This window comes from Oncorhynchus nerka, linkage group LG3 (genome assembly GCF_034236695.1).
Source record: "Oncorhynchus nerka isolate Pitt River linkage group LG3, Oner_Uvic_2.0, whole genome shotgun sequence".
NCBI classification, from domain to species: domain Eukaryota; kingdom Metazoa; phylum Chordata; class Actinopteri; order Salmoniformes; family Salmonidae; genus Oncorhynchus; species Oncorhynchus nerka.
Window position 1 is genome coordinate 71,812,421 of NC_088398.1, and position 72,089 is coordinate 71,884,509.

Below are 72,089 nucleotides of genomic sequence, written 5' to 3' on the forward strand. Positions count from 1 at the left end.
TGACCTAGTCGTGAAGGTGGGTTGAGAACACACTCCTCCATAGGTTCCTGGATGAAAGGTTTATTGGCACTGAGACTTTTACCTTGACCTAGTCAAGGTGGGTTGAGAACACACTCCTCCATAGGTTCCTGGATGAAAGGTTTATTAGCACTGAGACTTTTACCTTGACCTAGTCGTGAAGGTGGGTTGAGAACACACTCCTCCATAGGTTCCTGGATGAAAGGTTTATTGGCACTGAGACTTTTACCTTGACCTAGTCGTGAAGGTGGGTTGAGAACACACTCCTCCATAGGTTCCTGGATGAAAGGTTTATTGGCACTGAGACTTTTACCTTGACCTAGTCGTGAAGGTGGGTTGAGAACACACTCCTCCATGGGTTCCTGGATGAATCACTGTTTACAACTTACAGCAGATAGACAAATGGAACACCAAGATATATTCAATATATTAAGTTAACGTACGTGCGCACACACGCACGCACAAATGAACGCACACCCACAAACAAACACACACACACCTCTTCGAGACACACGCCTGTGTCTGTGCAATGTGGCATCGTGGTGATAATGTGTAAACGATTCCATCTGCAGTAGTGCCTGTCCTCTTTCCAACTGCAGCTGTATGTATTACTCTCTGTCCTCGTTTCTGGGCCTAAAACCAGGTTAGTCTTTCATAAGGAGCTTAGCGCAGTGGGCCACAGTGTGTTACTGATGTAATAGAGTCTCTGTCTGCTCTCTCTCTTTTTCTCTCTCTCTCTTTATCTCCCTCTCTCCTCTCCATCTCTCCTTCTCTCCCTCTCTCCCTCTCATTCTCTCTCTCCCTCTCTCCCTCTCTTCCTCTCTCTCTCATTCTCCCTCTCTCCCTCTCTTCTTCTCTTCCTCTCTCTCTCATTCTCTCTCTCATTCTCCCTCTCTCCCTCTCTTCTTCTCTCCCTCTCTCCTTCTCTTCCTCTCTCTCTCATTCTCCCTCTCTTCTTCTCTCCCTCTCTATATAGGGAGAGGATCTTATGTAATTTGATCCCCCAGAAATGCAAACTTGTAGTGTATTCAAGGTTTACAAAGGTTAGTCATTTCCACTTTAACATTTAATTTTGACTTCATTTGCACTAACCAAAAGTGTATCAACCCCTAAAAAATGTAAAACAATTATAATACACACAATAATTCACATTTCCTGTTGTTGCAGGATTATTTTCCTGCTTTGAGAAACTGGTCAAATTAAGATCCTACACCTGTAAAGCTAGTTGTTCCACATTTGAATCTAACTCTATTTTACACAGTGTATGCAGGCAGCAGCTGCTACAGTGGAGGATAGCAACCTATTCCCTAAAGCAGCCCTAATCTAGCGCACCAGATTCTAATAATTAGCTGCTTGATAAACTGAATCAGGTTAGTAACAACTGTGGTTGAAAAGAAAACCTACAGAAGAATAGCTCTCTGGGAACAGGGTTGAAGACCCCTGCCCTAAAGGATATTAAGGGTGACGCATTTCCAAGGACTATGCAACAGTGTGTTTTTAGACTTGTTTTTTTAAACCTTTATTTAACTAGGCAAGTCAGTTAACAACAAATTCTTATTTACAATGACGGCCTAGGAACAGTGGATTAACTGCCTTGTTCAGGGGCAGAACGACAGATTTTTACCTTGTCAGCTTGGGGATCTATCTTCAGTCTATCAACCTTTCGGTTAGTGGCCCAACGCTCTAACCACTAGGCTACCTGCCTAGTGGGTCAACTCAACTCATGAATACTAAGTCTCAAAGGGGACTCAGGAGCAGGCTGAACTTTGCATGTTGCTCCACAGCCTCATGCTGTCTGGCTTATCAGCCTCTGGCCATCAACCAACAGCTCACACTGTAGACTTCAATACTTCAAAGGCAGAGCCAGGTTATATGGCTGCAATGACCACAGAGACGGTGTGCTACCTGGGTGTGTGTGGGCGTGCGTTCATGCATGTGTGTGCATGTGTGTGTGTGTGTGTGTGTGTGTGTGTGTGTGTGTGCGTTAACTTAATATATCTTGGTGTTCCATTTGTCTATCTGCTATAAGTTGTAAACAGTGATTCATCCAGGAACCCATGGAGGAGTGTGTTCTCAACCCACCTTGACTAGGTCAAGGTAAAAGTCTCAGTGCCAATAAACCTTTCATCCAGGAACCTATGGAAGAGTGTGTTCTCAACCCACCTTCACGACTAGGTCAAGGTAAAAGTCTCAGTGCCAATAAACCTTTCATCCAGGAACCTATGGAGGAGTGTGTTCTCAACCCACCTTCACGACTAGGTCAAGGTAAAAGTCTCAGTGCTAATAAACCTTTCATCCAGGAACCTATGGAGGAGTGTGTTCTCAACCCACCTTCACGACTAGGTCAAGGTAAAAGTCTCAGTGCCAATAAACCTTTCATCCAGGAACCTATGGAGGAGTGTGTTCTCAACCCACCTTCACGACTAGATCAAGGTAAAAGTCTCAGTGCCAATAAACCTTTCATCCAGGAACCTATGGAGGAGTGTGTTCTCAACCCACCTTCACGTCTAGGTCAAGGTAAAAGTCTCAGTGCCAATAAACCTTTCATCCAGGAACCTATGGAGGAGTGTGTTCTCAACCCACCTTCACGACTAGGTCAAGGTAAAAGTCTCAGTGCCAATAAACCTTTCATCCAGGAACCTATGGAGGAGTGTGTTCTCAACCCACCTTGACTAGGTCAAGGTAAAAGTCTCAGTGCCAATAAACCTTTCATCCGGGAACCTATGGAGGAGTGTGTTCTCAACCCACCTTCACGACTAGGTCAAGGTAAAAGTCTCAGTGCCAATAAACCTTTCATCCAGGAACCTATGGAGGAGTGTGTTCTCAACCCACCTTGACGACTAGGTCAAGGTAAAAGTCTCAGTGCCAATAAACCTTTCATCCAGGAACCTATGGAGGAGTGTGTTCTCAACCCACCTTCACGACTAGGTCAAGGTAAAAGTCTCAGTGCCAATAAACCTTTCATCCAGGAACCTATGGAGGAGTGTGTTCTCAACCCACCTTCACGACTAGGTCAAGGTAAAAGTCTCAGTGCCAATAAACCTTTCATCCAGGAACCTATGGAGGAGTGTGTTCTCAACCCACCTTCACGACTAGGTCAAGGTAAAAGTCTCAGTGCCAATAAACCTTTCATCCAGGAACCTATGGAGGAGTGTGTTCTCAACCCACCTTCACGACTAGGTCAAGGTAAAAGTATTCGTGCCAATAAACCTTTGTGCTCAGGTGGAGTGTGAGATAGTGTTCTGTTCAGGTGTGTGTTATCAGACTCATACATGTGCAGCGTAGAAGCGTGTTCACAGAGACTAAAGCATGATCAGAGACGATTGGGTTTGAGCATTCACTCCATGGTAGAAAGGACATTCTGTTAGATATAACAGATCTGCATCTCTCTTTCTCCTCTGGCTGCTGGCTTCTCTCCCTATCTGCTTTCATCTGTTGGTCTGTCTGTCTCTATGCTTTATTGTTTTATCTATTCATCCCTTTCTTTCTCTCTATTTATTCCTCCTGCAGTTGTTGAAAGGAAGGAGTGATGGAGTCTTTCCCAGGAGATGGGGAGGGCAGCCCTGATGACCTTATAGGAGGTGAGGCACTCTGGAAAATGTGCATGATGTTTAGAGACCATGTAAAAGCTGAGTTAGTATACAGTAAGTGTGTATCTATCTCCGTCAATCATCTATTAGTGTGTTAGAGTGGGTTAGTGTGTGTTAGTGGGTTAGAGTGGGTTATGGTGTGTTAGAGAGTGTTAGAGTGTGTTAATGGGTTAGAGGGGGTTAGAGTGTGTTAATGGGTTAGAGTGGGTGTTAGAGTGTGTTAATGGGTTAGAGTGGGTGTTCGAGTGGGTTAGAGTGTGTTAATGGGTTAGTGTGGGTTAGAGTGGTTGTTAGTGGGTGTTAGTGTGGGTTAGTGTGTTAATGGGTTAGTGTGGGTGTTAGAGTTGGTGTTAGAGTGGGTGTTAGTGTGTTAGAGTGGGCGTTAGTGTGTTAATGGGTTAGAGTGGGTGTTAGAGTGTGTTAGTGGGTGTTAGAGGGTTAGTGTGGTTTAATGTGTTCGAGTGTGTTAGAGTGCGTTAGTGTGGGTTAGAGTGTGTTAATGGGTTAGAGTGTGTTAATGGGTTAGAGTGTGTTAGAGTGTTAGAGAGTGTGCCTGTAGGAGTGTGAGAAGCGTGTGTATCCAACTAGGCACATGTTAGTGTGTGTTAGTGTCTGTTGAAGTGTCACATTATACATCTGGGTTAGAGTGGGTTAGTGTGTTAGAGTGGGTGAGTCAGAGTGTTATAGAGTGTGTTTGTATCTGTAGCTGTAGAAGCCTGTATGAAAGGGAAAGGGGTACCTATTCAGTTGTACAACTGAATTCCTTCAGTATGAATAAGAATGCATCTGGGTCTTTCTAGGGTACCAGTGAGGATTTAGAAGAAAAAGAAACGCACACCTATTAAGACGAGGTGCTGGCTAGAGGAGGAGAAAACTTGAAAATAAAAGAGAGCCGCACACTCTAGGAGCTCAGATGCAATAATTGAATTACCAACGTTTCGACAGCCAAGCTGTCTTCATCAGGGTATAATCACAAACACTGCGGGATGACTTGATTATATAGTGTCAAAAGACACAGGTACACAAGTTTACAGACAATTACAATGGCAAAGTCACAATAATCAGAAGAATGGCTTCAGATCAAAGTCTACGTTGAGACCGAAGGGCGCAAGGGTCTTTAAATTAAAGATCCAGGCAGCCTCTCGTTTTAACAATAAATTATCAAGGTCACCCCCTCTCCTAGGGAGGGTGACATGTTCGATGCCAATATGACGCAGAGACGAAATCGAGTGGCCTGCCTCCAAGAAGTGGGCCGCAACTGGATAAGTAAAGTTTTTACACCTAATGGTGCTACGATGCTCTGAGATACGTACTTTTAATTCGCGCTTTGTTTTACCTACATAATTTTTACCACAAGGACAAGTTATAAGGTAAATAACTGCCTTTAGGGGAGCACGTAATAACACCTTTTATTGGGATCGATTTCCCTGTTTGGGGGTGTTTGAAGGATCTACATTTATAAGTGCCATTGCATTGAGCACAGCCATTACACTTGTAGTTTCCATCCAGTAGGGGCGCAAATAGACGTTGTTCAGGAATATCTTGGGGTGGTAAATCAGAGTTTACCAATTGGTCTCTGAGATTTCTTCCCCGCGAGAATATGACCAAGGGAAGGTCCGAAAACACATTACCGAGACTATCATCGGATTTTAGAATGTGCCAATGTTTGTGAACAATTCCCTTAATTTGTTCAGAGCACTTTGAATAGCGGGTAGTTAGAACGCAAGAATGCGTCTTTTTGCGAGACTGACCTTGAAAAAGGTAATGTTTTGTTTTGAATTTTCTCAATGGCAATATTAATCTGATCATTCTTGTAGCCCCTCTCCTTGAATTTTCTTTGCGTCTCAGCCATATTTCTGTCGAAATCTGAGGATTACCTACACTGGAAAATTTGTTGCCAGCTGTTAATAAGTAGTTTATAATAATCTGCCAAACTTTTTCATGTCATTACATTAAAACATAAATCGATACTGTCATTAACGTGGTTATTCAATAATTATGCATAATACTTGTTGAATGCGCATATTTGTAGTCAAGCTAATTAGTTACCGCATGATATTTTCACACATCAGCTGATCCAGGAAGGAATATTCCGAATGACAAACAGCTGTTGTGATCGCGCAGGTGATCTAACAACAGCCCAAGTGCTGGATAAAAAGTGTTCACGAGGAATGGACAGAATATTTTGGTGTCTCATTAGTTATGCCGGTTTTGCCTGGACCCAGGTTGGCTCTAATGTCCATAGCGAATTGATGTTGATCATATGTTGTTGTCTGTGTGATTCACAGCAGCGTCTCGTTTGATTTAACAGAGAAAGCATCAAGGTAATGAGTTCATGTTTTCATATGTTAATGAGCCTGGGATTGGACACCGAGGCTATTGCGCAACACCCAACTATATTTCTATGAATTATTCTGGATATAATGACAACAAATTACATAGTCTAGTGGGCGTATTCACAGTATAATCTGGTAATTAAATAGCATGACAAATACATGTTGCATCCAAGGGGCTAGAAGTAGCCTATGTGAACTAGAATTTGGAGCTCAGAAATTCAAGTCCTGTAATAGGCCTCCCTTTTCCTCAATTTGGTGCTTGAAAAGTTATTGTAATTATTGTAGCCAATTGATCAATTCTCCTGCTCCCTTACAAATATCTGTCATTTCCTTTTTGCAAAGTTTTTGTCAGAGATATGGCCACTTTAATTTGTTTCCTGTCGCTTCAATTGAAGGGTGTTACGCTACTCTTTTGCGGTAAAACAATTTTGCGGTTATTATAAGGACGACACCTAAACGTTGGTTTCAACTTGGCATTCCATACAAATCCATCCAATTAAAAGGGGAACTGGTCACTTTCTCATGATAAAAACAGCGATTGTGAGATTAATGCTACCGAGATTCATTGCTTTATAATGTCTACCTGCGTAGGCCACATAGGATACAGAAAAATCGCCATGTATCCAAATGATTTAGTCAGGCAATATCCACATTATTCTCACATATTTTAGAATGTAATAATCATTTGAATATCGATGCATTGGCAAGGCCCAAAAAATGCATTATTCTTAAAGTGATAATGGCAGGTTTCCATCCAATTTGCGAAAGACTTTCATGCTAATATTCTAAAATCTGCATAAAGCATTCAATATTCATAAAATCGGCACATTTTAATATTTAAATGTATCACCTTGTACTTTCCCTACCCTTTCCCTACCCCCCTACCCTTTCCCTACCCCCCATCATAATTTATTTCATCTGTAGCCTAGTAAACTGTTTGCTTTCCCCGACGAGTCGTAGCGTGAGGACCACACAACATGTCATCGCGGGACTCCAAGTCTACTTCGATATGATGGTTGTGATATCAACATTTGCGCATAAAAGCGTTTCCACCAACATTTATCGCATAATTAATTTTAACGGCACAAAAAGATCCCACCTTGTATAGTGTATTTTGTTTTGTCCACATTTGGAAAGTTTAAAGAAAGATGTGCTTTTTCCACAACATTTTTAGTAATTTAGGCTACTTTACTCGCATAAAAAGGCTGGATGGAAACCTGGTTAGTGTCACACATCGGCCCTATTATTTATAGAAACACCCATCTGTATGCAGGCTGTCATGACCTTTGTCCCCCAGGAAAGAGGAAGTCTAAACTGAAGACCCTGAAGATACGTCTGTTTGGGAGGACCAAGCGAGAGACCAAATTCAGCCAGTCTGCTAGTGATGTCACTGAGGCGGAGGGGCTGGGCTCAGCGGAGAATCTGTAAGTCTGTGTGTACGTGGGGAAGTTGGTGTGTGTGTACGTGGGGGAGTTGGTGTGTGTGTACGTGGGGGAGTTGGTGTGTGTGTGTACGTGGGGGAGTTGGTGTGTGTGTGTACGTGGGGGAGTTGGTGTGTGTGTGTACGTGGGGGAGTTGGTGTGTGTGTGTACGTGGGGGAGTTGGTCTGTGTGTGTACGTGGGGAGTTGGTCTGTGTGTACGTGGGGAGTTGGTCTGTGTGTACGTGGGGAGTTGGTCTGTGTGTACGTGGGGGAGTTGGTCTGTGTGTGCGTGGGGAGTTGGTCTGTGTGTGCGTGGGGGGAGTTGGTCTGTGTGTGCGTGGGGGAGTTGGTGTGTGTGTGCGTGGGGAGTTGGTCTGTGTGTACGTGGGGAGTTGGTCTGTGTGTACGTGGGGGAGTTGGTCTGTGTGTGCGTGGGGGAGTTGGTCTGTGTGTGCGTGGGGGAGTTGGTGTGTGTGTGGGGGAGTTGGTGTGTGTGTGCGTGGGGAGTTGGTGTGTGTGTGCGTGGGGAGTTGGTGTGTGTGTGCGTGGGGGTTGGTGTGTGTGTGTGCGTGGGGAGTTGGTGTGTGTGTACGTGGGGGAGTTGGTGTGTGTGTGTACGTGGGGGAGTTGGTGTGTGTGTGTACGTGGGGAGTTGGTGTGTGTGTGTACGTGGGGAGTTGGTGTGTGTGTGTGTACGTGGGGGAGTTGGTGTGTCTGTGTACGTGGGGGAGTTGGTGTGTGTGTGTACGTGGGGGAGTTGGTGTGTGTGTGTACGTGGGGAGTTGGTGTGTGTGTGCGTGGGGAGTTGGTGTGCGTGGGGGGAGTTGGTGTACGTGGGGAGTTGGTGTGTGTGTACGTGGGGAGTTGGTGTGCGTGGGGAGTTGGTGTGCGTGGGGAGTTGGTGTACGTGGGGAGTTGGTGTGTGTGTGCGTGGGGAGTTGGTGTGTGTGTGCGTGGGGAGTGGTGTGTGTGTACGTGGGGGAGTTGGTGTGTGTGTGCGTGGGGAGTTGGTGTGTGTGTGCGTGGGGGAGTTGGTGTGTGTGTACGTGGGGAGTTGGTGTGTGTGTGCGTGGGGAGTTGTGTGTGTGTACGTGAGGGAGTTGGTGTGTGTGTGCGTGGGGGAGTTGTGTGTGTGCGTGGGGAGTTGTGTGTGTGTGCGTGGGGGAGTTGGTGTGCGTGTGTGTGGGGAGTTGGTGTGTGTACGTGGGGGAGTTGGTGTGTGTGTACGTGGGGAGTTGGTGTGTGTGTACGTGGGGGAGTTGGTGTGTGTACGTGGGGGAGTTGGTGTGTGTGTGTGTGTGGGGGAGTTGGTGTGTGTACGTGGGGTGTGTGTGTGTGTGTGTGGGGGAGTTGGTGTGTGTGTACGTGGGGGAGTTGGTGTGTGTGTACGTGGGGGAGTTGGTGTGTGTGTGCGTGGGGGAGTTGGTGTGTGTGTGCGTGGGGGAGTTGGTGTGTGTGTGCGTGGGGGAGTTGGTGTGTGTGTGTACGTGGGGAGTTGGTCTGTGTGTGTACGTGGGGAGTTGGTCTGTGTGTACGTGGGGGGAGTTGGTCTGTGTGTACGTGGGGGAGTTGGTCTGTGTGTGCGTGGGGAGTTGGTCTGTGTGTGCGTGGGGAGTTGGTCTGTGTGTGCGTGGGGAGTTGGTCTGTGTGTGCGTGGGGGAGTTGGTGTGTGTGTACGTGGGGAGTTGGTGTGTGTGTGCGTGGGGAGTTGGTGTGTGTGTGCGTGGGGAGTTGGTGTGTGTGTGCGTGGGGGGAGTTGGTGTGTGTGTGCGTGGGGAGTTGGTGTGTGTGTGCGTGGGGGAGTTGGTGTGTGTGTACGTGGGGGAGTTGGTGTGTGTGTGTGTGTACGGGGGAGTTGGTGTGTGTGTGTGTGTACGTGGGGAGTTGGTGTGTGTGTGTACGTGGGGAGTTGGTGTGTGTGTGTACGTGGGGGAGTTGGTGTGTGTGTGTGGGGGAGTTGGTGTGTGTGTACGTGGGGGAGTTGGTGTGTGTGTGTACGTGGGGAGTTGGTGTGTGTGTACGTGGGGGGAGTTGGTGTGCGTGGGGGAGTTGGTGTGTGTTGGTGTGTGTGTACGTGGGGAGTTGGTGTGCGTGGGGAGTTGGTGTACGTGGGGGAGTTGGTGTGTGTGTGGGGGGAGTTGGTGTGTGTGTGCGTGGGGAGTTGGTGTGTGTGTGCGTGGGGGAGTTGGTGTGTGTGTGCGTGGGGAGTTGGTGTGTGTGTACGTGGGGAGTTGGTGTGTGTGTACGTGGGGGGAGTTGGTGTGTGTGTACGTGGGGAGTTGGTGTGTGTGTGCGTGCGTGGGGAGTTGGTGTGTGTGTGCGTGGGGGAGTTGGTGTGTGTGCGTTGGGGAGTTGGTGTGCGTGGGGAGTTGGTGTGTGTGTGCGTGGGGGAGTTGGTGTGTGTACGTGGGGGAGTTGGTGTGTGTGTGTGGGGGAGTTGGTGTGTGTGTACGTGGGGAGTTGGTGTGTGTGTGCGTGGGGAGTTGGTGTGTGTGCGTGGGGAGTTGGTGTGTGTGTGCGTGGGGAGTTGGTGTGTGTGCGTGGGGGAGTTGGTGTGTGTGTGCGTGGGGGAGTTGGTGTGTGTGCGTTGGGGAGTTGGTGTGCGTGGGGAGTTGGTGTGCGTGGGGAGTTGGTGTGTGTGTGTGCGTGGGGAGTTGGTGTGTGTGTGTGCGTGGGGAGTTGGTGTGTGTGTGTACGTGGGGGTTGGTGTGTGTGGTGTGTGTGTGTACGTGGGGAGTTGGTGTGTGTGTGTACGTGGGGAGTTGGTGTGTGTGTGTACGTGGGGAGTTGGTGTGTGGGGGGGAGTTGGTGTGCGTGGGGAGTTGGTGTACGTGGGGAGTTGGTGTGTGTGTACGTGGGGAGTTGGTGTGCGTGGGGGAGTTGGTGTGTGGGGGAGTTGGTGTGTGTGCGTGGGGGAGTTGGTGTGTGTGTGCGGGGGAGTTGGTGTGTGTGTGCGTGGGGAGTTGGTGTGTGTGTGCGTGGGGAGTTGGTGTGTGTGTGCGTGGGGAGTTGGTGTGTGTGTACGTGGGGAGTTGGTGTGTGTGTACGTGGGGGGAGTTGGTGTGTGTGTGCGTGGGGAGTTGGTGTGTGTGTGTGGGGAGTTGGTGTGTGTGCGTGGGGGAGTTGGTGTGTGTGTGTGCGTGGGGAGTTGGTGTACGTGGGGAGTTGGTGTGTGTGTACGTGGGGGAGTTGGTGTGCGTGGGGAGTTGTGTAGTTGGTGTGTGTGTGCGTGGGGGAGTTGGTGTGTGTGTGCGTGGGGAGTTGGTGTGTGTGTGCGTGGGGGAGTTGGTGTGTGTGTGCGTGGGGGAGTTGGTGTGTGTGCGTGGGGAGTTGGTGTGTGTGCGTGGGGGGAGTTGGTGTGTGTACGTGGGGAGTTGGTGTGTGTGTGGGGTTTAGTGTGTGCGTGTGGGGGGAGTTGGTGTGTGTGTGCGTGGGGAGTTGGTGTGTGTGTGCGTGGGGGAGTTGGTGTGTGTGCGTGGGGAGTTGGTGTGTGTGCGTTGGGGAGTTGGTGTGCGTGGGGAGTTGGTGTGTGTGTGCGTGGGGAGTTGGTGTGTGTGTGTGTGTGTGGGGGAGTTGGTGTGTGTACGTGGGGAGTTGGTGTGTGTGTGTGTGTGGGGAGTTGGTGTGTGTGTACGTGGGGGAGTTGGTGTGTGTGTACGTGGGGAGTTGGTGTGTGTGTGCGTGGGGGAGTTGGTGTGTGTGTGCGTGGGGAGTTGGTGTGTGTGTGCGTGGGGAGTTGGTGTGTGTGTGCGTGGGGAGTTGGTGTGTGTGCGTTGGGGAGTTGGTGTGCGTGGGGAGTTGGTGTGTGTGTGTGCGTGGGGAGTTGGTGTGTGTGTGTGCGTGGGGGAGTTGGTGTGCGTGGGGGAGTTGGTGTGTGTGTGCGTGGGGGAGTTGGTGTGTGTGTGTGCGTGGGGGAGTTGGTGTGTGTGTGTGCGTGGGGGAGTTGGTGTGTGTGTGTACGTGCGGTGGTGTAAAACGTACTCAATTGTCATACTTAAGTAAAAGTAAAGATACCTTAATAGAAAATGACGTAAATAAAAGCAAAAGTCACCCAGTAAAAGAAATAAAAAATAAAAAAAAGGTATCTGTTTTTAAAATGTACTTAAGTACAGTGGTGGAAAAAATACTTAATTGTCATACTTGAGTAAAAGGAAATGGTACACATCAAATTCCTTAATTAGACTGTACAATTTTCTTGTTGTTTGTATTTTTTTTTAAATTTACGGACACTCGGACATCATTTACAAATGCAGTATTTGTGTTTCGTGAGTCTGCCAGTTCAGAGGCAGTAGGGCTGACAACGTATTATATTGATAGGTGTGTGAATTGGTCATATTGCTGTCCTGGCCAAGCATTCTAAATGTAACATGTAATTTTTGGTGCAATACATTATTTACATAAGTATCCAGATCATTATCTATGAGACTTGAAATTGAGCTCAGATGCATCCTGTTTCCATTGATCATCCTTGAGATGTTTCTACAACTTGATTGGAGTCCACCTGTGTTAAAGTCAACTGATTGGAAATTATTTGGAAAGGCACACACCTGTCTATATTAGGTCCTACAGTGGACAGTGCATGTCAGAGCAAAAACCAAGCCATAAGGTCGAAGGAATTGTCCGTAGAGCCCCGAGACAGGATTGTGTCGAGGCACAGATCTGGAGAAGGGTACCAAAACATTTCTGCAGCATTGAAGGTCCCCAAGAACACAGTGGCCTCCATCATTCTTAAATGGAAGAAGTTTGGAACCACCAAGACTCTTCCTAGAGCTGGTCACCCGGCCAAACTGAGCAATCGGGATAGAGGGGCCTTGGTCAGGGAGGTGACCAAGAACCAGATGATCACTCTGAAAGAGCTCTAGAGTTCCAATGTGGAGATGGGAGAACCTTCCAGAAGGACAACTAAGTAAAAGGCACATGACAGCCCGTTTGGAGTTTGCCAAAAGGCACCTAAAGAATCTCAGACCATGAGAATCAAGATTCTCTGGTCTGATGAAACCAATATTCAACTCTTTGGCCTGAATGCCAAGTGTCATGTCTGTCGGAAACCTGGCACCATCCCTATGGTGAAGCGTGGTGGCAGCATCATGCTGTGGGGGTGTTTTTCAGCAGCAGGGACTGGGAGACTAGTCAGGATCCATGCAAAGATGAACGGCGCAAAGAACAGAGAGGTCCTTGATGAAAATCCGGTCCAGAGCACTCAGGACCTCAGACTGGGGCGAAAGCTCATCTTCCAACAGGACAATGACCCTAAGCACACAGCCAAGACAATGCAGGAGTGGCTTCGGGACAAGTCTCTGAGTGTCCTTGAGTGGCCCAGCCAAAGCCTGGAATTGAACCAGATCGAACATCTCTGGAGAGACGTGAAAATAGCTGTGCAGCAACACTCCCCATCCAACCTGACAGAGCTTGAGAGGATCTGCAGAGAAGAACAGGAGAAACTCCCCAAATACAGGTGTGCCAAGCTTACAGCATCATACCCAACAAGACTCAAGGTTGTAATTGCTGACGAAGGTGCTTCACAAATTACAGAGTGAAGGGTCTGAATACTTATGTAAATGTGATATTTAAGTTTTGATTTTTAATAATTTAGCAATTTAACAATTAACCATTTCTAAAAACCTGTTTTTGCTTTGTCTTAGAATAAGGCTGTAACGTAATGAAACATGGAAAAAGTTTTCTTTAGGAATTTAGTGAAATAAAAGTAAAAGTTGTCAAAAATATAAATATTAAAAGTAAAGTACAGATAACCCCAAAAACTACTTTCAAGTATTTTTACTTAACCACTTTACACCACCGTGTGTGAATGGATGCGTTTACAAATGTAGTATTGATTCAATGACATCCATATTCCCTCCTCTCTCCATCCCTCGTCTACCAGGTGTTTAGGCGTTTTGGGATCACGAGCGATGTCACATGACAGTATCTTCCTGCCTGACCAGGATCTGTCTAGTCCAGAGCAGCCCAGAGTTCTATCCCAGGAGAACGTCCAAGGCAGGATCAAAGAACTCCAGGTGAGTCTGCATTCCATGGAGAACCCTGGATCTAGAAACCTGCATATGCATCTAAAGGCCCAAACCCAATTCAAAAGGAGTCCCACACCTCAAAGTAAACCCCATTGACCAGGACGTCAAACTAATTTTGCCCCAGGGGTATTCAACGAGGTCCGGAAGGCCACACTGAAAATGTGTTATATTTTCTTGCCGTCAAGATGAGCAAAATATAGTTCTCTATCCATCGTTTTTGGAATTTTCGATACTCCCTGGCTTTCTAGCTTTAATTTGGGTGATTATCGAGCTGGACACAGTCAATAAACTGTAGAAATGTATGTCCATTATAATTTCTACACAGTTTTGATTTGGTTTTAGCCATATATATCTACAGTACCAGTCAAAAGTTGACACACCTACTCAGTCCAAGATTTATTTTTACCATTTACTACATTGTCGTGAAATAGTGAAGACATCAAAACTATGAAATCACACATGTGGAATCATGTAGTAACCAAAAAAGTGTTAAACAAATCCAAATATATAAAGTATATTTGAGATTCTTCTAAGTAGCCACACTTTGCCTTGAAGACAGCTTTGCACTCTTGGCATTCTCTCAACCAGCTTCATGAGATTGTCACCTGGAATGCATTTTAATTAACAGGTGTGCCTTGTTAAAAGTTCATTTGTGGAATGTCTTTCCTTAATGTGTTTGAGCCAATCAGTTGTGTTGTGACAAGGTAGGGGTGGTATACAGAAGATGACCCTATTTGGTAAAAGACCAGGTCCATATTATGGCAAGAACAGCTCAAATAAGCAAAGAGAAATAACAGTCCATCATTACTTTAAGACATGAAGGTCAGTCAATCCGGAACATTTCAAGAACTTTGAAAGTTTCTTCAAGTGCAGTCGCAAAAACCATCAAGCGCTGTTATGAAACTGGCTCTCATGAGGACCACCACAGCAAAGGAAGACCCAGAGGATAAGTTCATTAGAGTTAACTGCACCTCAGATTGCAGCCCAAATAAATGCTTCACAGAGTTCAAGTAACAGACACATCTCAACATCAACTGTTCAGAGGAGACTGCGTGAATCAGACCTTCATAGTTTAATAGCTGCAAAGAAACCACTACTAAAGGACACCAATAAGAAGATAATTACTTGGGCCAAGAAACACAAACATTAGACCAGTGGAAATCTGCCCTTTGGTCTGATGAGTTCAAATTTGCGATTTTTGGTCCCAACCGCTGTGTCTTAGTGAGAAGCAGAGTAGGTGAACGGATGATCCCAACATAAAACATGGAGGAGGAGGTGTGATGGTGTGCTTTGCTGGTTACCCTGTCAATTATTTATTTAGAATTCAAGGCACACTTAACCAGCATGGCTCCCTCAGGATTCTGCAGCGATACACCATACCATCGGGTTTGAGCTTAGTGGGACTATCATTTGTTTTTCAATAGGACAATGACCCAACACACCTCCAGGCTGTGTAAGGGCTATTTGACCAAGAAGGAGAGTGATGAAGTGCTGCATGAGATGACCTGGCCTCCACAATCACCCGACTTCAACCCAATTGAGATGGTTTGGGATGAGTTGGACCACAGAGTGAAGGAAAAGCAGCCAACAAGTGCTCAGACAGTTGGAAAAGAATTCCAGGTGCAGCTGGTTGAGAGAATGCCAAGAGTGTGCAAAGCTGTCATCAAGGCAAAGGGTGGCTATTTGAAGAATCTCAAATATAAAATATAATTTGATTTGTTTAACACTTTTTTGGTTACTACATGATTCCATATGTGTTATTTCCTAGTTTTGATGTCTTCACTATTATTCTACAATGTGGAAAACCCTTGAATGAGTAGGTGTTCTTAAACTTTTGACCGGTAGTGTGTGTGTGTGTGTGTGTGTGTATATATATATATATATATATATATATTTATTATTATTATTTTTTGAATGGATTGGACCCCCATGGCATAGACCCTCATTCTTCTGTGTAAAATCAGGAATTGATGTCAATGGGTTACCGAGCAGATCTCAAGCAAGGTTTCTGCATTTTTTCTGATTGGCCAGATGAAGCTGCTGCAGCAGAACATGCATCTAGGCCCGCCCCCACTGGTTCTGCCAATGAAACATCCCGAGGACCTGGGGGGCAGCTCAGAGGACGATGGTCTGCCCCACAGCCCCCCCGAAATCTCCATAGGCAACAACATGGCCCCCAGGGGGTTATCTTACAAGGTGAGCCCATCACCCACCTGTATCAGGCACTCTCTCCATCTGATCTCCAACCTCCACCCTCAACAAATTCCATACCCTTAACAAACCCTCCATACCTCAATTTTCTCTCATTGAGTCAGTAATTATGTTCATATTCCAGCAGTGCAGATACAGTAGTTGAACATTTCATTCCTCATGAGCCATTGTGCAGCACCCAAACCCTTCCCTTTTCCTCCACAGTTCCCTGCCCCTCCCAGGCACCATATCTCTCTGAGTTTAGCAGGAACAGGAAGTGAGAAGGAAGTGCAGGTTATTCCTTTTCCTGTTTGAGTGTCACTCACTATATCACTTGATATCAACTATGAGTTGTCATAGATCCAAATGTTTATCCTGTGTTTTATTTGTTCATAGGCCTGCTCCCAACCCTCGTCCCGTCCCCTCTCCCCCGTGCCCAAACCTCCTCTTACCAACTCCGTGCCCCACACCCCATCTGCCCCCCAAACTGCTTTCTCCCCTGCCCCCCCTGCCTTGGACTTCATCACCCCAGCCCAGTTCACCCCTGCCTGGATAACTCTGCCGCCCGCCACCGCATGTCCATCAAACCCAGGAACCAGAGAGCCAGCGCCAAGAACAAAAGGCTGAACATGGTAAGTCCTGCCTGGGCATACCAACACCACATGGGGCTCTGCCTCTGGATCTCACACATACAGAGGAAGGCTCAGGGAATATCAAAATACTAACTGGATACACTTGTTCTATGATCGGTCTCTCGCTTTTTCGCTCCCTTGCTCTCTCTCTCAATTTCAATTTAAGGGCTTTATTGGCATGGGAAACATATGTCTACATTGCCAAAGCAAGTGAAATAGATTTTTAAAAAGTTCCAAAAGAACAAAGACATTTCAAATGTCATATTATGTGCAAATAGTTAAAGTACAAAAGGGAAAATGGGTGATCCTAAGATTTGTATTTGATCATGTATATGTTTCTGCTTTTTGGTCTTTGTTATAGGGCCAAAAAGATTGGGGAAGTTGTTTATCCATACATCACTATTTTGGATAGATAACTCTTCCTGTTGTTTGTTTAGTGTTATCCAATTTTCCCAGAAGTGGTTAGTCTATGGATTCTTCAATTACATTGAGCTGATTTCTGACATGCTGTTCATTCTTTTTCCATCGTGTATTTCTGTATTGTTTTAGTGATGCTCTCTCTCGCTCTCTCTCATTTTAAGGGGCTTAGTTGGCATGGGAGACATATGTTTACATTGCCAAAGCAAGTAAAATAGATAATAAATTCAAATGAAATAAACAGTAAACATTACACTCACAAAAGAATAAAGACATTTCAAATGTCATTATGTCTATATACGGTGTACGGTGTTGTAATGATGTGCAAATAGTTGAAGTACACAAGGGAAAATAAATACACATACATATGGGTTGTATTTACAATAATGTTTGTTTTTCATTGGTTGCCCTTTTCTTGTGGCAACAGGTCACAAATCTTACTGCTGTGATGGCACACTGTGGTATTTCACCCAATAGACATGGGAGTTTATCAAAATTGGATTTGTTTTCGAATTCTTTGTGGGTCTGTGTAATCTGTGGGAAATATGTGTCTCTAATATGGTCATACATTTGGCAGGAGGTTAGGAATTGTAGCTCAGTTTCCACTACATTTTGTGAGCAGTGTGCACCAGGTCTGCCTTTGGTGGCCTTTCTCAATAGCAAGGCTATTGAGTCTGCACAGTCAAATATTTTCTTAATTTTGGGTCAGTCACAGTGGTCTCTCAGATCGTTCACAGCTTTGTGGAAGTTACCTGTCACGCTGATGTTTCGGCTGAGGTACTGTGTGTATAGTTTTTTGTGTGTTCTAGGGCAACTGTGTCTAGATGGAATTTGTGTTCATGGTCTTGGCAACTGGACCTTTTTTGGAACACCATTAATCTTGTCTTACTGAGATTTACTGACAGGGCCCAGGCCTGACAGAATATGTCTCGTTCTCTCTCTCTCCAGACTGAGTCGAGACCACGCTCAGAGAGTCTCAACAACTTTGACCAACAGTTGGCCGAAGAAGAGGAAGGGCCTGCCATTACCGGGGGGAGAACACGTTTACGCTGTCACTCTACCCTGATCCTAAAGTCGCAACAAGGGGGGTCGACCACCCCCACTGCACTCCCAGAGCTGACACCCCTAAAGTCGAGTTCCACAGAGGCTGAGGGGTCCCCCAAAAAACCCAATCTCCCCTGCAAGCTCTCCCCAGAAGAGCAGCCCTATCCTGGCGTTCCAGTTGTCTCCCCTGCCCCTGTGACCCGCCAGCTACCTGGAGTTAAACAGCCACAGCCCTCATCTGTGACCACAGTTCAGGACCTGAGATACACTCCACAACAACAGACCCTGAAACAGTCCCTGGGAGACCCCAAGCCCCCAGACCAATCCCAAACCAAGAGGGACGTCCTGAGCAAGAGTGGGGTACCGAATTCTAGCCCCAGCACCGAGGGTAGCCCCAAAGATGAACCACTCCTTTCTGCCAGGCCCACAGCTAGCCTGACCGCAGTGGTGACTCTCAGAACGTCCTCTCTGAGGAGCAAGACAGATGCTAGGGCTGGTGGTCAGAGTACCACACAGCCACCTGCAGGCCAGGAGGACACAGGTCAGGCAGAGCCAATGTCCACTGGAGGAGCTCCGAAGCCAGGCTCCGGGCCCTTCCTGTTCTCCATCAACTCAGCCAAGGGGAGAGAAACACCCAGGATGGGAAGTGGTGGTTTCTTGGTAGTAGTGGAGCAGGCTGGGGATGGGGCGAAGAGGGAGGAGGGGATAGAGGTAAAGTTGAACCCCTCAAACGCCAGCCAGAGGGGGCAGGAGCAGCAGAGGGGCAGGCGGGAGAGGGACAAGCCCAAAGAAGAGGAGTTGACTGCCATCGATATGGGGGGGAAAGTCTCGGAAGGGGTGGAGGTGGAGGAGAGCGGTGAGGGAGTGGAGGATGCAGTGGAAGCAAAGGAGGAGACAGAGGTAGATGGGAAAATTGCATTTGGCGTGAACCTTCGCTCCATCTCTCTCTCTCCGAGGGTACAGGCGGAGGCAACCACCAGCCAATCAGATCTCAAGATAAAGCGTCACAGTGCGGAGGCGGGCGCTCTCCTTCTTGCCCCTTATACTCCCTCCTCAAATCCCACCGGGCTTGAGGGGCTTCGGGACACCCCTCCAACCAGGGCTAACTCCATGCCCAAAAAGCTCTATACAAACAACTGGGTTTCCCCCACAACACTGTCTTCATTCAGGGGAAGAGCTGGCTCCCTCAGAGAAGCAGGTGAGACTCACTCTCTGAAATGGATGAATATTCAGCCATGTGGGTAAATAACAAACATAATATACTGTAAGTCATGTGCTTACTGGATAGGGATGTCAGTGCTGGACTTTGTCCCCAGCTACACTTCTACAGAATATGCAATCTCTATGTTATCAGGGCAGTTAACCAATGAAGGAGATATGCTGCACTAGAATAAGAATGGCAGGCTACACCGGAATGATAGACTGTTACTGTGCTCGTTAAAACACCACCAGTGCTGTTTCATCATGTGAATGTGTCTAACCCCCTGTTTCTTCCCTCAGATACAGCAACCCCCGCCCAGCCTACCCCCTCACCTCTCATTAAAGAGGCCCAAACCACCCCAGCTACACCTAAAGAGGACCAAACCCTCCCTGTCCTACCCATAGAAGCCCAGGCTACCACCTCAGCCCCTCAGAACCCCCTGACTGCCCCCCATGCGGCACCCCAGGCTGCCGTATCGTGGATGAGCATGGCATGGGGGAAGACCAGGGGCCTCCAGCAGCTCTTCACCAGCAGTTTGCCCAGAGAGTTCACCGGCATGCAGTCCCCAACTCAACCGCAGGCTCAGACCACAACGCAACCACACACACCGTCACTGGCTAGGATTGTGATGCAAACTCCGAGACAGAATGCAACACAACCACAAACGACAACGCCACCACAGGCTCAGACCACAACGCCACCACAGGCTCAGACCACAACGCCACCACAGGCTCAGACCACAACACAACCTCAATCACAGACCACAATGCAACCCCTGACTGCTAAACTACTGGAGTCACAAAATGCAGTGAAACCACCACAGACAGCAGCACAAGCCCCCACACAGACCACAAAACTACCAGTGACACAGACCACAACGCCACCACAGGCTCAGACCACAAAGCTACCAGTGACACAGACCACAAAACACCTGCAGACCACCAAAACACCACAGACACAGAACGGAACACAACCACAAACAATGACACAACAATCAACACAGAACTCAAAACCATCAACACAGACGTCCAACCAAATCAACACTCGAGCAGCACAACCAACCGCTATTCAACCTCTAGCCCAGTCTACACAATGCTCCGTGTCTCAGGTGACCCCACAGTCCAGCCGACGAGCAAACCAGCCCACCCTGTGCTCCACTCCACAGACCCAAGCTCAGATAACACTACGGATCGCCCCAATGGGTGCAACTTCCGCTCAGTCCCCTTGGAGCACACTAAATCTCAACCCTATACCCCAGCCCAAACCAGCCTTAGCTCCAACAGCAACCCCAGTCCAACTCCTAGTGAGAGGTGAGAAGATCCCTGGCGACCAGAGGAATAGTGAGGGGGCGGCTGTGTCAACAGAGAAGAGGGTGGACCGAGACAGGCCATCGACTGTGGGAGGGACGGCAGCCTTTTTGGAGAAACGGGCAGAGTGGACCCCTCCTGCTGGAAGCAAGGTAACATCCCTGCTCTCTCTCACACATCATCTGAGAACAGAGGTGTTAATTAAATAGCGTTTCAGTTCACTCTCACTCCTCCCCAATACAGGTAGAGCTCAGGAGAACCAGGACCCCATCTGAGTCTCAGCCCACGGCTGAATTGGCTGCTCCTCCCAAAGCCACACCCAGTCACAGAGACGCTAAAGATGCTAAACTCGACAGGAGGCCAGGTAGAGCGACGTTAAATACATTGGATGGGTTAAAATAATGACTGAATTATATGTTATAGTAACCATTAAGATAGTGTCCTATTAATTGCTATGGTCATCATAACAGCCTCTCTATGTGTTCCCCTCTTAGAATCGAGCCCAACCATAGTGTCAGGCAGACTTGCAGACCGAGAGGACAAATGGTTGAGGAAAAACATGCCAACTTCATTGTCTCCTTCATCATCACCTTCGTCATCATCCCCCTTGCAGACAATTTCTGACAGCGGGGGTCAGCCATCTTGGATGGAACTGGCCAAGAGGAAGTCAATGGCCTGGAATGACAAGACCATGGACTGATAGAATAAGAAAGAAAGGAGGGAGAGTGTCAGGGGATATGTAATGTATATATAGAGAGATAAAAAGAGAGAAGGGGGAGTTCCTTATTTGAATGCACTTATTGCTAATTGCTCTGGACAAGAGCTCCATTGTAAGTTGTGAGAGTGACAGAGGGAGAGGAATATCAACAATGGTAGTGATGGGAATGTATAGAGACTGAAGGACAAAGTGAGATGTTGAGTTCATTGAAGTGGAATTTAATTGACCTTGGAAGCAACAGCTATTGGCAAAACATGCTTCCCTTTAATGTACAGACGTGCTGTGTTTGTATTTCATGTTTCTTGTACGGGATAACTATGAAGCTGATTGGTTTCCTGTCAATAAATACTTATGTTTTGAGTTTTGATCCCAAAAATTTTTCCCCACAAAGTCTGGCCTTATGTTGGAAATAATATTGTTTGAATTATCTACTTATGCTTCATCAGAAATAAATTATTTATATGATACAGTAGTTGTCTGTAATAAATGTTGATGAATCAGTGTGTTTTCTGTCAATAAGACAGTTGTCTGTCATTGTATTTTTGCTGACTATACAAACAGAGCATTAAAAGTACCCTGTCCGTGATCCCACTCCCCAAGGGTGTCTCAGGGGGAGTCGGGATATGAAAAAAACATTTCCAATAGGACAAATATAATCACCCACCAAATGATTGTTTAAGCATTTAATTTCAAAACTATTTTGGTTATCCAAAGACAATGTACAACTTCAGAAAGCTGCACAGAAATATAAAATGTGTCAAACCATATTTAAAGCAGCATGTAGGACTAGTTCTGGCCTGGGAGAATTTCAGAATGTCAGAAAATGTAAACGAGGAAAGGAGGGCAACATTCACCCGGTCATTACGTGCTGTACCAGGGGGTGGCGCTGTGGCAATTCTTGTCTACCCCTTGCGTAACTAGTGGCTCCACCTATTGCTCTCTGCTTACATTACGAAAACACACATACGTGACTCACTAAACACAGACAACTTCTCAAAGTTGTATGAAGCTATACCATCTTTCCCTGGTATTATTTGCCGCGACACTGTGCCTTTGTGAGAGCTACACTCTTAGGAACTCTTGGGCTGTCGCGTCCAACGACGCCGTGTTCGAGGAGGAGGCCGTCCCGGTTGTGCTAGTGGACAACAGCGGGCTTTGGAAACCGGCATATCCGCACTCGGTGTTACAAGACGGTGCGGAGAAGCCCAAAGAAAGCATCAAATCGAAAACCAAGGATGCAGCGCCTTGCGTCCAGGGTGTTCTATCGGATGGAGGAGATGACAGCGCCCGCCAGTGCCCCCTCACCTCCACCACACCAGGAAACGGCGAGGACCGTCAGATACATGGCCCTCTACAGCGACTGAGGACATCTCGCCACCATCTCCACTCAAGACAAGGTACAGTACATTACAATTGCTCCACGAAGCACATTGTCACTCAACATTTACTATAATTTGTTGTGTTCAGATAAGAGCCATGTATAGCCTGTGTATAACAATATTTCAAATCAAATGTATTTATAAAGCCCTTCCTACATCAGCTGATATCTCAAAGTGCTTTACAGAAACCCAGCCTAAAACCCCAAACAGCAAGCAATGCAGGTGTAGAAGCACGGTGACTAGGAAAAACTCCCTAGAAAGGACAAAACCTAGGAAGAAGCCTAGAGAGGAACCAGGCTATGTGGGGTGGCCAGTCCTCTTCTGGCTGTGCCGGGTAGAGATTATAACAGAACATGGCCAAGATGTTCAAATGTTCATAAATGACCAGCATGGTCAGATAATAATAATCACAGGCAGAACAGTTGAAACTGGAGCAGCAGCAAGGCTAGGTGGACTGGGGACAGCAAGGAGTCATCATGTAAGGTAGTCCTGAGGCATGGTCCTAGGGCTCAGGTCCTCCGAGAGAGAGAAAGAAAGAGAGAATTAGAGAGGGCATACTTAAATTCACACAGGACACTGGATAGGACAGGAGAAGTACTCCAGATATAACAAACTGACCCTACCTATATCTTCTCAGTCAGTGATGGCCCAAAGGACAACAGTACAGGAGTCCTGTATTTCTACGACACCCTGATGAACAACACTGTAGCAGACCTGAGAAGCTTCCCATTCGCCTCCCACTTTCTCAGAGGCCGAGGGAGACTTCTGCAGGTAGAACAGAGAGCGTCAAACCAGGGTCTGTAGTGACACCTCTAGCACTGAGATGCAGAGCCTTAGACCGCTGCACCACTTGGGAGCGCTTGGGTCCCCATCCAGTACTACATTAAAGTGGCACATTAAGGCTTGCTGCGTGTATGTCTGTGTTATTGTTCAACATTATGTTATGTCTCCCCAGGCAGCAGATGGATGATCCTGTGGACCCCTGCTGTGCCAGACTGACTCTGACAGGCAAGATGGGGGAGGAGGACCCAGAGGAGGTGGAGTTCGCCAAGGAGGCCATGTTCTCCAGGTGTGTGCGCAGGGCACACTAATTGCTCATCCTCCCTGAACATGTTTTGAGTGTCTGTCCAATTGTCTCTACATATGTGCAATGTTTGTGAGCCTTTCTACTTAGCATACCTGTCTGCGTGTTTAGTGAGTATAATGCTCTTGCTCGTCCTCTCCCTCCAGACACCCTGTGATGAAGAAATGGCTAGTGGGACACAACTGGTTCGTTATGAAGCTGCAGCTGACCCAGGTCTGGCTCCAGGATTGGGTCGGAGGGGTGTCACTCATCCCCCTGGAAAACTACTTCAAAGCCACACCCTACTGAGAGGAACTTCATCCACAATGTATATGAAATCTACTACACCGTGTCAGATACTAGAAGCTCTACTTCTGGAATATTTGGAAGTGAGATGGGAAACATGAAGAGGGTTTAGACCTGCTCTAGAAGCTCTACTTCTGGAATATTTGGAAGTGAGATGGGAAACATGAAGAGGGTTTAGACCTGCTCTAGAAGCTCTACTTCTGGAATATTTGGAAGTGAGATGGGAAACATGAAGAGGGTTTAGACCTGCTCTAGGCAGAGTGTGGTCTTGCCATGGATCATGCAGAAGTAACGCATGTAAGATGTCCCCCTATGTCATCCAGTTCAAGGGAAAGCTTCAGAATGTGAATATACAGACGTAGATATAGATGCCTATAAGCAGACACTGGAGACTGTTAAATGTACAGAATGATTTACTTGCTTTGCAGATGTTGTTTATCCAATGCTACCACAAAGCCTTTTCACATAATCTTCTGACCAACAGCTAGACAATGACAAACCAAAAACTTACCTAAAACAGGCTCATGTCTGGTGGACAATAGATTGACTCTGATCTTGAGTTGTCAAGTCACATTTCTATTTTATGCTTAGGTCAAATAATGTACATGTTTTTCCAGTCTTTCAAACGCGGTTATTGATGCAGTAGCCTAAAGCTGATAAAGTGTTATGATTTTTTAATAATTGGACCACTGTCAATGTAGGTATGTTTCTAATTATGCAGCGACCAAAATGCCTTTCTCTGTATTAACTGCTTTTCAGAAAGTATTTTGGTTGCACTTGCAGGCTATTCTTTGTTTGCTGAAATGTCATGTTTCCAGTCCGGCCACACTAGTCGCTGCTCAACTCCATCATATCATGGAGTTGAGTTTAATCGGCTACACGATATTAAAACAATTATAGTCTTTGGTAAATAAATACTGGACCGATTCAGTCCTGAGGTAGTGCAAACTGCATACAGTATTTCTAATTTTGTTGTCAATGTATTTGTTAATTTGTCAAACAGTATTTTGTGATTTTGGTGCTGAAGAGAGTGGGCTCCAGAGTGGCGCAGCGGTCTACTGCACTGCATCTCAGTGCTAGAGGCATCAATACAGACCCTGGTTCGATTCCAGGCTGTATCACAACCGGCCGTGTTTGGGAGTAGGGTTGCACATTTTGGGGAATATTCAGAGGTGGATACTTTCCGTGGAAATTAATGGAAATATATGCACATAAACCTTTTACCTTATCATAAGTAGGCATAATTGCAAATTTATTAAATCCTTCCAATAGAATTTTTAAAAACGATTTAGTTATGAGTTGATTTTTCACATGGGATGATTTCACTGAACAACAAAAGAAAGGGAATATGTAAAATTAGAGTCTAGAAACTAAAGCTTTGGTTGTCTCCCTCTCAGGCTTTCATGTCTTCTCCCTGGACCTCCTCAATGTCCACCTCTTGAACATCAGACTCAGAGGCCTCATCTTCACTGTCACTTTCCAACCTTGTTGAGGATGGCTCATTGTCATGCTCAACATGCCTCAAATTTGCCAAGATGACTACCAATTTTTCAACCTATGTCTTGGTCAGCCTGTTGCGTGCTTTGGTGTGTGTGTTCCCAAACAAGGACCAGTTGCGCACTGAGGCAGCTGATGTTGGTGGGATTTGGAGGATGATGGAGGCAACAGGGGAAAGAGCCTCAGATCCACAAAGTGTCTTCCACCAGGTGGCTGATGAGATGTGTTGGCACGACTGCCATATTGCATCTCCATCCCAAAGCCCTTGCTTGGAAGTGTACTTCGCCAGACTGCCAAGAACATTGCACTCATCCAGGCCAAGGTGGCGAGACACGGTAGTGATGACACCATGGGCCTTGTTGATCTCTGCACCAGACAGGATGCTCTTGCCAGCATACTTGGGGTCCAACATGTACACTGTGGCGTGTATGGGCTTCAGGCAGAAGTCTTCACACTTTTTGATCTATTTCAGAACTGCAGTTTCCTCTGCTTGGAGCAACAGTGAAGTGGGCAGGGCAGTATGGATTTCTTCTTTTACATCTGCAAGCAGGATGGCATTGCCTCCCTCAATCTGTGCAATGGCTACTGCTATAGGTTTCAGGCTGCTTACCACTCTCTTCCAAAATACATATTCCAGGAGGATCCTCTTGATGGGGCTGTCCATATCGGCAGACTGTGATATGGCCATTTCTTGGAGAGACTCCTTCCCCTCTAGGAGACTGTCAGACATTATGTCAACACCACCCCAACGGGTGTTGCTGGGAAGCTTCAATGTGGTGCTCTTATTCTTTTGACTTTGCTTGGTGAGGTAGATTGCTGCTATAACTTGTTGACCCTAACCATTTCCTTGGCTCTCTTGTAGAGTGTATCCATTGTTTTCAGTGCCATGATGTCCTTGAGGAGCAGATTCAATGCATGAGCAGCACAGCCAATGGGTGTGATGTGGGGGTAGGACTCCTCCACTTTAGACCAAGCAGCTTTCATGTTCGCAGCATTGCCTGTCACCAGTGCAAATACCATCTGTGGTCCAAGGTCAATGGTGGCTGTTGTCCCTTGTGTCTGTGCTCTTGTAGAATACTGGTTGAGGGGTGTAGATGATGTAGTTAATTATTCCTTTCCCACAAACATTTGACCACCCATCAGAGATGATTCCAATACAGACTGCTTTCTCTATGGTTTGATTGACCTTTATTTGAACTCTGCATCCAGCAAATGAGTAGATAAAGCATGTCTGGTTGGAGGGGTGTATGCTGGGCAAAGAACATTCAGAAATCTCTTCCAATACACGTGGACTTTGAGCATCAGAGGTGAACCAGTTGCATACACCGCTCGAGCAAGTCATTCATCAGCATTTCTCTGACTACATTCCTCCATTGTGTCAAAAAACTTCTGATTCCAGGATTACCATGAGCTGTCTGCTATCGATAAGGTGTCAGATTCATCATATTCACCTCCACTAGAAGTTTAGGGACTTTTGTCACAAGTTGCTTGTTGTGAGCTCAGAGGAAACTTTATGCACTTGGCCAGATTATTCTGCATAATTGTTGCATTCTTCACATATGATTTGGCACAGTATTTGCAAATGTGCACAGCTTTCCAGTGAAATGTCTTCACACATCAGATAGTGCCCGTGGCATTTTTCCGTAAAGATTATATATATTTTTTAAAATCCCAAATACAATTCCATAATACAGATAAATAGTTAAGCAGTTAGATTAAACAACTCCTTTGTAAGATAAACGTTTTAAAATGAAACATGTATGGAAACAGGTGAATTAACACTCCTCAGTTAGCAGGCTCAAGCAAGCTGAAACCCACATGGCAGCAAAAACTAACTAGCAGAAATTGTTAACAAGTTAGAAATGATTTAAACACACTTTGCTGTAGGCTGCTATTTACTAGTTAACAAAAAATAATGTATGCCATGTAAAATAGATTCTAACCACCCAGCATTTTAATCCAAACTTACCAGAAAGGATGTAGTTGTTGGCTCAGACAGTGTAGTATTGTGGGCTCAATAGCATCTCATTAGTGTGCAAGATCTTCAGAATCCGCTGTACATGTGATGGAAGAATGCACTGTGCATGCAGAGGGTTTAACCAAAATATGCCACAAGACCTATAATTGCCTTGTGTATCCCACAAAAAAGGTTCACTGTTAAGCTAAATGTTTTGAAGAATTTAAGCAAAATTCCCCAAATTCCAGGGCTTAACTTCCCATGGAAAATTTCTGGAATAATTCAGGAAATTTACCGGAAAGTTTCCAGACCCTTTTTCAACCCTAATTAGGAGTCCCATAGGGCGGTGCACAATTGGCCCAGCGTCGCCCGGGTTAGGGTTTGGCCAGGGTAGGCTGTCATTGTAAATAAGAATTTGTTCTTAACTGACTTGTCTAGTTAAATAAAGGTTGAATAAAACATTTTTTAAAGAGTGGTGTGTGTTTTACTAGCTCCAGCATCCCATAAATTCTGCACTGCGCAGGTGTGTGTGTAACTGATGTGAAATGGCTAGCTAATAGCGTTTCGATCGCTGACGTCACTCGGTCTGAGACCTTGAAGTAGTGATGGGTAACAATGGCGCGATGGGTAACAATGCTTTGTGAGTGACTGTGGTTGATGTGTGCAGAGGGACCTACGTTCGAGCCCAGGTTGGGGCGAAGAGAGGGACGGATCTATACTGTTACATTGATGCTGTTGTAGTTTTTAATGGTTGTACTGTAATTTAGGTTGCAGGTATCAAGTAATTAGATAACTAGCCAACAGGTTCCGATTCTACCTTATGCTTATTTACACTGAGCTGCGCTGGGGTCAGAATGCAATCATGGTTACATTATGACACAATGGAGCTGGCTTGAGGTATGGGTCAGAAAACATAGCTCAATGCAGAAAATGTGCTCCCACTTGCTATTTGCCTTTATGCCCAAGGCTATAAATTCCTACTGCAAGCGGGCAAATGGCAAAGTTCAAGACCTGAGCCCAGATTCATAAAACATTCTTGAGAAAAATTGCACTCATGAACTATCTTATGAGCTTATTATTTTTCTTAACACGCTTCTTAAGTTTATGCGTAAGAAGTGTTTTGTGAATCTGGGGCCAGATTTGCATCTCTGGCCTCCTATCATAATCCCTTGGCAGGCTGCTTTTGCACCTGTGTTACACCTAATGATTTAGTTTAAGTAGATTAATGATATATTCACTATGACCCAAAATAGTCTACATTTTTGCCATTGATTTAATATACTATATAATTGAGGCAATACAAATGGTTCCTTTCTAACAATAAATGTCCCTCTCGAAACAGCTGTACCCACTTGAAGAAAAGTGTTGATCACTACGTACCTCTTAAACACCACAGAAGAAGCCAAAAAGCCTCAACAGGAAGTTATTTGTTACCATCTTCTATCGAGTTTACAAACCAAAGAAATTCCACAGGCTTTTGGAACAAAATTATGATTATTTTACACCACTAAACGTTTGGAAATACGGAACAATAACACACTAGCATCACCCATTCAGTCGGTTATAGATAGATGGAGAACCAATTCACTAGCCTGGATTTTGAATCATGCATGGAGTGACTCATTTGCAGGAGACAATAGATAGCTAGATAGCTTAGCTGGTGTTTTTATATATTTAAAAAAAAAATCAAGTTAAACCTAGTTTTTATTCTGTTTATGTACCAGATTGGAATGCAAAGTTAGTTTTCTCAAGTAACTAACATTACTGCTTTTCTTCATTTGTGAGTAGTTTTACTTGTGTAATGTTCACGTCAATGAGGACAATAATGCTAGATTGCCTAACTAGTTAACGTTACTTGCTAACGTCTCAGACAACCTGTCTCAAAGCTTGCTTCTACCCCACCAAACCATAAGACTGTTCCAACAGCTGAACCCTGGGCTGACTACTGCACTCTACCACACACTTAACAGTTATTCATATTCTGTACACACTGAAATCCGTTTTGTCTACCGGACCAATGCAATAGTTATGTCCCCTTACTGCACTACTAATGTATACACTTTCATATGATTGATATGCTGCAACTGTTCCACTTATTCCACTCACTATGCACATGGGCTAACAATGTCCATAGCCTACTATATCCCTATAGGCAATAATAAATAAAGGTTTATTTTATTTGATCTGCTTCCTGTTGTACCTGATTTTGTTTATTTAGTATTTTTATATTAGTATGTTATACAGTTACACTGTCACTAATTTGATTGCTTTCCTCTGTTACTTATTTGATTACTGTCACTTTTGTCGCCGTTGCACTGTGAGAAGCCTGAAAGTACATATCAAATCCAGTCAAATAAAATGTTATTGCTTTGTCGTCACCAGTGGATCCAGGTGAACAGGACTGGCCCTCGTTATCTGATATTTTGCAAACACAATCATTTGCAGCACCTTTCCCAATGGAGATGGCATCCAATGTACCTTAAATAATCTAAATCAAATACATTTTTTTTAAAAATGTTGGCGACGGAGTAGGCATGCCACTGACCGTGCTTCTACACCTGCATTGCTTGCTGTTTGGGGTTTTAGGCTGGGTTTCTGTACAGCACTTTGAGATATCAGCGGATGTAAGAAGGGCTACATAAATACATTTGATTCTATTTGACTTGATGCTGAAAAAGTGTCTTGCCTCCGACTGGGCAGGTGAAGGGTGAGGGGGCTGTATGAGGATTTTTATATATATTTTAAAGTTACCGCACGGCCTCTGTGGAGGGACGCCGGCCTCCCAAGTACTCATTGCTAACTGGGATTTGTCACTGTACTCCAAATTTGACCTTTATCCACACTGATACATCAAGAAGATTGAAATAGTGCAAGTTTTGCCGGAAAACTGCCCTTTTTGTACTCATGCTAGTTAGCAGTAGCCATCGCTAATAACATTCTATTATAGAATGTTGTGTGTGCTGAATTGCATGCGCAAGCCAAGCGCCACCACTACAGCCAGTAGCACTGTCAAAGCTGTACAAAAAAATACAAATTAAAGTCTGCAAACAATCAGAAACATCGGCCACAACGTGTTTACAATACCTTGTTGGTAAGCCATTATTTGTTAGACCGAATGGAAAAACGTCTGAATGAGCATTTGAAGGAGCAGGATCAAACATTTTAGCATTCTAAACCATCGCAGAGGTACGGAGAAAGAATGGTGATCCTGATGCTTCTGCCTGCCAGCCACATCCCAAGCAGTTGCACCTGATTCCTCCTAGTTAGTTAAAATACAGAGTAATAATCAAGCATTTTGTCAACATTAATGACAGTTTGGAAACTTGAGGTAGGCTGTCTCCCTACTACGTTGACTTCGGTTTGCAGTATGACAGTCACAAATATCTTTGATACAAATGTTATTAGCAACTTCTGGGGTAGCTAGCTAGCTAGCTTCAGCTTGGTAGCTAGCTAACACCAATGCAACCAGACTGAAAACAATGACCAGAAACTGCAACAACAACAAAAAATCAGTGGTTGTTCTACTGAAGTCAAACTTCAATTTATGAAATTAACTAGCTAGCTAGATAACAAACTATCAGGATAGCCAGCGACCTATCCCTGTTCCCCCAAGCTAACATTATAAGCAGCTAGCTAGCTTCATATGGCTAGTGTAGCTTGACCGCGTCTGACCATCATCAACCAAATACAAAAACTGTCTTATAAATTAGGGGTATTTCAGATGACACCTAGCTATATAGATGTTGTTTTGCTATGTTTTTTTGTGGGAGAACATTGTTTGGATCCATCAGCTAGCTAGCTTTTTTTCTGATCATCACTGTCCCAGAGCTTGGGTCTGCCTCCTGCGGTAGGTGTGCGAGACAACTTCACCAGCATCATAGCATAGGTCTCGGTGAATCACAGTGACATTATATATCAGTGACTGTAATCAATGTGTAATATCTACATTCAAAATGTATGAATGTGTTACATTATTATGCAATGTACAGTCATACTCAGATCCTGATTGGTCTACAAGCTTATTTGACACTTATATATTTTTTTTTACATGCAAAGACCCAACCCCTGCATTGTGGTACGTTTTCCATGATTGCGTTCTGACCCCAGTGCAGCTCAGTGTAAACAAGCATAACAGTAGGGTCGGAAACTGCTGTCAAACTAGCTAATTTTATGCTGAAGAGGAGAATGGAACATATCGCGAGCGAGCCTGCTGTGTGTGTGCTGTGCAGCAGTATAGCTAGCTAGCTAGCTAAGCAGCCAGCGTGGGAGTCTAATCAGAAGACAGGTATCCAACTGTGAAGCTCGCTATATGTAGCCTGCCAGCCACTAGTGTAGTTAAATATTTTAATGAATCTTTTTAACCTTATCTTGCGAGGGGATATGATAACTAGCTAAGCTAAGGTCTATGAAGAAGCACATCCACATCTTGGGTTTGGGCTGGTTCCCAGCAAAGACTATCCTCCATCTGCTGAATGTGTCAACTAGCTAGTTACTTGTTTTGCTACCTTATGACTTCCATCAGCACGTCAGTGGTTGCTGCTTGTCAACTTTGATCAGCTGAAAATAAATATCTAGTTCATGCAGATGTTCGCTTCTTGTCAAACTAGTTGATTCGGTTTGCTCTTGCCATCCCCAGAATCATCCGAGTGCAGAAGATTAAGGAGCCGTGTCAACACTTCTGTTCAGGATCTTTCAGTTATCCTGATCACTTTATGCAGTGAGTGGAGGGGAATAATCGCATCGCCCGACCATGCTCACATTTAAAAAAGGAAGAGCTGCCTCGTGATTTTACCACCCTCAAGCGAGAGAGCGAGGGAGAAATCATCATCAACCACAGAGCGAGAGGAGAGATCATCATCAACCACAGAGCGAGAGGAGAGATCATCATCAACCACAGAGCGAGAGATCATCAGTCACTCACGGAAACGACGCTGAGGACTCGTCACGGCAGACAGGGACAGAGAGACGTCCATTCCCCTTCCCAGTTAGCTAGCTTCTCAAACCTCCTCGCTTCCTTCCAACGTCCCCCCGGTACTACCCGAGTTGGGCAACCGTAATCACGCGCCTCCGCCTGGACTGACAACCCCAGAGGAAGAAGGCGAGAGGCACGGCTCCCTCGGGTCCCCACGCTTCGTGGAGAGAATCGCTGAAATGAGATGAGGCTCAGAAATGGAACGGTGGCGACTGCGATAATTTTCTTCACGTCGTTTCTCAGTCTGTCTTGGTACACATCCTGGCAAAATGGCAAAGGTAAGTAAGCAAACTCGATTGTCAGCAGCTATGGTGTGCTACCGCTCGATTTCTGTCATTCAATCATTTACAGTTGGCTAGCCAGCTAACGGTTTTGACAGCTATTTGCAATGACTGGTTGATGGACAGCAAGCTAACCGCTAGGAACACATTTTCTAACTATATAGCTAGCTATGCCATTTAGCAGACTATTACATATGGGTTGTCCTGGGAATCGGTCCCACTACCCTGGCGTTACATTCGCCATGCTCTACCAACGGAGCTATGAAGGACTTAATGCAGTGACAGACAGACACTCTAAATATGAGTTGTGTTGTTGGCTGGTTATGAAGCTTAATCTTCAAACCTGGACGTTAGGATACTGACACAGACGGCTACATAGAAGGGTTATATATGGCAACCAGCCCTACACTGTCACAGTTGGACATGGCTTTCCGTAAGAATCATATCATCCGGATGTCTGATGATAGCAGGTATCGAAGCCAGATACAGTAAAGCTATGCAAATCCACAGCTGTTGAGTTTTTCATGCAACCCAACCAACTAGCGAGCCGAGTACAAGATCGATCCTCTTGCTCGTGTATTTTGACAGTAAATCGACAGTCAATAATTCCCCAGTTCGACCCGTCGATTTATCGATTAGAATAACATTTACACACACTTGTGTACTAAAAATGTAGTCCTAGTTTGTTGATAAGAAACCAACTGGATTTTCTTTTTCATCCTGTTTCTTTCTTCAATCTTTTCGCATTGAACTATATTTGGTGCTAAGTGAAATTTTCTAAAAGGATGCTTCATTTATACATCCTGTCAGACATCTGGCTCCTATCTGTGGTTTGTTATTTGCAGAGTGTAAATAATTGTGGCCTTTAGATCAATTCTAAGCCAAGGCTTGTGATTAGGCTGTTTATTTTACCTTTATTTAACTAGGCAAATCAGTTAACAAATTCTTATTTACATTGACGACCTACCGGGAAACAGTGGGTTAACTTCCTTGTTCAGGGGCAGAACAACATATTTTTTTTTACCTTGTCAGCTCAGGGATTCTATCCAGCAACCTCAGGGATTCCATCCAGCAACCTTTCGGTTACTCGCTGGCCCAACGCTCTAACCACTGGGCTGCATGGTGCAACTAAAGGCTATTGATGATTTGAGAAAGTAGCACTAAAAGCTTGCGCTCTGTGTTCCTTGCCTGGTGGCGAGATATTCTGTGTAGCCGAAGGGAATACCACTCAGTTATGACAATAGAAAAAATACCCCATTACTTGGTTATTGAAAATCCAATACAAATTCAGTAATTGTAGGCTAACTGTAGCGCTGTCCATTTCGTTGCGTTAGACTTTGAAACAACATCTACAACAACCATGTTTTACACTGTTTCAACCTGCTGTTGAACTTTCTTCAAATTGATCATCACAGTGAGGTGAGTTTTAAAAATATGATAGGTATACTGTTATGATGATAAGTGTTTTGATGTGATTTTCTATTGTATTTCCATTGATGTCAGTGGTTAGACCAGGGGTGGGAAACTCCAGTCCTCAGGGGCCTGAGTGTTTTTATTTTTTTCTCCATCCTTAGCAAACACAGCTGATTAATCAAATTGTATTCTAAACTGAAGATCATGACTAGGTGATTATTGGAGTCAGGTGTGTTAGCTGGGGCAAAACTGTGACACCAATCAGGCCCCCTGAGGACTGGAATTGCCCACCCCTGGGTTAGAGGGACAATAGAACCCTGAGGACCAGGCCATTAGGACCTGATTTGTGTTAGCAAGTTGGGTACTACAAAGGCATGTCCAGAGTGCATAAAAGGAGATTACCGTGACTCAACGGTCACGTGGAATTTGACTGCAGTCAATATGACCACCAGTCAATATGGCCACCACAACAGCCCTAGTATTAATTACAGTAATTTACCGTTCAAAATCTTGGAGTGGAAACATTTGCAGAGTTCACGACCTGCTACATTTGTGAGAAACAAGTTTTCGTTTATTTCATAACCATAATTTACGAGATATGTAAAAAAAAAAATATAATAATAATAATATTGTTGGAGTGCTCCATGTGAGCAATGAGCATGTGTCTGGTTTCTCTGTCCTGATAATGTTTAGGGAGCGTGCACACCCGAGCATGTGTCTGGTTTCTCTGTCCTGATAATGTTGAGGGAGCGTGCACACCCGAGCATGTCTGGTTTCTCTGTCCTGATAATGTTGAGGGAGCGTGCACACCCGAGCATGTCTGGTTTCTCTGTCCTGATAATGTTGAGGGAGCGTGTGCGCCCGAGCATGTCTGTTTTCTCTGTCCTGATAATGTTGAGGGAGCGTGTATTGTCAGCGTGCTGGAGAGGTTCCAACCAACTCAATGCACCATAGTACACATGTCAATCAGGAGCTTTCTCTGGGCAGACTCAGCAGTGTTCTTATACGGCTATACACAGACATGTTATTTGCATGATTTAGCATAATTAATGAATCATTACCATTTTGTTTAATTCATGTGACTGACCAATACTGGTTCGTAACATGTGACAGACCAAAACCTCACGAGGCTTCTCCTCTCTAAGCTGAGACCTTGAAACTGAAATATCTTTCTTGTTCTCAAAACAACATCTGGGCGTACTGCCAAATTGCAGCTACTGATAGGTGATTTGTACAGTCAGCCACTTGCATGAACACAGAAATTAGTTATAAGCACAAACATACAAATTCCCATTACATCGCCAATGAATCACGGTGTATCAATGTGTCCATAAGGCAGAGGCTGGTGATCTCACATTAGTTGACTTTCAACTTTTAGGTTTTTATCATTTTAATTCAGATTGTTATGATTAACCACGTGACAATGCTTTTGAGAAACTAAAACATTATTATTGAAATTAAACTGTTCCACGAAAATACTCATATTAAAATCAACTGTAACTCAGACAGTAGAAATGGTAGGATAAATTATAAGCTTCTCCAAACTTAACTCACAAGCCGCCTATTTAATTGCCTCTACGTGTCCAATGTTGGAATAAGCCTATAGGCTACTTTGAAGTAAGGTAAGACCTGCCTCATAACATGAAATAAAACATTCAAGGTTTCATACATTTTTAAGTATATTTTCAGAATGAGTACAGCCTCCAGCTCACATTGTAAAGTTGTAGGTGACGCGCTGATAGCCTGTTGCATGCACTTGAATGGTGAATGAGAGGCTTGCTTCAATTACCAGTTGAGAAATAAAAATAGTAGCTCCTTTTAATCTTGCACCAAAACTGTTTTTAATAGGAGATTGCATTTAGAATTGTTGTGCAATAAATTGGCTTCTAAAAGCACGTTTTACTTCAGCAGCAACCTGCTGTGGAGCTACAGGATAAATCCAGCTCAAAATAGGCTCTGTAAGCTGTGCGCTTGTGTATTAATTGTGTTGGATAAATAAAATACATGACTGCTGGAAATACACAGATGAGAATTTTAATTCCACAAAATTATGCAAATGTTCCTATAGACCGGTAAGCATGACGGTCAAATGTTTTTCCTTTGACTGGTATTTCCATCAATTAATAAAAAGCCTTGTTTTGCCAAAACTCTAACCCTAACCCTAACGGAAACCCTGCCACACACATACTGAAATCAGAAATCCTCACAAATTAAAAGAACGAAAAGAGAACGAGAGACACCCAGGAATAGGCCTCGATCATGCACTGCATGATATAACATGTCTGTCATCGTTAATTCCTAAAACTGGAGGAAGGATTGTGAAACTCTAATGTATTTGTCACATGTTTCGTAAACAACAGATTTGGACTAAAAGTGAAATGCTTACTTACAGGCCCTTCCCAACAATGCAGAGAGAAATAAATTAGAGAAATAATAGAAAAGTAAAACGCTTGATAATAGATGCACAATGAGCAATGATAACTTGGCTTTCGGAAAGTATTCATACCCCTTGACCTTTTCCACATTTTGCTACAGCCTTATTCTATAATTGATTAAATAGTTTTTGGGTGTAAACTGTTGTATGCCAAGCAGTTGCCATTCCAAGCGGTGATGCAGCTAGTCGAGATGCTCTCAATGGTAGAGCTGTAGAACTGACTGAGGATCTGAGGGCCCCATTCCAAATCTTTTCAGCCTCCTGAGGGGGAAGAGGCGTTGTTGTGGCCTCTTCATGACTGTGTTGGTGTGTTTGGACTATGATAGATCCTTAGTAATGTGGACACCTAGGAACTTGAAGCGCTCAACCCGCTCCACTACAGCCCTGTCTATGTGAATGGGGGCATGCTCAGCCCTCTGTTTCCTGTAGTCCATGATCAACTCCTTTGTCTTGCTGATATTGAGGGAGAGGTTATCCTGGCACCACACTGCCAGGTCTCTGACCTCCTCAATATAGGCTGTCTCATCGTTGTCAGTTATCATGCCTACCACATTCGTGTGGTCGGGAAACTTAATGATGGTGTTGGAGTCGTGTGCAGATCGCAGTCGTGGGTGAACAGGGAGTACAGGAGGGTCAGCGTGGCGGATGTGTTGTTGCCTACCCTCACCACCTGGGGGGTCTCGTCAAGAAGTTCAGGATACAGTTTCAGATGGAAGTGTTCAGTCCCAGTGTCCTTAGTGATGAGCTTTGAGGGCACACGATGTTGAACCCTGAGCTGAAGTCAATGAACAGCATTCTCATATACAGTGGGGCAAAAAAGTATTTAGTCAGCCACCAATTGTTCAAGTTCTCCCACTTAAAAAGATGAGAGAGGCCTGTCATTTTCATCATAGGTACACTTCAACTATGACAGACAAAATTAGAAAAAAAAATATCCAGAAAATAACATTAGGATTTTTAATGAATTTATTTGCAAATTATGGTGGAATATAAGTATTTGGTCACCTACAAACAAGCAAGATTTCTGGCTCTCACAGACCTGTAGCTTCTTCTATAAGAGGCTCCTCTGTCCTCCACTCATTACCTGAATTAATGGCACCTGTTTGAACTTGTTATCAGTATAAAATACACCTGTCCACAACCTCTTTAAACAGTCACACTCCAAACTCCACTATGGCCAAGACCAAAGAGCTGTCAAAGGACACCAGAAACAAAATTGTAGACCTGCACCAGGCTGGGAAGACTGAATCTGCAATAGGTAAGCAGCTTGGTTTGAAGAAATCAACTGTGAGAGCAATTATTAGGAAATGGAAGACATACAAGACCACTGATAATCTCCCTCGATCTGGGGCTCCACGCAAGATCTCACCCCGTGAGATCAAAATGATCACAAGAATGGTGAGCAAAAATCCCAGAACCACACGGGGGGACCTAGTGAATGACCTGCAGAGAGCTGGGACCAAAGTAACAAAGCCTACTATCAGTAACACACTACGCCGCCAGGGACTCAAATCCTGCAGTGCCAGACGTGTCCCCCTGCTTAAGCCAGTACATGTCCAGGCCCGTCTGAAGTTTGCTAGAGAGCATTTGGATGATCCAGTGGAAGATTGGGAGAATGTCATATGGTCAGATGAAACCAAAATAGAATCTTTTGGTAAAAACTCAACTTGTTGTGTTTGGAGGATAATGAATGCTGAGTTGCATCCAAAGAACACCATACCTACTGTGAAGCATGGGGGTGGAAACATCATGCTTTGGGGCTGTTTTTCTGCAAGGGACCAGGACGACTGATCTGTGTAAAGGAAAGAATGAATGGTGCCATGTATAGTGAGATGTTGAGTGAAAACCTCCTTCCATCAGCAAGGGCATTGAAGATGAAACGTGGCTGGGTCTTCCAGCATGACAATGATCCCAAACACACCGCCCGGGCAACGAAGGAGTGGCTTCGTAAGAAGCATTTCAAGGTCCTGGAGTGGCCTAGCCAGTCTCCAGATCTCAACCCCATAGAAAATCTTTGGAGGGAGTTGAAAGTCTGTGTTGCCCAGCAACAGCCCCAAAACATCACTGCTCTAGAGGAGATCTGCATGGAGGAATGGGCCAAAATACCAGCAACAGTGTGTGAAAACCTTGTGAAGACTTACAGAAAACGTTTGACCTCTGTCATTGCCAACAAAGGGTATATAACAACATATTGAGAGAAACTTTTGTTATTGACCAAATACTTATTGTCCACCATAATTTGCAAATAAATTCATTAAAAATCCTACAATGTGATTTTTCTGGATTTTTTTTTCTCATTTTGTCTGTCATAGTTGAAGTGTACCTAAGATTACAATTACAGGCCTCTCATCTTTTTAAGTGGGAGAACTTGCACAATTGGTGGCTGACTAAATACTTTTTTGCCCCACTGTAGGTGTTCCTTTTGTCCAGGTGGGAAAGGGCAGTGTGGAGTGCAATAGAGATTGCATCATCTATGGATCTGTTGGGACAGTATGCAATTGGAGTGGGTCCAGGGTGTCTGGGATAATGGTTTTGATGTGAGTGCTATGGGGAGATTAATTTAATAATTTAGACATGTTACTTTGGCATTCTTGGGCACAGGGACTATGGTGGTCTGCTTGAAACATGTAGGTATTACAGACTGGGTCAGGGAGAGGTTGAAAATGTCAGTGAAGACGCTTGCCAGCTGGTCAACGCATGCTCTTGAGTACACACCCTGGTAATATGTCTGGTTCTGCGGCCTTGTGAATGTTTTCCTGTTTAAAGGTCTTACTCACATCAGCACGGAGAGCGTGATCATGCAGTCGTCCGGAACAGCTGGTCTTCTCATGCATGGTTTAGTGTTGCCTGCCTCGAAGCGAGCATAAAAGGCTCTCAGTTCATCTGGTAGGCTTGTGTCATTGGGCAGCTCGTGGCTGGGCTTCCCTTTAATCTGTCATAGTTGGCAAGCCCTGCCACAGCCGACGAGCGTCAGAGCCGGTGTAGTTGAGTCGGTCTTAGTCCTGTGTTGTCGCTTTGCTTGTTCATTGGTTTGTCGGATGGCGTAGCATGATTTATTATAAGCGTTCGGGTTAGTGTCCCCCTCCTTGAAAGCAGCAGCTCTAGCCTTTAGCCTGATGTGGATGTTGCCTGTAATCCATGGCTTCTGGTTAGGATATGTACGGTCACTTTGGGTACAACGTCATCGATGCATTTATTAAGGAAGCCGGTGACTGATGTGGTAAACTGCTCATTGTCATCGGATGAATCACGGAACATATTCCAGTCTGTGCTAGCAAAACATTACTTTAGCATAGCGTCCGCTTCATCGGACCACTTCTGTATTGAGCTCGTCACTAGTACTTCCTGTTTCGAGTGTTTGCATGTAAGCAGGAATCAGCAGGATAGTTTTATGGTCAGATTTGCCAAATGGAACTGCATGCATTCTTCCTCCACTCAAGCACCCAGCCTTGTGCATGTGTGGTTTTAGTGTTGTTTACACCCAGCCTTGTGCATGTGTGGTTTTAGTGTTGTTTTACACCCAGCCTTGTGCATGTGTGGTTTTAGTGTTGTTTACACATAGCCTTGTGCATGTGTGGTTGTAGTGTTGTTTACACACAGCCTTGTGCATGTGTGGTTTTATTGTTCTGTTTGTGTCTGCGTTAGGAGGAGTAGCACAGACAGACGGACGGACACCTTCCCAAATGTCATCCAGGGCGAGTTACAGAGCAGCGTAGTGTGGCACAATACTTTGTATTCATAGACACTCATTGGCTGCTCCCCCTGGACCAACCGTCAGTCAGACTCCATAGCTAAGCAGAGTTGTGCTGGCTATGGATAAGTGTCTCTTGTGTTTCTCACATTCAGACCAGTGTGCTGTCTGGGCACGATAGCCAAGTGTTGTTTAGCCTCCCGGACACCGGGATGTTACTGATCTTGTCTCTCCCTGGTATAAATTAGGTTAGATAAACACTGATTGGCTGTACCATAGCTTGCGTCTCTCCCTGGTATACATTAGATTAGATAAACACTGATTAAGCCTAAAGAGCTTGTTTTACAATTCATCACTTCCTCTCACAACCAATCCCCTGTCTTTGTGTCTCTATATCCCTCTTTCTGTTGTACCGTCTTTCTCACTTTCTTCTTTCTTTCCCTAGTCTTGCCCTCTTCTGCTTGTCTTTCTCGTCATCTCTCTCGGGGTCTCTGATCGTCATCTCTCTCGGGGTCTCTGATCGTCATCTCTCTCGGGGTCTCTGGTCGTCATCTCTCTCGGGGTCTCTGGTCGTCATCTCTCTTGGGGTCTCTGGTCGTCATCTCTCTCGGGGTCTCTGGTCGTCATCTCTCTCGGGGTCTCTGATCGTCATCTCTCTCGGGGTCTCTGGTCGTCATCTCTCTCGGTCTCTGGTCGTCATCTCTCTCGGGGTCTCTGGTCGTCATCTCTCTCAGGGTCTCTGGTAGTCATCGCTCTCGGGGTCTCTGATCGTCATCGCTCTCGGGGTCTCTGATCGTCATCGCTCTCGGTCTCTGATCGTCATCTCTCTCGGGGTCTCTGATCGTCATCTCTCTCGGGGTCTCTGATCGTCATCTCTCTCGGGGTCTCTGATCGTCATCTCTCTCGGTGTCTCTGATCGTCATCTCTCTCTGGGTCTCTGGTCGTCATCTCTCTCGGGGTCTGCGATCGTCATCTCTCTCGGGGTCTGCGATCGTCATCTCTCTCGGGGTCTGTGATCGTCATCTCTCTCGGGGTCTCTGATCGTCATCTCTCTCGGGGTCTCTGGTCGTCATCTCTCTCTGGGTCTCTGATCGTCATCGCTCTCTGGGTCTCTGATCGTCATCTCTCTCTGGGTCTGCGGTCGTCATCTCTCTCGGGGTCTGCGATCGTCATCTCTCTCGGGGTCTGTGATCGTCATCTCTCTCGGGGTCTGTGATCGTCATCTCTCTCGGGGTCTCTGGTCGTCATCTCTCTCGGGGTCTCTGGTCGTCATCTCTCTCGGGGTCTGTGATCGTCATCTCTCTCGGGGTCTGTGATCGTCATCTCTCTCGGGGTCTCTGATCGTCATCTCTCTCGGGGTCTCTGATCGTCATCTCTCTCGGGGTCTCTGGTCGTCATCTCTCTCGGGGGTCTGTGATCGTCATCTCTCTCGGGGTCTCTGATCGTCATCTCTCTCGGGGTCTCTGATCGTCATCTCTCTCGGGGTCTCTGATAGTCATCTCTCTCGGGGTCTCTGATGGTCATCTCTCTCGGGGTCTCTGATCATCATCTCTCTCGGGGTCTCTGATCGTCATCGCTCTCTCGGGGTCTCTGATCGTCATCGCTCTCTCGGGGTCTCTGATAGTCATCTCTCTCGGGGTCTCTGATCGTCATCTCTCTCGGGGTCTCTGATAGTCATCTCTCTCGGGGTCTCTGGTCGTCATCTCTCTCGGGGTCTCTGATCGTCATCTCTCTCGGGGTCTCTGATAGTCATCTCTCTCGGGGTCTCTGGTCGTCATCTCTCTCGGGGTCTCTGGTCGTCATCTCTCTCGGGGTCTCTGGTCGTCATCTCTCTCGGGGTCTCTGATCGTCATCTCTCTCGGGGTCTGTGATCGTCATCTCTCTCGGTCTGTCATCTCTCTCGGGGTCTCTGATCGTCATCTCTCTCGGGGTCTCTGATCGTCATCTCTCTCGGGGTCTGTGATCGTCATCTCTCTCGGGGTCTGTGATCGTCATCTCTCTCGGTCTGTCATCTCTCTCGGGGTCTCTGATCGTCATCTCTCTCGGAGTCTCTGATCGTCATCTCTCTCGGTGTCTCTGATCGTCATCTCTCTCTGGGTCTCTGGTCGTCATCTCTCTCGGGGTCTGCGATCGTCATCTCTCTCGGGGTCTGCGATCGTCATCTCTCTCGGGGTCTGTGATCGTCATCTCTCTCGGGGTCTCTGATCGTCATCTCTCTCGGGGTCTCTGGTCGTCATCTCTCTCTGGGTCTCTGATCGTCATCTCTCTCTGGGTCTCTGATCGTCATCTCTCTCTGGGTCTGCGGTCGTCATCTCTCTCGGGGTCTGCGATCGTCATCTCTCTCGGGGTCTGCGATCGTCATCTCTCTCGGGGTCTGTGATCGTCATCTCTCTCGGGGTCTGTGATCGTCATCTCTCTCGGGGTCTCTGGTCGTCATCTCTCTCGGGGTCTCTGGTCGTCATCTCTCTCGGGGTCTGTGGTCGTCATCTCTCTCGGGGTCTGTGATCGTCATCTCTCTCGGGGTCTCTGATCGTCATCTCTCTCGGGGTCTCTGATCGTCATCTCTCTCGGGGTCTCTGGTCGTCATCTCTCTCGGGGGTCTGTGATCGTCATCTCTCTCGGGGTCTCTGATCGTCATCTCTCTCGGGGTCTCTGATCGTCATCTCTCTCGGGGTCTCTGATAGTCATCTCTCTCGGGGTCTCTGATCGTCATCTCTCTCGGGGTCTCTGGTCGTCATCTCTCTCTGGGTCTCTGATCGTCATCTCTCTCTGGGTCTCTGATCGTCATCTCTCTCTGGGTCTGCGGTCGTCATCTCTCTCGGGGTCTGCGATCGTCATCTCTCTCGGGGTCTGTGATCGTCATCTCTCTCGGGGTCTCTGATCGTCATCTCTCTCGGGGTCTCTGGTCGTCATCTCTCTCGGGGTCTCTGGTCGTCATCTCTCTCGGGGTCTGTGATCGTCATCTCTCTCGGGGTCTGTGATCGTCATCTCTCTCGGGGTCTCTGATCGTCATCTCTCTCGGGGTCTCTGATCGTCATCTCTCTCGGGGTCTCTGGTCGTCATCTCTCTCGGGGGTCTGTGATCGTCATCTCTCTCGGGGTCTCTGATCGTCATCTCTCTCGGGGTCTCTGATCGTCATCTCTCTCGGGGTCTCTGATAGTCATCTCTCTCGGGGTCTCTGATGGTCATCTCTCTCGGGGTCTCTGATCATCATCTCTCTCGGGGTCTCTGATCGTCATCGCTCTCTCGGGGTCTCTGATCGTCATCGCTCTCTCGGGGTCTCTGATAGTCATCTCTCTCGGGGTCTCTGATCGTCATCTCTCTCGGGGTCTCTGATAGTCATCTCTCTCGGGGTCTCTGGTCGTCATCTCTCTCGGGGTCTCTGATCGTCATCTCTCTCGGGGTCTCTGATAGTCATCTCTCTCGGGGTCTCTGGTCGTCATCTCTCTCGGGGTCTCTGGTCGTCATCTCTCTCGGGGTCTCTGATCGTCATCTCTCTCGGGGTCTCTGATCGTCATCTCTCTCGGGGTCTGTGATCGTCATCTCTCTCGGGGTCTGTGATCGTCATCTCTCTCGGTCTGTCATCTCTCTCGGGGTCTCTGATCGTCATCTCTCTCGGGGTCTCTGATCGTCATCTCTCTCGGGGTCTGTGATCGTCATCTCTCTCGGGGTCTGTGATCGTCATCTCTCTCGGTCTGTCATCTCTCTCGGGGTCTCTGATCGTCATCTCTCTCGGAGTCTCTGATCGTCATCTCTCTCGGGGTCTCTGATAGTCATCTCTCGGGGTCTCTGGTCGTCATCTCTCTCGGGGTCTCTGGTCGTCATCTCTCTCGGGGTCTCTGATCGTCATCTCTCTCGGGGTCTCTGATCGTCATCTCTCTCGGGGTCTCTGATCGTCATCTCTCTCGGGGTCTGTGATCGTCATCTCTCTCGGTCTGTCATCTCTCTCGGGGTCTCTGATCGTCATCTCTCTCGGGGTCTCTGATCGTCATCTCTCTCGGGGTCTGTGATCGTCATCTCTCTCGGGGTCTGTGATCGTCATCTCTCTCGGTCTGTCATCTCTCTCGGGGTCTCTGATCGTCATCTCTCTCGGGGTCTCTGATCGTCATCTCTCTCGGGGTCTCTGATAGTCATCTCTCGGGGTCTCTGGTCGTCATCTCTCTCGGGGTCTCTGGTCGTCATCTCTCTCGGGGTCTCTGATCGTCATCTCTCTCGGGGTCTGTGATCGTCATCTCTCTCGGGGTCTGTGATCGTCATCTCTCTCGGTCTGTCATCTCTCTCGGGGTCTCTGATCGTCATCTCTCTCGGGGTCCCTGATCGCCATCTCTCTCGGGGTCTCTGATCGTCATCTCTCTCGGTCTGTCATCTCTCTCGGGGTCTCTGGTCGTCATCGCTCTCTCGGGGTCTCTGATCGTCATCTCTCTCGGGGTCCCTGATCGTCATCTCTCTCGGGGTCTCTGATCGTCATCTCTCTCGGGGTCTCTGATCGTCATCTCTCTCGGGGTCTCTGATAGTCATCTCTCTCGGGGTCTCTGATGGTCATCTCTCTCGGGGTCTCTGATCGTCATCTCTCTCGGGGTCTGTGATCGTCATCTCTCTCGGGGTCTCTGATCGTCATCTCTCTCGGTCTGTCATCTCTCTCGGGGTCTCTGGTCGTCATCGCTCTCTCGGGTCTCTGATCGTCATCTCTCTCGGGTCCCTGATCGTCATCTCTCTCGGGGTCTCTGATCGTCATCTCTCTCGGGGTCTCTGATCGTCATCTCTCTCGGGGTCTCTGATAGTCATCTCTCTCGGGGTCTCTGATGGTCATCTCTCTCGGGGTCTCTGATCATCATCTCTCTCGGGGTCTGTGATCGTCATCTCTCTCGGGGTCTCTGATCGTCATCGCTCTCTCGGGGTCTCTGATCGTCATCTCTCTCGGGGTCTCTGATCGTCATCTCTCTCGGGACTGTGATCGCCATCTCTCTCGGGGTCTCTGATCGCCATCTCTCTCGGGGTCTCTGATCGTCATCGCTCTCTCGGGGTCTCTGATCGTCATCCCTCTCGGGGTCTCTGATCGTCATCTCTCTCGGGGTCTCTGATCGTCATCTCTCTCGGGGTCTCTGATCGTCATCTCTCTCGGTCTGTCATCTCTCTCGGGGTCTCTGGTCGTCATCTCTCTCGGGGTCTGTGATCGTCATCTCTCTCGGGGTCTCTGATCGTCATCTCTCTCGGCGTCTCTGATCGTCATCTCAAGTCATCTCTCTCCTCTTTATCCAGTGTATTTCATCGTCCCCCCTCTCTTTCACCCTTGGTCCTACTTTCTTTAATTCTCATTTCCGTATGGGTGTTTAGTCTGCTTAGCCTCAGGCAGTGAGTCACTCTGAAAGTGAAGTATTTGAAAGCTCAGTGTTAGTGGGCATGCAGAGAACACTGTGAGAATGGTGTGGATAGGCCTAGATGCTAACTGTGTCTGTCTCTGTGGCTTTAGACCTATGTATCTTGGATTGTGTAAGGTGGCTCTGCATTTAAGAGACTTGAGTGTGTTTGTGTGTAACAGTCGATTTTGTGTGTGTCATAATTGCGAAACAGTTGTTTTCGCATTATTGAATAATCCAACAAATCAATTTATTGCCATTCCCATCTCGTCACATGACTCTGAATAAGGGCTCTGAGAATCCGCTTTCTAAATGGTCAAGCAGCCTACTGAATGAGATCTCGGAATGTAGGGCAGCAAGATCTCCGACTGAAGTTTACTCCCCAGCGGTGTGCTACTCTCTATTGACGAGACCTTGCTAATGGAGGTCAGTGCAGAACCTATGGAACAACAACTGCTCAATGGGAACAGAAGTCTAAGTGCCGATATCTGTGGAGGAGTGGGCTGCTTTCAGTAAACAGTGTAATGGAAGGAGACATTACTATTAGGCTAATCAGCACAGTTGAGGTTAAAAAGGTTCAAAGTTCAGATAAGTTCAAATAAATCCCTCCCTCCAGTTCTACCTCCTCTCCTCTCCTCTAACACTTCCTTCCATTTTCTCTCTTTCCGTCCGTGGGCATGTTTCTCCTCTCAGCTCTGGTCTGTCGTTCCTTTGTCAGTTCATTGCAAACACAATGGTCCCAAAATAGCTGGAGAAAGGTGTTATTATGACAAACGAATGCTACTGACTCTGAAGATAACGGAGGGGAATTCTGATGCCCGTAGAGAGAGGGAGACAGAATGAGTGGGATGGAGATGGGAAAAGCCTGTATATATCTCTTTTGTGGTCTTTGTGTTGCGATGTGCTGTGTGTGTGTTGCTATGGGTTGTGTGGTGATATTTTCTGACGCTGAGAGATAGGGACTCTCTCAGCCAGATGCTTCTAATGGGGCCAAAGGGAGAGAAAGACAGAGCGAGGCGAAGCCAAGGGCCCAGATTATAGAAGGGAGGGAGAGGAGCCGAGGGGGGAAGAGGTGGAGGGAGAGAGTGCTGACAAAACCCTTCGCCCGGAAACTCTGGTGAAGTGTTTGTGCCCTGCTCTTCAGGATAAGGGTACACAGTACGTACACACACAGCACACACACACACACAGTACACAGTACGTGCAGACACACAGTACACAGTACGTACACACACAGCACACACACACACACAGTACACAGTACGTGCAGACACACAGTACACAGTACGTACACACAGCACACACACACACACAGTACACAGTATGTGCACACACAGTACGTACACACACACAGTATACAGTACACAGCACGTACACACACACAGTACACAGCACGTACACACACACAGTACACAGCACGTACACACACAGTACACACACACAGTACACAGCACGTACACACACACAGTACACAGCACGTACACACACAGTACACAGCACGTACACACACACAGTACACAGCACGTACACACACACAGTACACAGCACGTACACACACACAGTACACAGCACGTACACACACACAATACACAGTACGCACACACACACAGTACACAGCACGTACACACACACAGTACACAGCATGTACACACACATACAATACACAGTACGTACACACACACGAGGGCTGTGACGATCATGGCATTTTGGATGACTGTAATTGGCCAGCTAAATGATCGCAGTCACCGCAATAACCGTTCGAATAGCATTTAAAAATATATATTATATGTGTGTGTGTGTGTGTGTGTTAAATCTGTTATGGCAGTAATTCCATGTTGTCCATCCATACTCGTGGGTTATACAGTAACTCCATGTTGTCCATCCATACTCGTGGGTTATACAGTAACTCCATGTTGTCCATCCATACTCGTGGGTTATACAGTAACTCCATGTTGTTCATCCATACTCGTGGGTTATACAGTAACTCCATGTTGTCCATCCATACTCGTGGGTTATACAGTAACTCCATGTTGTTCATCCATACTCGTGGGTTATACAGTAACTCCATGTTGTCCATCCATACTCGTGGGTTATACAGTAACTCCATGTTGCCCATCCATACTCGTGGGTTATACAGTAACTCCATGTTGTCCATCCATACTCGTGGGTTATACAGTAACTCCATGTTGTTCATCCATACTCGGGGGTTATACAGTAACTCCATGTTGTCCATCCATACTCGGGGGTTATACAGTAACTCCATGTTGTTCATCCATACTCGTGGGTTATACAGTAACTCCATGTTGTCCATCCATACTCGTGGGTTATACAGTAACTCCATGTTGTTCATCCATACTCGTGGGTTATACAGTAACTCCATGTTGTCCATCCATACTCGGGGGTTATACAGTAACTCCATGTTGTCCATCCATACTCGTGGGTTATACAGTAACTCCATGTTGTTCATCCATACTCGTGGGTTATACAGTAACTCCATGTTGTCCATCCATACTCGTGGGTTATACAGTAACTCCATGTTGGTTATACAGTAACTCCATGTTGTCCATCCATACTCGGGGTTATACAGTAACTCCATGTTGTCCATCCATACTCGTGGGTTATACAGTAACTCCATGTTGTCCATCCATACTCGTGGGTTATACAGTAACTCCATGTTGTCCATCCATACTCGTGGGTTATACAGTAACTCCATGTTGTCCATCCCTACTCGTGGGTTATACAGTAACTCCATGTTGTCCATCCATACTCGTGGGTTATACAGTAATTCCATGTTGTCCATCCATACTCGTGGGTTATACAGTAACTCCATGTTGTTCATCCATACTCGTGGGTTATACAGTAATTCCATGTTGTTCATCCATACTCGTGGGTTATACAGTAACTCCATGTTGTTCATCCATACTCGTGGGTTATACAGTAACTCTATGTTGTCCATCCATACTCGTGGGTTATACAGTAACTAACTCCATGTTGTCCATCACTACTCGTGGGTTATACAGTAACTCCATGTTGTCCATCCATACTCGTGGGTTATACAGTAACTCCATGTTGTCCATCCCTACTCGTGGGTTATACAGTAACTCTTATGTTGTCCATCCATACTCGTGGGTTATACAGTAATTGTGGCAGGCCTAACACACACACTCTAGCCCAGATGTTGGTCTACCTCATAATGAACAGGAACAGGCTTCTACAGTCTGTCCTCCATTAAGTCAGTTAACTAATGGGACACTTTCTCCTTCCTCCTCCCAGGCTGAGTGTCTTCGTCTGCTGCACACTACTTCTCATTCATCCCTTCTCCCGTTCTCATCCGCCCCCACATTCACAATCCTGACTAGGGAGGAAAACAGGACCATTGTCACACAGTCTTATGGTTGTTCTTGTCCGCTATGGACCACACATACCATTCACACACAACTGATTTTCTTTAAGGCTGTTGCTTGACTGAAATGTCGACATGGTTCCTACTGCTGTCGCTCTGCCAAACTTCAGTGTCCTGTCTGTCTGTCTGTCTGTCTGTCTGTCTGTCTGTCTGTCGCTCTGCCAAACTTCAGTGTCCTGTCTGTCTGTCTGTCTGTCTGTCTGTCTCTGCCAAACTTCAGTGTCCTGTCTGTCTGTCTGTCTGTCTGTCTGTCTGTCTGTCTGTCTGTCTGCTCTGCCAAACTTCAGTGTCCTGTCTGTCTGTCAAACTTCAGTGTCCTGTCTGTCTGTCTGTTTGTCTGTCTGTCTGTGTGTCTGTCTGTCGCTCTGCCAAACTTCAGTGTCCTGTCTGTCTGTCAAACTTCAGTGTCCTGTCTGTCTGTCTGTTTGTCTGTCTGTCTGTGTGTCTGTCTGTCGCTCTGCCAAACTTCAGTGTCTGTCTGTCTGTCTGTGTCTGTCTGTTCTTGCAATGTTAGAATTATGGACCTGCCTTGACCAGGGCGGTGGCAGTCATGAAATGTTGTCATCTGGTTATTGTCATGCAGATGACTGCTGGTCTTCTGACCGTTAATGAATAGAAACACATTTAGCATCTCCATGCCTCCATCATACAAGCTGGTGCCTTTGGAACTTCTACATAAAAAACTTTCTAATAAATGTAACATAAACCATCACAATAAATCCAATATTTATTTCCGGCAGGTCTAAAGAAACATGATGTGAAGAAAATGTATTTCAGAAGAACTGAATGTGAGTTGGCCTACTGTATGTTATCTGGCTATGCACCAGGCCATACACTGCATTTCAATCAGTCAGCAATAATCTACTGAATTCAGGGCTTGTGAAGTTATACCTAGGCTGAATAGAAGACTTCCACAACCATAAGACCCACTAATCATTTAATTATTTATCTAAATAGATTAACCTGCTTTTTTAATTTGCAATAATCAATGATCCTGCTTTCAAGTCTATGAAAATGACATTTTTTGTTACAAATTTATCTAGAACCATGCGTAATGCACATTCACTAATAATAGTTAACTTCTTGTAGCAGGTATTAGGCTATATAAAATTAACACCGGTCTCTTCAACAATCTCTCAAGCCCACGTTCTAGTGATTAGCCAGCTAATCTTAATATTTCAAGTTTAGCCAACTTGGCTCTATTTGCAAGATGACAAGGTTGAACAGTTGAGTTGTTATGAACATGCCCTTCTGTCTGTCTCCAACTGTTTGAAAAGCATGTTGGCCTGTCCACTTGGTTCAGAGTTTGAAATCAAGTGGCCCACCTTATTTCTCAGAATGACAACGAGTTGCCAATTCCTTATAACTATGTTTTATGCTTTTTGCACATTTCTAAAACGCAGACTAGACAGCTAGTCTTTGGTTAAAATGCTGCTAGTGGTACGCCAAAGCCGAGCCCGACAAACTGATTCTGTAAAATGCTCAATCTTCATTTATACTCTCGTTTTAGTAGTCTGCTCTGCGGTCATTTTGAGAGTTGAGACATAAAAAGGGTATTGTTAGACACGTTAACTTCTCTATTACAGTAAAATAATGTCTCAATGTGTTTTAGTGTCCATATGACCGATTCTGTTGGACCGAACCATGAATGCAAATAGCGAGTTGAAACCGCTTGTCAGAGAGGAACATGTGATCTCTCAACTTTGTTGGTGTGAGAGGCAGGGGGAGGGGATTTGTGTGTGTTTAAACCATAGAGCAAGAGGTGAAGTGAGAGGTTTCACTCTCATTTAAATCTGTCCAAAATAAGCCCAATGTGTTTCTATGGGTTTAATTTGGATCTAAGCTTGTCACCTGCCTTCCTGACTTTGGGACAACGACTCCCATTATTTGGGCGGAGACGTGCATCTCATCATTATACACAGATCTCTGGTGTAAATGGGAAGGTGCACAGAGGAGTGAAGGAGACTGGACCAAAGATACGACATGTACAAAAAGTGCTTTCATTTCTAAACGTTCACCCGGTATGGATGATAATACACTCAAATTAAAGCTGACAGTCTGCACTTTAACGTCATTGTCATTTATATCATTTCAAATCCAAAGTGCTGGAGAACAGAGTCACAAAAAAAAGTAACTTGTCCCAATAGTTACAGAAGGCACTGATATTGAACTTAGCTCAATAAAATATCAATATTTTTCCCATTTCAGAGCAAGTGTGCATTTGAAGTGGCATTTTGAGCGTAAAAGTGATCATTTGAAACAGGTCCTATATGCTAGATTTAGAGTTATTTGGCAGCTTTAGTTGTGAATGATACAAACCTTAGAATGTCTTAGAAATCAAAACATATCGGCTGCATGATGCGACTAAAGGATATTGATGATTTGAGAAAGTCACAAATAAAGCTGGCGCTCTGTTCCTTGCCTCAAGCTCCATACGCTGTTCTCTCATCAAGTGATCATATTTTCACTCATCAGATTATTCTCAATTTAATCTTGTCTTTACTAATATGTACAATTTGTTTTGATTTAGAATGGCCCGTTATGTGGGAATGGGCAGGAAACTGGGGCAGGAACTGGGGCAGGAACCGGGGCAGGAATAGGGGTAAAAAGACATGTCGTCCATATGCACTCTAATAGTGATTGGAGGCCACTTTCCTGCTGGTTTGTTTTTCAATCATGCTGGGTAGGTTACTGTGGTTATTTCACTCCATGCATCAACCACTGTTTGAGGACCATGCAGCCTCTTGCTGCATAACAGTTGATATTCCGCCCAAACTCTGTATGCCATGGGCTATCCAACTCTGTTCCTGCAGCTACCCAGTACTCTGTATGCCATGGGCTATCCAACCCTGTTCCTGCAGCTACCCAGTACTCTGTATGCCATGGGCTATCCAACTCTGTTCCTGCAGCTACCCAGTACTCTGTATGCCATGGGCTCTCCAACCCTGTTCCTGCAGCTACCCAGTACTCTGTATGCCATGGGCTCTCCAACTCTGTTCCTGCAGCTACCCAGTACTCTGTATGCCATGGGCTCTCCAACTCTGTTCCTGCAGCTACCCAGTACTCTGTATGCCATGGGCTATCCAACTCTGTTCCTGCAGCTACCCAGTACTCTGTATGCCATGGGCTCTCCAACCCTGTTCCTGCAGCTACCCAGTACTCTGTATGCCATGGGCTATGTTCCTGCAGCTGGGCTATCCAACCTGTTCCTGTTCCTGCAGCTACCCAGTACTCTGTATGCCATGGGCTATCCAACTCTGTTCCTGCAGCTACCCAGTACTCTGTATGCCATGGGCTATCCAACCCTGTTCCTGCAGCTACCCAGTACTCTGTATGCCATGGGCTATCCAACTCTGTTCCTGCAGCTACCCAGTACTCTGTATGCCATGGGCTCTCCAACCCTGTTCCTGCAGCTACCCAGTACTCTGTATGCCATGGGCTCTCCAACTCTGTTCCTGCAGCTACCCAGTACTCTGTATGCCATGGGCTATCCAACCCTGTTCCTGCAGCTACCCAGTACTCTGTATGCCATGGGCTATCCAACTCTGTTCCTGCAGCTACCCAGTACTCTGTATGCCATGGGCTATCCAACTCTGTTCCTGCAGCTACCCAGTACTCTGTATGCCATGGGCTCTCCAACCCTGTTCCTGCAGCTACCCAGTACTCTGTATGCCATGGGCTCTCCAACCCTGTTCCTGCAGCTACCCGGTACTCTGTATGCCATGGGCTCTCCAACCCTGTTCCTGCAGCTACCCAGTGAAACCAAGGGAAATCTGTTCAGGAACATCAGTAGTAACATGTTTTCACAACAAAACACATGTCATTCTCTGTGCGCTCGAGAAAGGAATGAAGGAGAGAGAGGAGAAGATTGAAACGCACGTCAGCCTATTAATTATGAAAATATTTTTTTTCCCTATTTACTAAGCCATTCAAAATAAAATACAAATGTACTATAATTGTAGGCTAATTGTAAACCGTCTTGCACAATCAGTGAAGCAACATCATCGTCTAGACCTATACGTTCTCTCCCAGACTCTTGTATAAAGAGTTTGGAGCGTCTAGGCATTCGGTAACCAGTCCATCCAGTATGCATAATAAAATAGCCTAGACTCTAAGGCGATTACTAAAATGTGTTAAATTTAAGCTAGACCAGGTATGCCCAAACTGGCCTACGGGGGACACGCAATGCCGTAGGGGGTACACCAAATAAAAAGTTGATTTCTCCCCCCCCCACATTTTCAAACAGTCCATTTTTATATTTGCAAACGGGGCTATATATTTAGGGGAGGTTTTTTTCTCTCTCGCCTGAGTAGCCTCGTTTCACTGCCAAAAATACAATTAAACCATCTAGTGTTCAGCGAAACAACAACACAATGTCAAATACAGGAAGCCTAGTCAAATAATTAACATCCAATCACATTAACCGTTACTCTCTCGCAGGAATTCCACTTCATATGTAGTTGTTGCTCATTCCGTTTGCTCGAAAATTGATAAATGGTTAAAAAAAAGTAAGGCCCATGGAGACACATACCAGCTCTACTGGTAGTCCTGCTACTACCAGCAGTACTACACCTGCACCTGTCGACGACACAAGTTGTTCTGCGTCCATGGAGACACATACCAGCTCTACTGGCAGTACTGCTACTACCAGCAGTACTACACCTGCACCTGTCGACGACACAAGTTGTTCTGCGTCCATGGAGACACATACCAGCTCTACTGGCAGTACTGCTACTACCAGCAGTACTACACCTGCACCTGTCGACGACACAAGTTGTTCTGCTTCCATGAGCACATCCAATGCTAGCATCAGTAATTCTACATTTGTTGTTAGCCCAGCTAGCATGGACACTGACAGTTGGGAATCTGATGCAGCCGAAGAGCTACTGCCCCCTTACCCGGGAAAACACAGAACAACAGACAGGGACCATCGAAGAGGCGCAAATATGATGAGAACTACATTGATTTGGGGTTCACTTATAGTCGTGTCTTTCCTCAGCCACAGTGTATTATATGTGCAAAAGTAATATCTCACAACTTGAGAAAACCTTCACTCTTGTGCAGACATTTAGAAACAAAACATGCCAATTTGGAAAATAAGCCACAGGAGTTTTTTGAGCGAGAATTACGACTACTTTCGATTAGTAAGACGTATAAAAAGCAACTGATACCATTAATAAGAAGGTACTAGAAGCATCTTATATGGTGAGCTACCGAGTGGCTAGGACAGGCAAGCCTCATACTATTGTGGAGGACTTCTCCCTGCTGCCGCAAATATGTCTGGGACAATGCTGAGGGAAAAGGCAAAAAAAACTATACAGACAATGTCTTCGTCAAACACGGTTTTACAACGCATCAGTGACATGGCAGGAGATGTTTTGAAACATTTACTGCTTCGCATATAAGCCAGTGAATTATGTGTGTTACAGCTGGATGAGTCAACAGACGTGGCAGGCCTGGCACAGCTCCTGGTATATGTCCTTTACGTTTATGGGGGGTCAATTAAGGAAGACATCCTCTTCCGCAAACCACTGGAAACCAGGACAACAGGAGAGGATATTTTTAAAGTACTGGACAGCTTTGTGACCTCAAATAGGGGTCAAGATGTGTTGGTATCACTACTGATGGCGCAAAAGCCATGACAGGGTGACATAGTGGAGTGGTAACACGTGTGCAAGCAGTTGCCCTCGACGCCACTTGGGTACACTGCAGCATCCACCGAGAGGCTCTTGCTGCCAAGGGAATGCCTGACAGCTTGAAAGACGTTTTGGACACTACAGTGAAAATGGTTAACTTTGTTAAAGCAAGGCCCCTGAACCCTCGTGTATTTTCTGCACTATGCAATGATATGGGCAGCGACCATGTAACGCTTTTACAACATACAGAAGTGCGCTGGTTATAAAGGGGCAAAGTATCGACACATTTTTTTTTAAAATTGAGTGACAAAATAAAGTTTTCACTTGTCTGACCGCTTGAATGATGACGAGTTTCTCACACGACTGGCCAATCTGGGTGAATGATCCTGAATGATCTGAATCTACGATTACAGGGACTCTCCGCAACTATATTCAATGTGTGGGACAACATTGAGGCTATGAATAAGAAGTTGGAGCTCTTTGCAACCGCGTACCTATGTGAGAGTGGATTCTCGGCCCTCACTAGCATGAAAACTAAATACAGGCACAGACTGTGTGTGGAAAATGATTTAAGACTGAGACTCTCTCCAATACAACCCAACATCGCAGAGTTATGTGGATCCTTTCAAGCACATCCTTCTCATTAACCTGTGGTGAGTTATTCACAATTTTCAATGAACAAATAAGGTTTTCTATGTAAGATGATTAAATAAAGAGCAACATGTATTGGTTATTATTTGTGCCCTGGTCCTATAAGAGCTCTTTGTCACTTCCCATGAGCCGGGTTGTGACAAAAACTCAGTCATTCTTATGTTTATTCAAAATATCGTATAGTGTGTGTGTGTGTGTGTGTGTGTGTGTGTGGCAGGCTTACAATGATGGCAAAAAAACAAACATTTGAGTGTGCGCTGACCCTGGTGCTAGAGGGGGTACAGCTGGAGGTTGAATGTTTGAAGGGGTACGGAACTGTAAACATTTTGGGAACCACTGGGCTAGACCAATCATGTACCAAAGACATCTTAAATCAGTTTTGTTTTATGTTTTTCTGCTGTGTGTAATATGAGGTAGGCTATGTATTGTATAACGGGACAATCATCATTTTAAGGAAAATGAATGACATTTTGGGCTTGGTCTTGTGTATAGGTTCATGCATTCTAATATGCATATGGTGTTTTGAGTGAATCACCTTAGAAAGCGCAACCCATTTTGTTGTGTTAGACTTTGAAACAACATCTACAATGACCATGTTTTCCACTCAACCTTTTGTTGAACTTCTTTCTTGAAATTGATCATCACAGTGAGGCAAAAAACTTCTTAAATTTTTTTTTTTAGAAGCACGGTACTGTTTTGATGATAAATGTTTGATGTGATTTTTGATTGCATTTGTATTACTGTCAGAGTGGTTAGAGGGACGATGGAGCCCTGAGTACCAGGCCATTAGCGACCTGACGGCCATTAGCGAGTTGGGTACTACCAACGCATGTTCGGAGTTTATAAAATGAGATTACAGTGACTGCGGCCATGACTCATGACTGCTGGTGTGGCAGTAATACAGTCACTACAACAGCCCTAGCCATGCCTCATAGGGTGGTGTCATTTCCTCTGTCATTCTCATCTGCTGGAGCATAAGTCTATTGGTCTGTGTAGCCTGTGTTTGTGGATGGAGAAAGAAGGGGTACAGTGCATTTGGAAAGTATTCAGACCCCTTGACTTTTTCCACATTTTGTTATGTTACAGCCTTCTTCTAAAATTGATTAAATTGTTTCCACCCCCTCAATCTACAGACAATACCCCATAATGACAAACAGCTTTTTAGAAAATGTTTCAAATGTATTAAAAATAGAAATAGCTTATTTACATAAGTATTCAGACCCTTTGATATGAGAGTCGAAGTTGAGCTGCGGTGCATGATGATTGGAGACAGGCGCAGGAATACGTAATAGCGGGGTTTATTTTCTCCACCCAAACAAAAGAGAGGTGTAAACCTCTAAACAATACACGGCACGAGACCCTTGAAACAAGTGCACAATAACACGCAGCATGGAAGCCGAAATAACAGCACAGGTACTCACAGGACCAATGGACATGGTAACAAAAACACGTATCATGGAAGCCGAAATAACAGCACAGGTACTCACAGGACCAATGGACATGGTAACAAAAACACGTAGCATGGAAGCCGAAATAACAGCACAGGTACTCACAGGACCAATGGACATGGTAACAATAACACGTATCATGGAAGCCGAAATAACAGCACAGGTACTCACAGGACCAATGAACATGGTAACAATAACACGTATCATGGAAGCCGAAATAACAGCACAGGTACTCACAGGACCAATGGACATGGTAACAATAACACGTATCATGGAAGCCGAAATAACAGCACAGGTACTCACAGGACCAATGAACATGGTAACAATAACACGTATCATGGAAGCCGAAATAACAGCACAGGTACTCACAGGACCAATGAACATGGTAACAATAACACGCAGCATGGAAGCCGAAATAACAGCACAGGTACTCACAGGACCAATGGACATGGTAACAATAACACGTATCATGGAAGCCGAAATAACAGCACAGGTACTCACAGGACCAATGAACATGGTAACAATAACACGTATCATGGAAGCCGAAATAACAGCACAGGTACTCACAGGACCAACGGACATGGTAACAATAACACGCAGCATGGAAGCCGAAATAACAGCACAGGTACTCACAGGACCAATGGACATAGTAACAATAAGACCTCCGGAGCTGGTGAACGGTATGAGCAGCAGTACCGGGGGAATCCGTGACAACCTGTGGTAAATTCAATTGATTGGACATGATTTGGAAAGGCACACACCTGTCTACATAAGGTCCCACAGTGCATATCAGAGCAAAAACCAAGCCATGTGATCAAAGGAATTTGTACATAGAGCTCAGAGACAGGTGTCATGATGTGACTTTCATTAATCTGATGACTTATGTATCGAATCCACTATGTTTTTAATTGTTACTCGATTAAATTAAATCATGTAACAATGAACTCATTAGGATTTGGGGCACCACGAAAATAGGTTTAACAAGTTACCATCTCCTGAATTAAACTCTAGATGATATATAAGATATCTATCGATAACAGTTATTTATTTATCATTACCGCATATCAGTCTCATAATTCTGAATGTCGCATACTCCTTGCATCTGCACAAACCCCAGCTTTACTGATCATTCTGTACCACACATTGATTTAATTGTTTATCTACTAACTAACTAAATGATAAACACACAAAGAGATTCCAATCACCACTACTGAAGATCTAAAAGAGTCCTCTGCTGCATACAATTTACAATTGGCATGAGGTGTCATAAAACCCCCACATCAATCCCTCCTCTGCGGGTGAGAGGGGTCTGGTGGAAGTCAGATCCATTGTAAACCTGATCTTTGGAGCTTCACAGGAGAGTCATGACACAGGATTGTGTCGAGGCACAGATCTGGGGAAGTGTACCAAAAAATGTCTGCAGCATTGAAGGTCCCCAAGAACACAGTGGCCTCCATCATTCTTAAATGGAAGACGTTTGGAACCGTTTAACTTGGTGTAACTGAGTCAGGTTTGTAGGGATTACTTTATCCTAGCCTCAGTTCTGCTCACAAATGTTCTATAGGATTGAGGTCAGGGTCTTTGTGATGGCCACTCCAATACCTTGACTTTGTTGTCCTTAAGCCATTTTGCCACAACTTTGAAGTATGCTTGGGGTCATTGTCCATTTGGAAGACCCATTTGGACCAAGCTTTAACTTCCTGACTGATGTCTTGAGATGTTTGCTTCAATATATCCACATAATTTTCCTACCTCATGATGCCTTCTATTTTGTTGAAGTGCACCAGTCCCTCCTGCAGCAAAGCACCCCCACAACATGATGCTGCCACCCCGATTTCACGATTGGGATGGTGTTCTTGTCCATTTGGAAGCCTCCCCTTTTTCCTCCAAACATAAGATGGTCATTATGGCCAAACAGTTCTATTTTTGTTTCATCAGACCAGAGGACATTTCTCCAAAAAGTACCCCCACAACATGATCTTTGTCCCCATGTGCAGTTTCAAACCGTAGTCTGGCTTTTTTATGGCGGTTTTGGAGCAGTGGCTTCTTCCTTGCTGAGCGGCCTTTCAGGTTATGTCGATATAGGACTCGTTTTACTGTGGATATAGATACCTGTGTACCTGTTTCCTCCAGCATCTTCACAAGGACCTCTGCTGTTGTTCTGGGATTGATTCACTTTTTGCACCAAAGTACGTTCATCTCTAGGAGACAGAACGAGTCTCCTTCCTGAGCGGTATGACGGCTGTGTGGTCCCATGGTGTTTATATTTGTGTACTAATGTTTGTACAGATGAACGTGGTACTTTCAGAAGTTTGGAAATTGCTCCCAAGGATGAACCAGACTTGTGGAGGTCTCCAATTTCTTTTCTGAGGTCTTGGCTGATTTCTTTTGATTTTCCCATGATGTCAAGCAAGGAAGCACTGAGTTTGAAGGTAGACCTTGAAATACATCCACAGGTACACCTCCAACCTCCAAATTACATCATTTTCTGGAATTCTCCAAGCTGTTTAAAGGCACAGTCAACTTAGTGTATGTAAACTTCTGACCCACTGGAATTGTGATACAGCGAAATATAAGTGAAATAATCTGTCTGTAAACAATTGTTGGAAAAATGACTTGTGTCATGCACAAAGTAGATGTCCTAACCGACTTGCCAAAACTATAGTTTGTTAACAAGAAACTTGTGGAGTGGTTGAAAAATGAGTTTTAATGACTCTAACCTAAGTGTATGTAAACTTCTGACTTCAACTGTATGTTTTGGGGCATGTTTTGTTTGTTCGCACAGTTAATAAATGAGACCCCTGGGGATCAGTGGCTTTGAGACAATTTGATGTGACTTCTCTTCTCTGTTCTGTTCTGCTCATCATTCTATCCTCTCTCTTTATTTCTCTCTCAACACATGCTCTCAGCATCACACACATTCTCCATTTTCACTCTGTAATTGGGTATGACACAACAAAGCTCTAATGAATGTCTTGGTTTATTTTGATTGTGCCCGTCTCAACATGTTGTATGGGAATTGTTCCAGTCCCCTGCCCCTATACAGGGCCTTTTGCAGAGATGCCTGGTTCTCCAGAGGACACTAAAAGAAAGAGGGAGGATGGAGAGGGCGAGAGAGAAGGGGGTAGAGGGTAAAAAAGAGAATATTTCAGCAGCAAGTTAACTCAGCCACCCACATCCACATAAATATTGCAACACATACACACTAATACTGTCCCTTATTAACAGTCATGATCACACCGTCAGCTGCATGAATCGGTGACTGAGTGTTACTGGGGGAGTGGGAGGGGATATTTTGGGTTGAGTATGGGTGTGAGACTGGATATTGTGGGTTGAGTATGGGTATTTTGGGTTGAGTATGGGTGTGAGACTGGATATAGTGGGTTGAGTATGGATATTTTGGGTTGAGTATGGGTGTGAGACTGGATATTGTGGGTTGAGTATGGATATTTTGGGTTGAGTATGGGTGTGAGACTGGATATTGTGGGTTGAGTATGGATATTTTGGGTTGAGTATGGGTGTGAGACTGGATATTGTGGGTTGAGTATGGGTGTGAGACTGGATATTGTGTGAGACTGGATATCGCGGGTTGAGTATGGGTGTGAGACTGGATATTGCGGGTTGAGTATGGGTGTGAGTCTGGATATTGCGGGTTGAGTATGGGTGTGAGTCTGGATATTGTGGGTTGAGTATGGGTGTGAGTCTGGATATTGTGGGTTGAGTATGGGTGTGAGTCTGGATATTGTGGGTTGAGTATGGGTGTGAGACTGGATATTGTGGGTTGAGTATGGGTGTGAGTCTGGATATTGTGGGTTGAGTATGGGTGTGAGACTGGATATTGTGGGTTGAGTATGGGTGTGAGTGGATATTGTGGGTTGAGTATGGGTGTGAGACTGGATATTGTGGGTTGAGTATGGGTGTGAGACGACACACACAGCATGCAAGCGAACAATAATGTCATTAGTCGGTGAGTTGTGCTGCAATGTTGTTCTGTATTCTTGTGGAAAGAGCGTTGGGTCAAGTGGGATGCTGGTGGAAAGCGCATTGGGTCAAGTGGGATGCTGGTGGAAAGAGCATTGGGTCAAGTGGGATGCTGGTGGAAAGCGCATTGGGTCAAGTGGGATGCTGGTGGAAAGAGCATTGGGTCAAGTGGGATGCTGGTGGAAAGAATAATAAGTGTGTGTGTGTGTGTGTGTGTGTGTGTGTAAGGACAGTTTGAAGCTTGTCAGTGACCCTGTCCTGCCCCATCCCACCCTCATCACTAGCTACCATGAATAAATTAACCACCTTCACATGAATCACACTGACAATTATGACAGGATGGCACTGGAGGGAAGGGAGATGTAGAGAGTATTAGGAGGGGTAGAGGAAGGGAGGAGGGTACGGGGAAATACAGTGAGGAGAAGAGGTAAAGGAGGAGGGACGGAATGAGAGGAGGAGTGAGATGAGTGACCTGAGGAAGAGGGAAGAGAGGAGGAGCGAGATGAGTGACCTGAGGAAGAGGGAAGAGAGGAGGAGCGAGATGAGTGACCGGAGGAAGAGGGAAGAGAGGAGGAGCGAGATGAGTGACCGGAGGAAGAGGGAAGAGAGGAGGAGCGAGATGAGTGACCGGAGGAAGAGGGAAGAGAGGAGGAGCGAGATGAGTGACCGGAGGAAGAGGAATGAGAGGAGGAGCGAGATGAGTGACCGGAGGAAGAGGGAAGAGAGGAGGAGCGAGATGAGTGACCTGAGGAAGAGGGAAGAGAGGAGGAGCGAGATGAGTGACCGGAGGAAGAGGGAAGAGAGGAGGAGCGAGATGAGTGCCCGGAGGAAGAGGGAAGAGATAGGTAGGGTGTAAGAGGGAAGAGATAGGTAGGGTGTAAGAGGGAAGAGAGAGGTAGGGTGTAAGAGAGAAAGAGAGAGGTAGGGTGTAAGAGAGAAAGAGAGAAGTAGGGTGTAAGAGGAAAGAGAAAGGTAGGGTGTAAGAGAGAAAGAGAGGAGGAGCGAGATGAGTGACCGGTGGAAGAGGAAATGAGAGAAGAGGAAAGAGAGGTAGGGTGTAAGAGCGAAAGAGAGGAGGAGCGAGATGAGTGACCGGTGGAAGAGGAAAGAGAGAGGTAGGGTGTAAGAGAGAAAGAGAGGAGGAGCGAGATGAGTGACCGGAGGAAGAGGAAAGAGAGAGGTAGGGTGTAAGAGAGAAGTAGGGTGTAAGAGGAAAGAGAAAGGTAGGGTGTAAGAGAGGAGGAGCGAGATGAGTGACCGGAGGAAGAGGAAAGAGAAAGGTAGGGTGTAAGAGAGAAAGAGAGGAGGAGCGAGATGAGTGACCGGTGGAAGAGGAAAGAGAGAGGTAGGGTGTAAGAGAGAAAGAGAGGAGGAGCGAGATGAGTGACCGGAGGAAGAGGAAAGAGAGAGGTAGGGTGTAAGAGCGAAAGAGAGGAGGAGCGAGATGAGTGACCGGTGGAAGAGGAAAGAGAGAGGTAGGGTGTAAGAGAGAAAGAGAGGAGGAGCGAGATGAGTGACCGGAGGAAGAGGAAAGAGAGAGGTAGGGTGTAAGAGAGAAAGAGAGGAGGAGCGAGATGAGTGACCGGAGGAAGAGGAAAGAGAGAGGTAGGGTGTAAGAGAGGAGGAGCGAGATGAGTGACCGGAGAAAGAGGAAAGAGAGGCGTAGGGTGTAAGTGGAAAGAAAGGAGGTAGGGATGAGTGACCGGAGGAAGGGAAGAGAGAGGTAGGTTGTAAGAGGGAAGAGAGTGGTAGGGTGTAAGAGGGAAGAGAGAGGTAGGGTGTAAGAGGGAAGAGAGAGGTAGGGTGTAAGAGGGAAGAGAGAGGTAGGGTGTAAGAGGGAAGAGAGAGGTAGGGTGTAAGAGAGAAAGAGATGACAAGGAGGTAGAGAACGGGCAATAAGGGGACTAGAAAAGACAGAGAGGGAGTGGTTGTCACTGCACTGAGGATGACAAGGTTCCTCTCCACCCCTCCCCCACATGCTCTAGTCCTGGGGAGAGAGGGAGAGAGCTCTTTGTTTGGTGTCCCATTTGCTGTAAACATGTTATCCTCAAGGGGGAAGTGGTTTAGGAGCAGGGTCATCCATAACAACAGACACTTTTGACAACTCAATAGCTATGTGTGTTTTCAATCTAGAAAATAGAGTATGCCTGCCTGAAGCAGAGCCAGATTGGGTCTCAGAGCGATCTTTTGTCACAGGGTTTATTGCTTGTATTGGTTGTTGTTACTGTATAGTGATAAATCACATTGATGTCGTGTTCTGAAGATACATAGAGGTCAAGCACTGCTAAGGGAGAAGTGTACTGCCCGCTGACAGAACAGTTTGGAAGGTTCTAACAGCACTTCATTCTATTTTGTATTAGAACACGTTACATGACTATTAGCCTACACTGGGACACATTGTTGGAATAATGAGCAGAAGATCTAACCCCCCCCTCTCCGTCACCCTCTCCGTCCCCCTCTCCGTCCCCCTCTCTGTCCCTATAGAGAAGTTGGTAGCGTACCAGAGGGAGTTCCATGCCCTGAAAGAGCGCCTCCGTGTGGCCGAGCACCGGACCCTGCAGCGCTCCTCAGAGCTCAACAACATCCTGGAGCAGTTCAGACGGGTCATCGCTGAGACCAACGGCAGCAAGGACGCTCTCACCAACTTCTCAGGTACACACACACCCCCATCCATCCACCCATGATGGATCTACACACACCCCCATCCATCCACCCAGGATGGATCTACACACACCCCCATCCATCCACCCAGGATGGATCTACACACACCCCCATCCATCCACCCAGGATGGATCTACACACACCCCCATCCATCCACCCATGATGGATCTACACACACCCCCATCCATCCACCCAGGATGGATCTACACACACCCCCATCCATCCACCCACCCAGGATGGATCTACACACACCAATCCATCTACCCAGGATGGATCTACATTTACCAGCTTCTCAGGTTACCCATCACAATATACACACACAAAAAGACCCATTCAAGCTGAATCCCCCCTTTGGGAACTCTGCCAATAATGTAGAAGAGATAGACTGGATCATTCAGTTCTCCTCCTATCTAATAGTGCTTGCCCCCTTAGTCTTACTGCTGCTCTCAGGCTTCAGACCATCTCCATCCTAACCAGGCCTTTAGTCATGCTAGACTTGAATTAGAATTAACATCATGCTCTAATCCTCCCCTCCACCCGGGACTTTGCTCTGAATGGAATTGTTCTACTCGTTCTGCTTCTATAATTATGTTTTTTCTCAAACATTCTGCTAATTCTATGACTGTTTTTCTCAACCGTTCTACCAGTCTAATGCTATGATTCTCAACCGTTCTACCAGTCTAATGCTATGATTCTCAACCGTTCTACCAGTCTAATGCTATGATTCTCAACCGTTCTACCAGTCTAATGCTATGATTCTCAACCGTTCTACCAGTCTAATGCTATGATTCTCAACCGTTCTACCAGTCTAATGCTATGATTCTCAACCGTTCTACCAGTTTAACTCTATGATTCTCAACCGTTCTACCAGTTTAACTCTATGATTCTCAACCGTTCTACCAGTCTAATGCTATGATTCTCAACCGTTCTACCAGTCTAATGCTATGATTCTCAACCGTTCTACCAGTTTAACTCTATGATTCTCAACCGTTCTACCAGTCTAATGCTATGATTCTCAACCGTTCTACCAGTCTAATGCTATGATTCTCAACCGTTCTACCAGTCTAATGCTATGATTCTCAACCGTTCTACCAGTTTAACTCTATGATTCTCAACCGTTCTACCAGTTTAACTCTATGAATCTCTGATTCGCCAGTTGCGAGAAACGTTCTAGAACAAAATCATTTTATGAATGAATTGCGTTGCGTTTGGATTGAAAACGTTCATCCACCACACAGTGATTACGACAACAAATTACTCCAAAGAGAAGACGTGTGGATATACATGTAAGAATTAAATTCTGTATCTCCACATGGTTTAAAAGAAGAACTAGATTTCACCTCATTCCTATAGGCCACATTTTAGACTGTTACACAAGAAGACTGTCCATAGCAGATTTTGCAAATAGTTTGAGTCAGTCCCACACATTTAATCTATCTCATGAAATTATATAATGTATCCAAGTGAGCAGACACCAACAGTACCAGTCAAAAGTTTGGACACACCTACTCATGAGGAAGTCACCTGGAATTAATTTAAATGAATACCTTGTTAATTTGTGAAATGTATTTCCTCAATGCGTTTGAGCCAATCAGTTGTATTGTGACAAGGTAGGGCTGGTATACAGTAGACAGCCCTATTTGGTAAAATACCAAGTCCATATTATGGCAAGAACAGCTCAAATAAGCAAAGAGAAACAACAGTCCATTATTACTTTAAGACATGAAAGTCAGTCAATCCTGAACATTTCAAGAACTTTTAAAGTTTCTTTAAGTGCAGTCGCAAAAACTATCAAGTGCTATGATGAAACTGGCTCTCATGAGGACCGCCACAGGAAAGGAAGACCCAGAGTTACCTCTGCTGCAGAGGATAAGTTCATTAGAGGTACCAGCCTCAGAAATTGCATCCCAAATAAATGCTTCACAGAGTTCAAGTAACAGACACATCTCAACATCAACTGTTTAGAGGAGACTGTGTTAATCAGGCCTTCATGGTTGAATTGCTGCAACGAAACGACTACCAAAGGACACCAATAAGAAGAAGAGACTTGCTTGGGCCAAGAAACATGAGCAATGGACATTAGACTGTTGGAAATCATTCCTTTGGTCTGATGAGTCCAAATTTGAGATTTTTGGTTCCAACCGCCATGTCTTTGTGAGACGCAGAGTAGGTGAACGGATGATCTCCGCATGTGTGTCGTTCCCACCATGAAGCTGTTTTTCAACAGGACAAAGACCCAACACACTTCCAGGCTGTGTAAGGGCTATTTGACCAAGAAAGAGAGCGATGGAGTGCTGCATGAGATGACCTGGACTTCAATCAACCGACCTTCATCCAATTTAGATGTTTTGGGATGAGTTGGACTGCAGAGTGAAGAAAAAGCAGCCAACAAGTGCCCAGCATATGTGGGAACTCCTTCAAGACTGTTGGAAAAGCATTCCAGGTGAAGCTGGTTGAGAGAATGCCAAGAGACTGCAAAGCTGCCATCAAGGCAAAGGGTGGCTACTTTGAAAAAAAAATGTAACACTTTTTTTTGGGGGGGGGGGTTACTACATAATTCCATATGTGTTATTTCATAGTTTTTTATTCTACAATGTAGAAAATAGTAAAAATAAAGAAAAACCTTTGAATGAGTAGGTGTTCTAAAACTTTTGACTGCTACTGTAAGTCAACTGATGAATTGCCCTTCGTGCCAGCTTACCCTAGAACTCTGTATTTCTTTGTAACTAACATGTATACAGGTAGACCAGAAAAGCCACATCCCTGATTGGCAGATGAATGTCAAGCCTGATTTTGAAGCACCAGCTACTCATCAGTTGTTCTTTACAAATGCTGTTTTGAATGAAGATAAAATTGTACCTACACACTGAAGAAGGCTGCAAAGCCGTAACGTCTGTGTACCCAATGCAGTGAAATAATACAACATTCTAAAAATGAAGTGAGCTTTATGCGACATCTTTCTGAGTGCAGACCCATTGCCCTCTTTCTGTCTGAATTGGCGGGTTTTAACACAACAGCCAAGCTTCTGGGAGAGTGAGATGGTCCCCTTTTCTCAACCATTCTACCAGTTGTAACTCTATGATTCCTTCCTGTATCTCGGTCAGATGAGACCCAGAAGCTGCTGAAGGAGCTGGCCAGTAGGAAGCCTCTCCAGGTGCCAAACATCTACCACCACCTGCCTCACCTGCTCAACAATGAGGGCAGCCTGCACCCCGCTGTCCATGTCGGCCTGGGCCGCACCGGAGGTGAGAGCACACACACACACACACACACACTGCCTCTGTTTCCCGCCCTCCCAGTCCATGCTTCTTTTGGCAGAACAGTTCTTACGTGGCCTGTGGCCTGGCTGATACATGTATTGTCAGCCCTGTTCTAAGCTAGTGTGTTCTCTCTGCTCTAGCGTGTAAGGTTGTGTTACAGCCTCCCATCAGGACCTTTTGAGCTCACAGCACAGTCGTGTGTGTGTGTGTGTGTGTGTGTGTGTGTGTGTGTGTGTGTGTGTGTGTGTGTGTGTGTGTGTGTGTGTGTGTGTGTTACTTCAGGCATAGATATGGGCGATTAGTCCCTCCATTGTAGCTGGGAGGCCAAGCTAGGCTCCAATCTCACTCAGTCCTCTATTATCCCACACAACTTGACCCCATTCTCACCAGTCACCATATCACATTCTCTTTAAAGGTTAGGTAGCATAAACATAACCACATGTAACATATGGATTTGCATTCAAATATGAATCAAAATTCCCAATACAAAGTTACACCTCACTTTAAACATAAAACTGATCAGAATTCCAAAGAATGCAGGGTGTGACGTAATATGGAGGACCCAGCCAAGCTAGCCAATTCCCTATAACAGAAATAACTACGTTACCCCTACCAGCCTGCTAACGTTACCCCTACCAGCCTGCGAACGTTACCTCTACCAGCCTGCGAACGTTACCCCTACCAGCCTGCGAACGTTACCCCTACCAGCCTGCGAACATTACCCCTACCAGCCTGCGAACGTTACCCCTACCAGCCTTCGAACGTTACCCCTACCAGCCTGCGAACGTTACCCCTACCAGCCTGCGAACGTTACCCCTACCAGCCTGCGAACGTTACCCCTACCAGCCTGCTAACGTTACCCCTACCAGCCTGCTAACGTTACCCCTACCAGCCTGCTAACGTTACCCCTACCAGCCTGCTAACGTTACCCCTACCAGCCTGCTAACGTTACCCCTACCAGCCTGCTAGCGTTAGCCCTACCAGCCTCCTAACGTTACCCCTACCAGCCTGCTAACGTTACCCCTACCAGCCTGCTAACGTTACATTAGCACTGCATGAGTCAGCCAGTTGCAATCAACACCTAGCTTACAGCTACATTAAAAGTTGGTTTTACTTTTACCCCCTTTTCTCCCCAATTTTGTGGTATCCAATTGGTAGTTAGTCTTGTCTTATCTCTGCAACTCCCGTACGGACTCGGGAGAGGCGAAGGTCGAGAGCCATGCATCCTCCCGAAACACAACCCTGCCAAGCCACACTGCTTCTTGACACACTGCTGGCTTAACCCGGAAGTCAACCGCACCAATGTGTCAGAGGAAACACCGTCCAACTGATGACTGAAGTCAGTTTGCAGGTGCATGGCCCGCCACAAGGAGTCACTAGAGCATGATGAGACAAGGACGTCCTGGCCGGCCAAACCATCCCGTACCCCGGACATCGCTGCGCCATTCCGGAGGCTTTAAGTTCGTCATTTTAACCTACTAGCTAGCCCAGTCAGCTAACTAGCTTAGTTAGCCAACCACCATGGTCAACATAGCTAAGTAGTGAGTCAAGGAATCAACTAGTGGAGCACATGCCCCAACCAACAGAACACAACAACCACAAAAATCCAGCAGATACAAAGTAGAGAGAGCGGAGAATTACAGATTGACAGCTGAGTTAACTACCAAAGTCACAGACGAGCCAAGGAGAGGCCTTCAGAGGGAGAGGCTGTTTCACCAACCGAGGGAGAGTCAGCTAATCCAATAGTGATATAGTGAGGTAAATCTACACTAAATTTAACCGATTTATCGCCATCACTGCTGACACTCGTGATACCGGTAGGTCGGTAGGAAATACAGGTTGCAGGCTTCACATTCACACTCGGCCCAGCACCTGGTTTCAGTCAGTCGCATACCTAATCCTGCCTTCCGCTGGTTATACATACTAAGCCATCGAAGTCCTCTGGGGTGAAATGAGCACCACATACTGTTTCAATACTCCAATCCGCTCGCTTCAACCGGACAAACTGGTCCCACTTCAATGCTAGCTTTTCGTTTTTGGGCCACAAATGAGTCGTATCACCGTCCTTGAGGGTATTACTGCACTAACGACAAACAATGGAAAACTGCTAGTGCGCTCGCTCGACTACCACTACCAAACACACAGGAAAAGAGGAAATGCCGTTTTTCTAAATTAATTTATATGGTTTCTTCTTCGTGTACATAGTAGCTCACCAGCGCCAGCACTTGGTTTGGATTGTAATTACATGCTAGCATGGATAGTAGCTGACGTTAGCCAGCTGGAACTAGCTCGGTAGCATCGGTTCTCCATATAAATGTTGAGAAATCATGCATTGTGGGTAGTTCCGAAGATATCCTAAAATAAGTTAATAAATATATGTTAAAAAAAACGCTAAAACATAAATATGTTTGTAGTTGTCACGATCTGTTTACCTATAACTAAGTTACTAAGTCTTTGACCACACTGTGTTGTTACTTTGGTGAGTAAAAACCTTTAAGATGATTATGGCCGGGGTGGGTGTTTTTGTGTGTGGCTTGTGTGTTAGACAGGGTTTAGGAGGATGAGCCGGGTCATGGACTGGGAATTAAGGTGAGGAGAGTGTATAAAATTGGGCTTTAGACAGGCTTTAGGAAGGACAGACCATATTATAAAGGGTTGTGAACACAGATTGGCAGTTTGGAACAAACACACAACACTGTGTCCCCTCTCTCTTGTCTCATCAAAGCCCAGTGACCCTTCAGTATGAGGTTTCTAGATGGACCCAGAGACAAAGACTGAAGAAAACAACAATTTCTCCTGTTTCTGTATGTGCGTGTGTGTTACCTGTCGACTTACCTGTCGACGTGGTCTTTCAAGGCTCTATGTCAGGTTTGTCTTGGAGGTAGAGGCTCTGATCTTCTGATAAGGCTTCTGTAGACATCTTACTCCATTGTGATGCCTTCTCTTTTGTTGCCCTTCATTTAGTTTAGCCTCAGAGTTGTTTTTGTGTCTGTGTGTTTGGGTGTGGTGAGGGAGAGAGAGGGGTGGTCTTACTGCATGGACACGTTGTTGTTGTACTGCTCTACTGACAAGCCTCTGGGTTAAGATGAGACTAGTGACTGATAACCAGCCTCTGGGTTAAGATGAGACTAGTGACTGATAACCAGCCTCTGGGTTAAGATGAGACTAGTGACTGATAACCAGCCTCTGGGTTCAGATGAGACTAGTGACTGATAACCAGCCTCTGGGTTCAGATGAGACTAGTGACTGATAACCAGCCTCTGGTTTCAGATGAGACTAGTGACTGATAACCAGCCTCTGGGTTAAGATGAGACTAGTGACTGATAACCAGCCTCTGGGTTAAGATGAGACTAGTGACTGATAACCAGCCTCTGGGTTAAGATGAGACTAGTGACTGATAACCAGCCTCTGGGTTCAGATGAGACTAGTGACTGATAACCAGCCTCTGGGTTCAGATGAGACTAGTGACTGATAACCAGCCTCTGGGTTCAGATGAGACTAGTGACTGATAACCAGCCTCTGGGTTCAGATGAGACTAGTGACTGATAACCAGCCTCTGGGTTAAGATGAGACTAGTGACTGATAACCAGCCTCTGGGTTAAGATGAGACTAGTGACTGATAACCAGCCTCTGGGTTCAGATGAGACTAGTGACTGATAACCAGCCTCTGGGTTCAGATGAGACTAGTGACTGATAACCAGCCTCTGGGTTAAGATGAGACTAGTGACTGATAACCAGCCTCTGGGTTAAGATGAGACTAGTGACTGATAACCAGCCTCTGGGTTAAGATGAGACTAGTGACTGATAACCAGCCTCTGGGTTCAGATGAGACTAGTGACTGATAACCAGCCTCTGGGTTCAGATGAGACTAGTGACTGATAACCAACCTCTGGGTTCAGATGAGACTAGTGACTGATAACCAGCCTCTGGGTTCAGATGAGACTAGTGACTGATAACCAGCCTCTGGGTTCAGATGAGACTAGTGACTGATAACCAGCCTCTGGGTTCAGATGAGACTAGTGACTGATAACCAGCCTCTGGGTTAAGATGAGGCTAGTGATAATTACTTGGTTTAGGATCAAGAGCAGCCCTCAAGTATTTTCGTCTCTATCCTCTCACTTTCATTGGTCTCTCTCTGTCTCATCTCACTCTCTGTCGCTCCCTGTTAGGGTTATTTATTTATAGCAGTGTAAATTGGGACATCATGCATGCTTCTGCCTGCCCACCACCTTCAGACTGAGCCGGGAGTTACTGAACGAATGCGGAGCGAGAGATGAAGAGTTAAAAAAAGGAAATTAGAAAGATGGAGTAGGAGGGATTTCTCTCCCCAGCCTGTCTTTAATGACTGATATGGAACATAATGATCTATTCATATTAATTCCGCTTTTTTTGTTGTCAATTTGTCTACGTTTTGTATGTTCTATTTTCATATAATAGTTTGGGAATGAGTGGTGTAAACCAGTGGTATTCAACCAGGGGCATTACACGAGGGGTATTCAACCAGGGGCATTACACGAGGGGTATTCAACCAGGGGCATTACGCGAGGGGTATTCAACCAGGGGCATTACACGAGGGGTATTCAACCAGGGGCATTACACAAGGGGTATTCAACCAGGGGCATTACGCGAGGGGTATTCAACCAGGGGCATTACGCGAGGGGTATTCAACCAGGGGCATTACGCGAGGGGTATTCAACCAGGGGCATTACGCGAGGGGTATTCAACCAGGGGCATTACACGAGGGGTATTCAACCAGGGGCATTACACGAGGGGTATTCAACCAGGGGCATTACACGAGGGGTATTCAACCAGGGTTCCACGGGCCCAGGGGTCTGAAAATATATACAGTGCATTTGGAAAGTATTCAGACCCCTTGACTTCTTCCACATTTTGTTACTTTACAGCCTTATTCTAAAATTTATTAAATTCGTTTTTCCCCCTCATCAATCTACATACAATACCCCATAGAGACAAAGCAAAAACTGGTTTTTAGAATTTTTTGCAAATTTGTTAAAAATATAAAACTGAACTCACATTTACATAAGTATTCAGATCCTTTACACAGTACTTTGTTGAAGCACCTTAGGTAGCGATTACAGCCTTGAGTCTTCTTGTATTTGGGGAGTTTCTCCCATTCTCTGCAGATCCTCTCAAGCTCTGTCAAGTTGGATGCTGAGCGTTGCTGCATAGCTATTTTCATGTCTCTCCAGAGATGTTAGATTGGGTTCAAGTCCGGGCTCTGGCTGGGCCACTAAACGACATTCAGAGACTTGTCCCGAAGCCACTCCTGCGTTGTCTTAGCTGTGTGCTTAGGGTCATTGTTCTGTTGGAAGGTGAACCTTCGCCCCAGCCTGAGGTTCTGAGCGCTCTGGACCAGGTTTTCATCAAGGATCTCTCTGTTCTTTGCACTGTTCATCTTTGCCTGGATCCTGACTAGTCTCCCAGTCCCTGCCGCTGAAAAATACCCCCACCACATGATGTTGCCACCACCATGCTTCACCCTAGGATGGTGCCAGGTTTCCCCAGACGTGACGCTTGGCATGCAGGCCAAAGTGTTGAATCTTGGTTTCATCAGACCAGATAATCTTGATTCTCATGATTTGAGAGTCTTTAGGTGCCTTTTTGCAAACTCCAAGTTGGCTGTCATGTGCGTTTTACTGAGGAGTGGCTTCCATCTGGTCACTCTACCATCACTCTACCATAAAGGCCTGATTGGTGGTGCTGCAGAGATGGTTGTCCTTCTGAAAGATTCTTCCATTTCCACATTGGAATTCTGGAGCTCTGTCAGAGGGACCATC

At 45.8% G+C, this 72,089-nt stretch overlaps 2 protein-coding genes and 1 pseudogene across 3 annotated transcripts in view; all 3 read left to right on the plus strand.

Annotated features, from left to right (window-relative positions):
• The first annotated feature begins 3,296 nt into the window (after nucleotides 1-3,296).
• Nucleotides 3,297-21,404, plus strand: LOC115113106 (CRACD-like protein). The gene is given in 12 exon segments (XM_029640374.2): nucleotides 3,297-3,365; nucleotides 3,529-3,599; nucleotides 7,242-7,368; nucleotides 13,248-13,380; nucleotides 15,424-15,588; nucleotides 15,808-15,876; nucleotides 15,979-16,123; nucleotides 16,126-16,214; nucleotides 17,580-18,873; nucleotides 19,176-20,335; nucleotides 20,427-20,547; nucleotides 20,678-21,404. Coding segments are annotated over 11 exon segments (3,561 nt in total). The 5' UTR covers nucleotides 3,297-3,365; nucleotides 3,529-3,547; the 3' UTR covers nucleotides 20,884-21,404.
• Nucleotides 21,405-21,802: 398 nt separating this feature from the next.
• On the plus strand, nucleotides 21,803-27,575 carry LOC115116021 (protein CREG2-like; annotated as a pseudogene).
• Nucleotides 27,576-31,303: 3,728 nt separating this feature from the next.
• LOC115113127 (alpha-1,3-mannosyl-glycoprotein 4-beta-N-acetylglucosaminyltransferase A-like) overlaps nucleotides 31,304-72,089 on the plus strand; it is an 85,318-nt gene continuing 44,532 nt past the window's right edge. Inside the window, exons 1-4 of one of the 2 annotated variants that reach the window (XM_029640417.2) lie at nucleotides 31,304-31,388; nucleotides 31,740-32,353; nucleotides 62,855-63,022; nucleotides 66,136-66,276. In XM_029640417.2, coding sequence (XP_029496277.1) covers nucleotides 32,260-32,353; nucleotides 62,855-63,022; nucleotides 66,136-66,276 — 403 coding nt within the window. In that variant the 5' untranslated portion in view covers nucleotides 31,304-31,388; nucleotides 31,740-32,259. Of the gene's footprint in view, nucleotides 32,354-62,854; nucleotides 63,023-66,135; nucleotides 66,277-72,089 lie in introns of both variants that reach the window. The other variant, XM_029640408.2, reaches the window with a different exon arrangement.